The 61,960-nt window shown below is 43.2% G+C and overlaps 1 protein-coding gene across 1 annotated transcript; it reads left to right on the top strand.

The window, feature by feature from the left end:
• The first annotated feature begins 10,116 nt into the window (after positions 1-10,116).
• rragd (ras-related GTP binding D) lies at positions 10,117-46,712 on the top strand. Its single transcript, XM_041848201.2, has 8 exons — positions 10,117-10,617; positions 12,674-12,819; positions 13,258-13,404; positions 14,071-14,270; positions 15,174-15,288; positions 35,977-36,119; positions 44,088-44,236; positions 45,988-46,712. Exons 1-8 carry the CDS (start codon positions 10,467-10,469, stop codon positions 46,140-46,142), a joined length of 1,206 nt encoding a protein of 401 aa, XP_041704135.1. The 5' UTR covers positions 10,117-10,466; the 3' UTR covers positions 46,143-46,712.
• Positions 46,713-61,960: the final 15,248 nt, after the last annotated feature.

The following is a 61,960-nucleotide window of genomic DNA, read 5'->3' as shown; positions in this document are numbered from 1 at the left end:
CAACACAACTGATTGGCTCAAACAAATTAAAAAGGAAAGAAATTCCACAAATTAACTTTAAAGAAGGCACACCTGTTAATTGAAATGCATTCCAGGTGACTACCTCATGAAGCTGGTTGAGAGAATGCCAAGAGTGTGCAAAGCTGTCATCAAGGCAAAGGGTGGCTATTTGAAGAATCTCAAATATAAAATGGCCATGGGGTAAGTTAAGCCAATGGCCATGGGGTAAGTTAAGCCAATGGCTGTCAAACCCCATACAAATGATGATGACATTTTGTCAGCTTTATGCATAATATGCGTAGTCCGTTGCCCACTGATCAGGCAAATGCTTAAATAAATTATTAAGACAGAGAAATTTCACAAAAATCCTTAACAAAAATCTTAACAGGCCTATGGGCCGCTGACCATGTTCCTTTTGGCCATGTCCCTTTTTTTTGTAATTTCAATAAAATAAAACAATTGTCAATTTCGAACAGCCCACCCAACAAAAAGATGTTCCGTCTGCCAGATGGCCAATCCGCCCATGATCGCTTTGCGTGTCTTTAGAGATTCTTTTTTAAATGTATTATTTGAGGATTAGAGAGGAAAGCCTCCTCTCTCAGGACACCCTACTGTGGCCTCAGTCAAATCAGAGATTTGCTGCATGCTATACAGTGGGTATCAAAAGTATTCACCCCCCTTGAATCTTTTCACATTTTTACAAATGAATAAAAATGTAGTAACTACAATATAGTGGTTGCATAGGGGAGAGTGGGGTATGTTGAGCCATTTTTTACTTTCAGAATCACTATGTCAAGGAAATATAGTATTCCTTCTAACAAAGGAATACTATATATTTCACGGTGTTGTGTATCCCTGGAAATAATCAGAATTCATGTAAAAATAACAGTTTCGAAAACATAGCTTGTCCCCCAAAATAGTGGTCTCTTGGCACAACCTACCCCGGGTATGGGATAAGTTGAGCATAGGGACAGGGTAAGTTGAGCCGCCTTGGGGTAAGTGGGTGATGGTGTCCTGTGACAGTGGGTGATGGTGCTGGTAGGTCAACGTTTAATTCATGGAATGGGGTTGTGGTATCTTGTATATCTTAAATGTATGCCTGCTTTCAATATAACTTACCCTACCATTTCTTGACCAGTTGTCTGGGACAGGGATGTTGTTTAAATGTGCCAATTCGTAGGCAAGTTCTCTGCATTTGAGGCTACTAAGTCCATTAAACTGGTCCACGAGATTCTTGATATTTCTAGCATGCTCAGACTCCATGTCATCAGGTAAGACCTTATGTGTCTCTGCTACTCTATCATAGCCTCTCTTTTGCACAGGTTTTCTTTTTTGTCAGTGTCTTCAGTGTCATTCAGTCTATTTTTTCATCCCTTCCTGCTGCTCTCAAGAACCTCAAGGGGGCTAGACCCCTGCTTGTTTTATGTTTATATACACAGGGCATGATGATGTCTAATCTGTAACAATACAAATCTTGAGTTCATATGCAAGACACATTGCAAAAATACTACGCATAAGGCTGACAAAATGTCATCATCATTTGTATGGGGTTTGACAGCCATTGGCTTAACTTACCCCATGGCCATTGGCTTAACTTACCCCATGGCCATTGGCTTAACTTACCCCAAGGTAAACACTTTGACTATATTAGCCCACACAGCTATAAGGATGCACTTACACTACTGGTCAAAAGTTTTAGAACACCTACTCATTCAAGGGTTTTTCTTTATTTTTTACTATTTTCTACACTGTAGAATAATAGTGAAGACATCAAAACTATGCAATAACCCATAGTAGTAACCAAAAAAGTATTAAACAAATCAAAATATATTTTTTTGGGGGGACAAGCTATGTTTTCGAAACTGTTATGTTTACATGAATTCTGATTAATTCCTCTGCAGCAGAGGTAACTCTGGGTCTTCCATTCCTGTGGTGGTCCTCATGAGAGCCAGTTTCATCATAGCGCTTGATGGTTTTTGCGACTGCACTTGAAGAAACGTTCAAAGTTCTTGAAATGTTCCGTATTGACTGACCTTCATGTCTTAAAGTAATGATGGACTGTTGTTTCTCTTTGCTTATTTGAGCTGTTCTTGCCATAATATGGACTTGGCCTTTTACCAAATAGGGCTATCTTCTGTATACCCCCCCTACCTTGTCACAACACAACTGATATGCTCAAACGAATTAAGAAGGAAAGAAATTCCACAAATTAACTTTTAAGAAGGCACACCTGTTAATTGAAATTCATTCCAGGTGACTACCTCATGAAGCTGGTTGAGAGAATGCCAAGAGTGTGCAAAGCTGTCATCAAGGCAAAGGGTGGCTACTTTGAAGAATCTCAAATATAAAATATATTTTAATTTGTTTAACACTTTTTTGGTTACTTCATGATTCCATATGTGTTATTCTGGTCCTCTGTATTCGTGGTCCTCTGTAGCTCAGCTGGTAGAGCACGGCGCTTGTAACGCCAAGGTAGTGGGTTCGATCCCCGGACCACCCAAACACAAAAATGTATGCACGCATGACTGTAAGTCGCTTTGGATAAAAGCGTCTGCTAAATGGCATATTTTTATTTTTATTTTTTATTTTTTTATTTCATAGTTGATGTCTTCACTATTATTCTACAATGCAGAAAATAGTCAAAATAAAGAAAAACCCTTGAATGAGTAGGTGTTCTAAAACTTTTGACCGGTAGTGTACATGCTAGGATTAAGACCTCATATTGTAGCTTATAGAGACCCCAACTGACGTATAAAACAATCTTAAAGCGATCTACTTTGGTTTAGACACAAGCGTCATGAAACCTATAACACAATACATTCATTTGACTTTGTGAACCAAAGTTTTTCCATGTGGTTTCTTCCTTCACAGACTCCAAGAAATGATGACCTCTTCCTAAATATTTGGTCAAATGATTAATTTTGTGTATGGTTTCCCAGAAAGAAGGGGTGGCCCAACTAACCCTTTGTCTCAACTTACCCCACTCTCCCCTAAGTATTTGCTCCCTTTGTTATGGCAAAACCTAAATTAGTTCAGGATTAAAATATGGCTTAACAAATCACATAACAAGTTACATGGACTAATAGGAGTTGACATGATTTTTGAATGACTACCCCTTCCTCTGTCCCCCATACATACAGCATCTGTAAGGTCCCTCAGTCAAGTATTGAATTTCAAGCACAGATTCAACTACAAAGACCACAGAGCTTTTCAAAAGCCTCATAAAGAAGGGCAGTGATTGGTAGATTTTGTATTTGTATTTATTATGGATCCCCATTAGCTGCTGCCAAGGCAGCTGCTACTCTTCCTGGGGTCCAGCACAATTAAGGCAGTTATACAATTTTTAAAACATTACAACACATTCACAACAGATTTCACAACACACCAAGTGTGTGCCCTCAGGCCCCTACTCCACTACAACATATCTACAACACAAAATCTATGTGTATGTGTGTGTATAGTGCTTCACAGTCCCCGCTGTACCATAAGGTGTATTTCATGCATGAGTTACTTGATGTGGAATAGAGTTCCATGTAGTCATGGCTCTATATAGTACTGTGCATCTCCCATAGTCTGTTCTGGACTTGGGGACTGTGAAGAGACCTCTGGTGGCATGTCTTGTGGGGTATGCATTGGTGTCCGAGCTGTGTGCCAGTAGTTCAAACAGACAGCTCGATGCATTCAACATGTCAATACCTCTCACAAATAAAAGTAGTGAGGAAGTCAATCTCTCCTCCACTTTGAGCCAGGAGAGATTGACATGCATATTATTAATGTTAGCTCTCTGTGTACATCCAAGTGCCAGCCGTGCTGCCCTGTTCTGAGCCAATTGCAATTTTCCCAAGTCCCTTTTTGTGGCACCTGACCACACGACTGAACAGTAGTCCAGGTGCGACAAAACTAGGGCCTGTAGGACCTGCCTTGTTGATAGTGCTGTTAAAAAGGCAGAGCAAAGCTTTATTATGGACAGATTTCTCCTCATCCTAGCTACTGTTGTATCAATATGTTTTGACCATGACAGTTTACAATCCAGGGTTACCACAAGCAGTTTAGTCACCTCAACATGCTCAATTTCCACATTATTCATTACAATATTTAGTTGAGGTTTAGGGTTTAGTGAATGATTTGTCCCAAATACAATGCTTTTAGTTGTTGAAATATTTAGGACTAACTTATTCCTTGCCACCAATTCTGAAACTAACTGCAGCTCTTTTTAAATTGTTGCAGTCATTTCAGTCGCTGTAGTAGCTGACGTGTATAGTGGTCATTCGCATACATAGACACACTGGCTTTACTCAAAGGGCCCTGGGGAATTCTTGATTCTACAGGGATTATGTTGGAGACGCTTCCATTAAAGAACACCCTCTGTGTTCTGTTAGACAGGTAACTCTTTATCCACAGTATAGCAGGGGGTGTAAAGCCATTACACATACGTTTTTCCAGCAGCAGACTATGATCGATAATGTCAAAAGCTGCACTGAAGTCTAACAAAACAGCCCCCACAATCTTTGTATCATCAATTTCTCTCAGCCAATCATCAGTCATTTGTTTAAGTGCTGTGCTTGTTGAATGTCCTTCCCTATAAGCGTGCTGAAAGTCTGTTGTCAATTTGTTTACTGTAAAATAGCATTGTATCTGGTCAAACACAATTGTTTCCAAAAGTTTACTAAGGGTTTGTAACAGGTTGATTGGTTGGTTATTTGAGCCAGTAAAGGGGGCTTTACTATTCTTAGGTAGCGGAATGACTTTTGCTTCCCTCCAGGCCTGACGGCACACACTTTCTAGTAGGCTTAAATTGAAGATATAGCAAATAAATCGGTAACAATAACAAATCAATAACAAATCAGACATTGAATATCTCTTTAAGCATGGTCAGGTTAATAATTATGCTGTGGATGATGTACTAAACCACCCAGACACATCAAATATACAGTCGTCCTTCTGAACAGAGCTGCAAGACAGGAAGGAAGGAAACTGCTCAGGGATGTCACCATGAGTCCATTGGTGACTTTAAAACAGCTACAGAGTTCAATGGCTGTAGTACAACAACATTGTACTGACTCCACAATAATTACCTAAATGACAGACTGAAAAGAAGAATATAAATATACAGAATAAAAATATTCCAAAACATGCTTCCTGTATGCAACAAATGCACTAAAGTAATACTGCAACAAAACAGGGCAAAGGAATACACTTTTTTGGCCTAAATGCAAAGCCTTGTGTTTGGGGCAAATCCAACACAACACATCACTGCATATAACTGCCTCCTTTTTTTCAAGCATGGTGGTGACTGCATCATGGTATGGGTATGCTTAACATTGGCAAAGACTGGTGAGTGTTTCAGGATAAAAAGAAACGGGATGGAGCTAACTAAGCACAGGCATAATCCTAGATGAAAACCTGCTTCAGTCTGCTTTACACCAGACACTGGGAGAGGAATTTACCTTTCAGTGGTGGTGGAAAAAGTACATATTGTCATACTTGAGTAAAAGTAAAGATACTGTACCTTAATATTAAATGAAAGTCACCCGGTAAAAGTCTAAAAGTATTTTGTTTTAAATATACTTAAGTATCAAAACTGGAAGTATAAATAATTTCAAATTCCTTATATTAAGCAAACCAGACGGCACAATTGTTTAATTTAATTGTGTATTTATTTAAGGATAGCCAGGGGCACACTCCAATACTCAGACACAATTTACAAACAAGCATTTGTGTTTAGTGAATCCGCCAGATCAGAGGCAGTAGAGATGACCAGGGATGTTCTCTTGATAAGTATGTAAATTTGACCATTTTCCTGTCCTGCTAAGCATTCAAAATGTAACGAGTACTTTTGGGTGTCAGGGAAAATGTATATTATTTAAGTAAAGTACAGAGACCCCCAAAAACGACTTAAGTAGTACTTCAAAGTATTTTTATTTAAGTACTTTACACCACTGCCTTTCAGCAGGACAATAACCTACAACACAAAACCAAATATACACTGGAGTTGCTTACCAAGAAGACAATGAATGTTCCTGAGTGGTCAAGTTATAGATTTGACCTAAATCTACTTGAAAATCTATGGCAAAACTTGACAAAACTTGAATTTTGAAAAGAATAATGGGCAAATATTGCACAATTAGTTGTGCAAAGCTCTTAGAGACTTACCCAAGAAGACTCACAGCTGTAATCGCTGCCAAAGGTGTTTCTAACATGTATTGACTCAGGGGGGTGAATACTTATGATAGGCAGTTGTAATTTTAATCCAGATGCACACTGCATAGAAATAACTCTCTGTTGCACACAAGCAGAGTAAGCCTACTGCCCACTCTGAAGTAGCTCAGAAAGTGTTTAGAAAATATTCTTGCAGACTTCACAAATAATAAATAGTAGCCTAAATAATAAGTACAACAATGGAAACGAGAGACACACAGCCAGTGTCGAAATATTCCCATTGGATGTAATTTATTAAATCACAAAATAACATTGCTAAAACGGACAGAAACCGTTAGACCATATTCCTACAGCTCTAGTTGTTTTAAACGTCTAGTTTTTTTAAATCTGTACCTACAGCGCCATCATATGGTCAATATGTGATAGTGCCATATCAAAAGCTTAATCTGTAAATTTTGGAATCAGTGCTGAAGCGCAGGTGACAGGCGCGCCCTGAACTGTCCATGGTCCTGAAATCGTTTCATGTCCAAATACCCTATAGTTGGACTGGGAAAATGCAGACGGTTGGAGTGAATTGCAAATGGAACAATTTATGACAACTAGTCTCAATTTATGCTTGATAAATTGTTGATATGTTTCATATTTATATTCTCCCAAATTAAGCACTGCGATTTAGCTTTACTTTGGAGGCTTGGTTGGTTGGTTATGACGTGTCTTGTTGGGGTAGGGGGGGCTACAGGCACAATACACAAATTCATATAATTCAATAGTTAGCTTGCATCACAGAACCAAAAATTAACAATACATTGAGTATGTAAAGAGAGAAAAAATAATAAATAAGTGTGCCTCCACCCCCAATCTCCCAAGCAATTCCCGGATTACGGGATGCCAAGGTCATATTTTTCCATATTCTGATCCAGATATATTTGGTTCATATTCACTTAGATCTGTGGACCATACTTTTTCAATGGTTAGCTCAGAATATGAGCTTTCCAAAAGTTGTTTATCTAGACGGGTTGGTTGTTTAGCAACAAAACCGACACGTGCGCAACTATGGGCCAAAACAGATGGGGTTGGCTTAGATTTTTGACAACATGTCAACTATATTTAGTCTCCAATGTTTATTGAAAACATAAATACATTTGCACAATGAGCACTTGTTGTCTCTCAAATACATCATTACAGTTGTTGGTTAGCTTGCAAATTTTAGCCATATTAGCATTGATTGAAATCAGTCAAAACACCTCAAAACAAGACTAGTATTAAGAAGAAGATGGAACTAGCTGGAACAAGTCACTTACAATTCCCCACATGGCAGTTTCTTGTCATTGTTGGTAGCCATTTGGCTATCCAGAATCACAACAACTCACAGACTTCTGACCCATTGACGTGTTGTTAGCTAACCCATGTAAAGTGTTGGTCCCATGTTTTATGAGCAGAAATAAAAGATCCCAGAAATGTCCCATATGCATAAAAAGTTTATTTCTCTCAAATGTTGTGCACATATTTGTTTACATCCCTGTTAGTGAGCATTTCTCCTTTGCCAAGAAAATCCATCCACCTGACAGGTGTGGCATATCAAGAAGCTGATTAAACAGCATGATCATTAGACAGGTGCACCTTGTGTTGGGGACAATAAAAGGCTACTCTAAAAGGCTACAACACATTGCCACAGATGTCTCAAGTTTTGAAGGAGCGTGCAATCGACATTCTAACTGCAGGAATGTCCACCAGAGCTGTTGACAGAGAATTGTATGTTAATTTCTCTACCATAAACTGCCTCCAACGTCGTTGTAAAGAATTTGGCAGTACATCCAACCAGCCTCACAATGTATGGCAGAACCAGAGAGCTGCAACGTTTAAGCGACACACGTTGGTCATGCCGATTTCTAGCCCTACGTAATATGCGGCAGCGTGATATACGTACATGTTTATTTACTGATAAACACCACGACAAAACAACAAACGAAACGTGAAGTCCAAGGTAGCACACACAACATACCTTACACGGAACAAGATCCCACAACTCAATAGTGCCCATAAGCTGCCTAAGTATGATCCCCAATCAGAGACAACGAGTGACAGCTGCCTCTGATTGGGAACCACACCGGCCAACATAGAAATAAACATACTAGATAATAAACATAGAAAACGCACAACAAAGAATATACACACCCTGACTCAACATATAAGCGTCCCCTGAGTCAGGGCGTGACAGTACCCCCCAAAGGTGCGGACTCCGACCGCACAACATAAACATCACAGGGTAGGGGCCGGGTGGGCATTCCACCTCGGAGGCGGATCCGGCTCGGGGCGTGACAACCTCTCACTCTCCGCCTCCCTGTTGCGCCCCTGGTCTGGTCTGGACCTCGGCGCGATACTTCCCCTCTCCTTCCTCCCACGATACGCCAGGCCCTGTCTGGACCCTGGTGTGGGAGACCCCGAACCTGGAGAGGGGCTGACGTCATGGTCTGGACTGGAGCCGCTGACCGGAGCTGGACTGGGAACCGGTGGAGCGGACTGCTCTGGCTCCGAAGTGGAGCCGCTGACCGGACCTGGAATGGACCCCGGTGGAGCGGACTGCTCTGGCTCCGGAGTGGCGCAGCTGACCGGAGCTGGATCAGGCACCGGTGGAGCGGACTACTCTGGCTCCGGAGTGGAGCAGCTGACCGGAGCTGGATCAGGCAACGGTGGAGCGGACTACTCTGGCTCCGGAGTGGCGCAGCTGACCGGCACTGGATCAGGCACCGGTGGAGCGGACTGCTCTGGCTCCGGAGTGGAGTGGAACGGGCACGGGCCGTGCCGGACTGGACAAACGCACCACTGGTCTTGTGCGAGGAGCAGGCACGGGCCGGACCGGACTAGGAACACGCACCACTGGCTTGGTGCGAGGGACAGGAACGGGCCGGGCCGGGCTGGCGACGCGCACCACTGGCTTGGTGCGAGGAGCAGGAACAGGCCGAGCCGGACCAAGGCGCAGCGTGATATACGTACATGTTTATTTACTGATAAACACCACGACAAAACAACAAATGAAACGAAACGTGAAGTCCAAGTTAGCACACACAACATACCTTACACGGAACAAGATCCCACAACTCAATAGTGCCCATAGGCTGCCTCAGTATGGTCCCCAATCAGAGACAACGAGTGACAGCTGCCTCTGATTGGGAACCACACCGGCCAACATAGAAATACACATACTAGATAATAAACATAGAAAACGCACAACAAAGAATATACACACCCTGACTCAACATTTAAGCGTCCCCTGAGTCAGGGCGTGACAAGTTCAGGCTGTAGCACAACAAAATGTGGAATAAGTCAAGGGGTATGAATACTTTTTGAAGGCACTGTATGAGCACATTCTAAGAAAAATATAGTGTACACATCTGTCAAAGTTGCGTCAATTCAAATCTGGTATTAGGAACAAAAGAGGTCAACACGACTTCTAAGATATACTAGTATTTTAATTAATACAAAACCTTCAATGGTAAATATGACGTTCATATATACGGGCTCCTTGAAATACCTCGCAGGGCACTCAGAGAACTAATCCATTGTTACAGATTCTTCCTCAAATACTCTGACAGTTCTCAGTTCCCGCTCTCTGCTGGGCCTATCAGAGTAGAGACTGAGCGTGGTTTAGACTTACTCAGCCAATCCGTTGGCGCACCCCTGTTGCCAGGCATAAGTTCTTATCATAACAACCTGTCATGGTGAGAAGAGCCAGCTCCCCTAGACACCATTCCTACGTCCAAGGATGGTTCACAGATCACAAAGGACCAGTATAGTCTAGTATTTGGAGACACAAATTCTTATCTCATTTTACCCCCTAAAACAGCTCTTCACATCAATCACAGCTTGCCAGGTGACACAACCCACATCAGCACAGTCCAGAATGCATTCTTTCTAAGTTAGTCATCCCATCAATTATGAGAATAATAAATCCCCCACACATCCGAAGATCTGCACGAGAGAAAAGCAATCAAATCCTGGTAGTTGATGGGACGAAACTTGGAGGTGCATGCTCCTCCAATATATTTTTGTGCATGCAAGTTTTGCCCCTGATCTAACCCGGCCCTGGCGTCTTTCCAACATGTCTGAATGCGGTGAATTGTTGCAGTGTTCTGCAATTTCTCTCGCGGGCGGACTGGTATGCTGGCCAGTGAGCCTGCTTCTTTCAGATGGAGGAAGAGGGGGGTGAAAGTTCATAATGGTTTGCACATATCAGGTGACAATGCTGTGGAAAAGTTGGTCAGCGTCTGTGGCTTAGCCTAGCCTAATCAACAGAAACGTTTAAGAAAATGACCAGCAGTAGCGAGGGGGTTTCGAAGTACATCGAGGTCCAAGACGATGGGGAAGACGATGATACATTGGCGATTGGTTATTACGATGACGACGATGACTTGGATACATTCACAGACGGGAATCTGGACTGTAGCTGCGAAGACGGAGGTAGTGGCTAAACTTTTCTCCCTCCGCGTCAGGAAGGTCATGAATATATTGACACAATGTTTTATTTTACTGTAGCCCAGCTATGTAGGCTACGGGGTGAATTGTGTCTAAACCCTTTGAAGTTCACTATTTGTGTAAAAATGTTTATGCATAGCGCTGCGTAAAATAATCTCTAAATGCTTTCATACTGAAAGCGTGGTCGTTTGGCAGCTACATTTAAATTATCTGCTACTTTAACCTACTGCGTCAACTAGGCTAGCGAGGCGAGAGCTGTGTTCACAAGACCGTTAGCCTATGCGAAACATGGTGTTTGTTTGCATGCTGGTGTGGGCGTCATGTTACCTAAAAAGGAATCATTGGTCAGTTTTGACTAGAAAAAGTGAAGCCTATGTCCTGTTGCGCCTCTCACTACAACACTGTTTGTTGCAAGCTGCATATTCACCGATTTACTGCATGACATATTCAGTGCATCTGGCTCTGCTTTACATAGTGTTATTACATTTTTGGCATTAAGCATTGTTTTTTAAAACTATTTGATAATACCTTTTATTAACGTTTAATAACCTATTACAATGTATTACCATTAAACATCTGCCAAAATATGTGCATGTATTGGAATAGGTATCTCAAACATTCTCACAAATCTACACAGACATCATGTTTGATCTTCTAAGACTTATATCCAGATTATTCTCGAATCTTTCATTTGATGCAAACAGATTATGACTATCCCTGTTTGAGGACTAAGACTGTGTAACCTGCAGATAGTGAAATTATGCATTGAGGAGTCAATCCAAATTATACTAGCTGATCAAATAAGCCACAGGAGGGTGGAATGTTTGCGCCTCAAATAGTACCCTTTCCCTATAAAACACACTACGTAGGGCCCCTGGTCAAAAGTAGTGCACTATATAGAGCATAGGGTGCCATTTGGGATGTAGCTTATGTCTGTATAATTCTACTGATTACTCAACTGTCACATGGTAGTCAGCGCCTCTCTAGATTCTCTCTCTCTAGTCTCAGAGATAGTGTTGAGAAATTCCACTGGGGATTTCATCATTCTCCCAGACAGTGTGTGTTCTGGAGTCTTATTCTGTTAAATGACCAGTCGCCACTGTCTCTTACATTACAATGATCTTCCAATAATTCTGCATGAACACATTTTCAAAAGCTCAGAGGTCCTTCTTAATTTTTTGTGAAAGACTATATCCAATAGATTGTTCGGTAACAGTGACCTCAATGCATACGCATTGGGGACGTTCACGTCATACCAGCCAGCCATTTGTCATGAATCAGTCCAGTCAGTGAAAGAATAACCAATAGAAAAGTTCATTTTCCCGAAGCTATAAACTCCTGAATGCCCCTCAGAATCCATAATATATTACCACTGAGGTGCTACCCCATCTCAACCACATTACATTACAGGAGTGCCAAGTCTCAGTATTGGTTTATGTCCCAAATGGCCGCGGTGACATAGAATGCAGACCACATTCTTCCCTCAGTAGAGAGCTATCAAGGTCAGAGGAAGCATGTGATTGGGCCAGCTCAGTGCCAGAGAAGGCACTGTCTGCATTACAAATGGCACCTTATTCTCTATGTAGAGGACTACTTTTGACCAGGGGCCCATAGGGCTTTGGTGAAAAGTAGTGCTCTAGAAAGACAATAGTGTGCCATTTGGGTCACAGCCACTGTGGCTCTATGGGCTGAGGAGATGATCTATGCCATGTGCCACACATCATACCAACTGTGCTGTGGGTCGGTGTTTGTCATCGGTGTAGGTGGAGCATATGTTCCCTGAGTATGTGTTGCTCTCCTATGTATTTCATTGGCTTGCATCTACACAAAATACTGGTATGTCAGTAACCAGGAAGTCACCATTGAGGTCAGAAGGCCTCTTTCACAAGGGAGTCCTGGCCAAGAAGGGCAGCTCAATAAAAAACAAAAATCATTCATCAGTACGGTGCATACACAGAAAAGACATAAATATCAATATTAATAAATACACACATTTGTCATGAAAAACATCCCTTCATCTCTCTCTCCCTCCCTCCCCCAGGTGGTTTCAGTGACCCCCTCAGTGGGGAGGTGAAGCCCAGGATCCTCCTGATGGGTCTAAGGCGCAGCGGCAAGTCCTCCATCCAAAAAGTGGTGTTCCACAAGATGTCCCCCAACGAGACCCTGTTCCTGGAGAGCACCAATAAGGTAAGATGTAACAGAGTTAGATCACACCGTAACCTCACTCCCCAGGTTGGAATGTCTCCACTCGTACTATCGAATTGACCCAACTGGCTGAGATGTTGTCAAGCGGGCGGTCACGAGACCGAGAATCCCTGGCACGGTAAAGGACAGTGTTCCGTCCCAGATAGACTATGGAAGCGATTCAGTTAAGCATGCACAGTGACTTTCATCACACAGACACTGTTGAGGCTTTTAAATCACGTTTGAAAACCCACCTTTTTAGCCTGGCCTTTTATTGATGATTTTACTGTTTTTTTACACTTCCTTTTTTATGTTATTTTATTCATCTCTTTTTATTGCCTTCTGTTTGTTTTTTGTCTCCGTCATTGTATTGTTTTACTGAAAAAAGTGTGTTGTGATTTTAAAGCCACTTCAACCAAAGTTTAATTTGATTTGAATAAGATCTGCAGAGAGGACGTGTCCAACAGTTCCTTCGTCAGCTTCCAGATCTGGGACTTCCCTGGACAGATCGACTTCTTCGACCCCACCTTTGACTATGAGATGATCTTCAGAGGAACAGGGGCCCTCATCTTCGTCATCGACTCACAGGTGACTACATGGAGACTGTGGTGTCCATGCTAGGGTTTCAAAGTTCCCAAAACATCCTGAAAATTCTCTGGTTTTCCATAAATCCTTGTTGAAGAATTCCAGGTTGGAGGATTCCCTCTGGGATCAATAAAGTTTGGTTCAGTTCAGTTAAATGTAATAAAGTTATCAGAACTTTCGAGCGTACAGTGAAAGTAGAAAAGCAACGTCTCCTAGGTCTCTAATGGATACTAGAGGTTGTTAGATGTGTTCCACACCTCTTTGATAAGGAGTCATGCTGTGAGAGCTTCAATCAGCAATCGGGAATCCTTTTGGTGACTTGGCTGTCTTTGAACCATCTATGTGTTATTGAAGTGCTAGGGCCAGATCTCATCTAAGTCCTTGGTGTTATGTATTGTGAATGCATCAAAAGGCATTTATGCATTTGTATACAACAATTCTATTAATGTTTAAAGCATGCCTAGGGTGTAGCCTCGGATGCCCAGACATCGCTCACGTTGACAACGAGACGAGATTTGGAAGGATGGACTCTAGCGACTACTATGAGTGTAATACTAACCATATAAGGCACTATAAATGCATTATTTACACACAGGCTGTTCATAGAAAGCGTTACCTTCCCTCTGTTATAACCGTAACTGTCCATCCTGTCCCCCTGTCTGTCTCTAGGATGACTATGTGGAGGCACTGAGTCGGCTCCACCTCACAGTAACCAGGGCCTACAAGGTCAACCCAGAAATCAACTTTGAGGTGTTTATCCATAAGGTGGATGGGCTGTCGGACGACGCTAAGATCGAGAAGCAGAGGGACATACAGAAACGGGCCAATGACGACCTGGCTGACGCTGGCTTGGAGAAGATACATCTAAGGTAATTCCACAGATAGAACAATGAGCCAGATATTTCACCAGATGTATAAATATGAAGCATCCGGTTGGCATTTCCACTAACTACCAAATATGGTGATGAGAGGAAGCCAAGTGGCCTGGCAGTGGGAGAAGATGGAGCAAGATGGATTTTGGCCGACATTCTTAAATTTTTCTCATCAATTAAATATTTGAACTCCATAGAGTTTTCTGTTTCCAAAACTAAAATCTGTAACAAATAGAGTGAACAGTTTTTTTTTTTTTACTTTACCTTATACCCTTTGCCAAAGTTTCAAAAAATAGCATTGTTTAGAAGGAGTACAAGGGCGAATTGAGTTGTTGGACACGCAAACTTCACAGAGTAGGCGTTCCCTAACGGAAATATACAAATAAATGCTAGAACTCGACAATAGGATCTTACTAGCTCGTGCTTGGCTCTGCCCGCCTCCTTGCTTGTTCTGCCCACTATGATTAATTTGCTCCCATTGGAAATGACAGGCTCTGGTCTATCTTGGGTTAGTTATAAAAAATCTTTGGTAATACCGTCAGCTGCAATTTTGTAAGATGGCTATCACGTCCCCCAAGGGCCAAATCTGTGGTGGTTCCATATTGAAATATTTCAGGGTAAATAAATCTACCTCTGTAAAAAATTTGGCGCTTTTATCACAAAATGCACAATCAATTTGCTTATCCGCCCGACTATAAGGAGGTGTTTTCAAATGAAGCTACCATAGCATGGATTACTAGTGTGTGGCCAGAGTGTTCTTTCCAAGCTACATTACCTCAATTTTGTTCATATTCATTATTGCTATGCACTGGTGAGTAGATCCAGTGTAACTGCTGCTGTAGGTGGTTACAGTTATACCCAATTGAAAGTAATTGACTGCTTTCCCCTTTGACCCTTCAGTCTTTACCTGACCAGCATCTATGACCACTCCATATTTGAGGCCTTCAGCAAAGTGGTTCAGAAACTCATCCCTCAGCTGCCCACTCTAGAGAACCTGCTCAATATCTTCATATCTGTGAGTACACTCAACTGTCCTCAATTAGCTTGATATCTGTGAGTATACAACTGTGTGCTGTTTAAAGTCGCAGTTTAAAGGAAACCGAACCATGGATCAAAGTTTCTCCTGGCCGATAGACTACTTTCAGGGTGAGAACCATCCAACATTAAGTTGTCAAAATACTGAACCTACCCTTTAATATCTTTCTATGTGTGAATACACAGAACTGTCCTCATGACACAACCTCTAGAGTGATTGCGTGAGTGAGTAATAGGGTATAATTCAGGCAAATGGCACCCTATTCCTAGTGCACTTTGAACAGGGCCCATAGAGACCAACCAGGCTGGTTATTTGGGCAGAATTGCTTTGACAGAAGGCCTGAGAAAATAAAGCAGAAGCCCATCTGTATTGTAATCTGGTTAATTTTGTTCTCAGCTGAATGTGAATGACAGCATGGCACTTACAAAGCCAAGGGTCGTGGGTTCGATTCCCGCTGGGGCCACCAATACAAAACATTTATGCACGCATGACTGTAAGTTGCTTTGGATAAAAGCATCTGCTAAATGGCATTTATTGTTATTATTATTATTATTATTATATTATTATTGCTGAATCATGGTTTATTATGAACACTTTGAATTTCATCCAGAAGGTGGCAGTAATAGGTAAGAATGGCAGGGTTTTGTAGAAAGAGGGTATTATGCCATTGTACAGTGTAGAGAGAAGATTGAAAATAGAATACATAATTCAATTAATTTATTGTATACACATTTTTTTTCATTGATGTTCATTTATAAACAAGCTGCACAGAAAATAAACAACATGAGAGATATTGGTAACTGACATCTTACAGTAGGTGAAGCCAAAGTCATACCCTTACCTTCAGTTTATAACTACAGACATATGAGAAAACATCTTCCTATGAATTAAATGATTATTCATATCACAGGTAGAAACCTTTCTTAGAAAAATATATTTCAAAGTGATTTTATGCTTATATTCATAGACATAGTTTAGAATATTGAGGCAGCAACTGCCTCTCTCTGCGTTTGTGCCTTCTTCAGTGTAATCAGCAAAGCGTTTGTAGTATCTTGTTAGTCTGTGTATGTTAATAAATAAGTACAGTACATGAGAAACCATTAATCTTTTAATGGACATTACATTAGCAATGTGCATGCCCCGCCCACCTGAGGATCTGTCTTTTTCAGCCATCTATTTCCTGTGTTTGAGGGGTTCAAATGCACTTGCCACTTAAATCTCGCTGGATTGATTGCTTTCATTTTACTCCTGTGACTCTTTCATACTCTTGCTGGTGCCTGTCGCTTTTTCCTGTTAACGTTACAATGTTTGTAATGACCTGTCAACACACCCTGGTAATGGCTGAAATGGGCTCAATGGAATACATTGTCTTACTGTTGAATCTATAAGAGTGCTAAAGTTTCTTTGGGGATATAACACACTGTCTCGACACTTACATCACAAGAATGAGAAGAAAGATAACTTTATTTTGATGGGTGTAAATTTTTTGTAGAATTGAAAAAAGTAATAATTGAATACAGTTGAAATGATTACAAATTAGATGCGCTGAAATGAGCACTCAGATTATAGTGATATTATCTCTGATCTCGCAAACAATGTAAAGCTGGGGTTCCCAAACTTTGATATTACATTTTTTCTCGAGCCCACCATGTATTTTGTATTATTTTTTTTATCAACAGCCAATGTTTATTTAATTTTTTGGGCTATGACAGTCAGTCGGACAGTATTTTTGACAGTATTTCAATCTGAAGACAGTATGGTTTGAAGTGACTGAAATGCATCAGAAAGGTATTGGGAAGTTCAGAAGATCATCAGGCAATAATGTTGTATGATCTTCTGTGTAGAAAAGAAAATCATCATTGATTATGTTATTTCCCCCCGTCTGATTTAGTGCCTGGTCTTGTCCACTCGGTTCTAATGGCTTGTGGGCATATTAGAGGGAAACAGTACGTACATACATACATACATGTTCTTATCTTTCAGTGATGGGGTCATAATATTTTGTAGCGTTAAACCATTCAAAAGATAGAGCCACATTCGTAGGAAGAAAACAGAAATCACTCTATTTATTACATCCGCATCTAGTGGCTACCGGAGGTTACGGATGTAACCCCGGTTCTAATAACCAAACACACATTTTTGGGGCCGCGACAGCAAGTTGGGGAAACCATGACGTAAAGTATGTTTAGATAGGTGTAATCTACAGCCAAGCGTGTTGATTTTTAATCTGAGGGTATCCTGCTACTGACACACTTGTTGAATTACACACTTGGTGAACGTGACAACAACATTAATTAATGAGTCTAGACAGCGCAGGTGAGTGCAGGTAGGGTAGACAGAGCAAGTGTTTGGTGGTTGCAGCCCTCTTCCACCAATTTATGTTAATGTGTTCATATATGCAAATAGAGCTGGTGTATTTATACAATTTAGGTACATATAATATTCTTTATTTTAACACCAAATATTTTTTTTAATACCTGATGCAATAAGAAAATTTATATGTGCCTTCAGAAAGTATTCACACCCCTTGACTTTTTCCACATTTTGTTGTATTATAAAATAGGATTAACATTGATTTAATTGTCATTTTTGGTCAACGATCTGCACAAAATACTCTGTCAAAGTGGAAGAAAAATTCTAACATTTATGAAAACAATTTGAAAAATAAAACAGTAATATATCTTGAATAGATAGGTATTAGGGCTGTCTCCGACTAAAAAATCTTGGTTGACCGAGAGTCGTCCTGTTCTTTCGACCTATCGATTGGTCGACATGTTTAAACTTATTTTTCCATATACAGTGGCTTGCGAATGTATTCACCCCCTTTGAAGATGCAAAATATTTTTTCTTGTGAAACAAACAAGAAATAAGATAAAAAAAACAGAAAACTTGAGCGTGCATAGCTATTCATCCCCCCAAAGTCAATACTTTGTAGAGCCACCTTTTGCAGCAATTACAGCTGCAAGTCTCTTGGGGTATGTCTCTATAATCTTGGCACATCTAGCCACTGGGATTGTTTCCCATTCTTCAAGGCAAAACTGCTCCAGCTCCTTCAAGTTGGATGGGTTCCGCTGGTGTACAGCAATCTTTAAGTCATACCACAGATTCTCAATTGGGTTGAGGTCTGGGCTTTGACTAGGCCATTCCAAGACATTTAAATGTTTCCCCTTAAACCACTCGAGTGTTGCTTTAGCAGTATGCTTAGGGTCATTGTCCTGCTGGAAGGTGAACCTCCGTCCCAGTCTCAAATCTCTGGAAGACTGAAACAGGTATCCCTCAAGAATTTCCCTGTATTTAGCACCATCCATCATTCCTTCAATTCGGACCAGTTTCCCAGTCCCTGCCGATGAAAAACATCCCCACAGCATGAAGCTGCCACCACCATGCTTCACTGTGGGGATGGTGTTCTCAGGGTGATGAGAGGTGTTGGGTTTGCACCAGACATAGCGTTTTCCTTGATGGCCAAAAAGCTCAATTTTAGTCTCATCTGACCAGAGTACCTTATGCCATATGTTTGGGGAGTCTCCCACATGCCTTTTGGCGAACAACAAACGTGTTTGCTTATTTTTGTCTTTAAGCAATGGCTTTTTTCTGGCCACTCTTCCGTAAAGCCCATTTCTGTGGAGTGTACGGCTTAAAGTGGTCCTATGGACAGATACTCCCAATCTCCGCTGTGGAGCTTTGCAGCTCCTTCAGGGTTATCTTTGGTCTCTTTGTTGCCTCTCTGATTAATGCCCTCCTTGCCTGGTCTGTGAGTTTTGGTGGGCGGCCCTCTCTTGGCAGGTTTGTTCTGGTGCCATATTCTTACAATTTTTTAAATAATGGATTTAATGGTGCTCCATGGGATATTCAAAGTTTCAGATATTTTTTTATAACCCAACCCTGATCTGTACTTCTCCACAACTTTGTCCATGACCTGTTTGGAGAGCTCCTTGGTCTTCATGGTGCTGCTTGTTTGGTGGTGCCCCTTGCTTAGTGGTGTTGCAGACTCTGGGGCCTTTCAGAACAGGTGTATATATACTGAGATCGTGTGACAGATCATGTGACACTTAGATTGCACATATGTGGACTTTATTTAGTTAATGATGTGACTTCTGAAGGTAATTGGTAGCACCAGATCTTATTTAGGGGCTTCATATCAAAGGGGGTGAATACATATGCACGCAATACTTTTCTGTTTTTTATCATTTATAATTTTAAATAATAATTTTGACTATTTTGTGTATGTCCATTACATGAAATCCAAATAAAATCCATTTAAATTACAGGTTGTAATGCAACAAAATAGGAAAAACGCCAAGGGGGATGAATACTTTTGCAAGGCACTGTATAGACAGACACACACTATGTGTTTGAATGAAATCAACTACATATGCACTGAGCTTGTCTGATGCTTTAAGCAAACTATTTGATTAAATAATTAAGACACACAAATGACACAAGAAAGAGCCCGATGGTCACACTGTGTTAAAAAAATGACAGCGAATGCCTTTGTGACTGGCGTACGTTGTCTCGCTCTCCTCCCTACTGCAGTGAAAAGGCACCACAGCACAGTAAGTGTTTATTGCACTGTCTGTGCTGAAGCTGCAACATCTTTTCAGCCATTTAGTTTCTTACTTGCACCTGTACACAGCTCATCTGTAATTAGCCCACCCAGCTACCTCATCCCCATATTGTTATTTACATTGTTATTTATTTTGCTCATTTGCACCCCAGTATCATCTTCTGCACATCTATCACTCCAGTGTTAACACTAAATTGTAATTATTTTGCACTATGGGCTATTTATTGCCTTACCTCCATAACTTACTACATTTGCACACACTGTATATAGATGTTCTATTGTGTTATTGACTGTACGTTTTGTTTTTTCCATATTTAACTCAGTGTTTGTTGTTTTTATCGCACTGCTTTGCTTTATCTTGGCCAGGTCGCAGTTGTAAATGAGAACTTGTTCTCAACTGGCTTACCTGGTTAAATAAAGGTGAAATAAAAAATAAATAAAAAAATAAACACAGTAACTCATGACAGGAAAATGGATGCGGAGGACTTGAAAAATAAACTCGAAATGGGTGAATGTTTACTGGTTGCTCAGGAGGGAAAGGGGAAGTCAGATCTTGCGGGTACTATTTAATGAAGCTGCCAGTTGAGGACCTGTGAGGTGTCTGTTTCTCAAACTAAACACTCTAATGTATTTGTCCTCTTGCTCAGTTGTGCACCGGGGCCTCCCACTCCTCTTTCTATTCTGGTTAGAGCCAGTTTAAACTGTTCTGTGAAGGGAGTAGTACACAGTGTTGTACGAGATCTTCAGTTTCTTGGCAATTTCTCGCATGGAATAGCCTTCATTTCTCAGAACAAGAATAGACCGACGAGTTTCAGAAAAAAGTTATTTGTTTCTGGCCATTTTGATCCTGTAATCGAACCCACAATTGCTGATGCTCCAGATACTCAACTAGTCTCAAGAAGGTCAGTTTTATTGCTTCTTTAATCAGCACAACCGTTTTCAGCTGTGCTAACATAATTGCAAAAGGGTTTTCTAGTGATCAATTAGCCTTTTAAAATGATAAATTTGGATTAGCAAACACAACGTTCGATTGGAACACAGGTCTGATGGTTGCTGATAATGGGTCTCTGTACACCTATGTAGATATTCCATAAAAAATCTGCCGTTTCCACCTACAATAGCCATTTACAACATTAACAATGTCTACACTGTATTTCTGATCAATTTGATGTTATTTTAATGGACAAATTTTTTTATTTTCTTTCGAAAACAAGGACATTTCTAAGAGACCCCAAACTTTTGAACGGTAGTGTATATACACTACCAGTCAAAAGTTTGGACACACCTACTCATTCAAGGGTTTTTCTTAATTTTTACTATTTCTTACATTGTAGAATAATAGTGAAGACATCAAAACTATGAAATAACACATATGGAATCATGTAGTAACCAAAAAAGTGTTAAACAAATCTAAATATATTTTATATTTGAGATTCTTCAAATAGCCACCCTTTGCCTTGATGACAGCTTTGTACACTCTTGCATTCTCTCAACCAGCTTCACATGGAATGCTTTTCCAACAGTATTGAAGTGAAGGAGTTCCCACATATGCTGAGCACTTGTTGGCTGCTTATCATGGGAAAATCAAAAGAAATCAGCCAAGACCTCCAAAAACAAATTGTGGACCTCCACAAGTCTGGTTCATCCTTGGGAGCAATTTCCAAACGCCTGAAGGTACCACGTTCATCTGTACAAACAATAGTATGCAAGTATAAACACCACCACGCAGCCGTCATGCCGCTCAGGAAGGAGACACGTTCTGTCTCCTAGAGATGAACGTACTTTAGTGCGAAAAGTGCAAATCAATCCCAGAACAACAGCAATGGACCTTGTGAAGATGCTGGAGGAAACAGGTACAAAACTATCTATATCCACAGTAAAACGAGTCCTATATCGACATAACCTGAAAGGCCGCTCAGCAAGGAAGAAGCCACTGCTCCAAAACCGCCATAAAAAAGCCAGACAACGGTTTGCAACTGCACATGGGGACAAAGATTGTACTTTTTGGAGAAATGTCATCTGGTCTGATGAAACAAAAATAGAACTGTTCGGCCATAATGACGATCATTATGTTTGGAGGAAAAAGGGGGGACTCTTGCAAGCCGAAGAACACCATCCCAACCATGAGGCACGGGGGTTGGTGGCAGCATCATGCTGTGGGGGTGCTTTGCTGCAGGAGGGACTGGTGCACTTCACAAAATAGATGGTATCATGAGGAAGGAAAATTATGTGGATATATTGAAGCAACATCTCAAGACATCAGTCAGGAAGTTAAAGCTTGGTCACAAATGGGTCTTCCAAATGGACAATGACCCCAAGCACATTTCCAAAGTTGTGGCAAAATGGCTTAAGGACAACAAAGTCAAGGTATTGGAGTGGCCATCACAAAGCCCTGACCTCAATCCTATAGAAAATGTGTGGGCAGAACTGAAAAAGCGTGTGCGAGCAAGGAGGTGCTCTGTCAGGAGGAATGGGCCAAAATTCACCCAAATTATTGTTGGAAGCTTGTGGAAGGCTACCCGAAACGTTTGACCCAAGTTAATCAATTTAAAGGCAATGCTACCAAATACTAGTTGAGTGTATGTAAACTTCTGACCCACTGGGAATGTGATGAAAGAAATAAAAGCAGAAATAAATCATTCTCTCTACTATTATTCTGACATTTCACATTCGTAAAATAAAGTGGTGATCCTAACTGACCTAAGACAGGGAATTTTTACTAGGATTAAATGTCAGGAATTGTGAAAAACTGAGTTTAAATGTACAGTGAGGGGAAAAAAGTATTTAATCCCCTGCTGATTTTGTATGTTTGCCCACTGACAAAGAAATGATCAGTCTATAATTTTAATGGTAGGTTTACTTGAACAGTGAGAGACAGAATAACAACAAAAAAATCCAGAAAAATGCATGTCAAAAATGTTATAAATTCATTTGCATTTTAATGAGGGAAATAAGTATTTGACCCCCTCTCAATCAGAACGTTTTCTGGCTCCCCGGTGTCTTTTATACAAGTAACGAGCTGAGATTAGGAGCACACTCTTAAAGGGAGTGCTCCTAATCTCAGTTTGTTACCTGTATAAAATACACCTGTCCACAGAGGCAATCAATCAATCAGATTCCAAGGCTGGAATGGGCTACAAGACCATCGCCAAGGAGCTTGGTGAGAAGGTGACAACAGTTGGTGCGATTATTCGCAAATGGAAGAAACACAAAATAACTGTCAATCTCCCTCGGCCTGGGGCTCCATGCAAGATCTCAACTCGTGGAGTTGCAATGATCATGAGAATGGTGAGGAATCAGCCCAGAACTACACGGGAGGATCTTGTCAATGATCTCAAGGCAGCTGGGACCATAGTCGCCAAGAAAACAATTGGTAACACACTACGCCGTGAAGGACTGAAATCCTGCAGCGCCCGCAAGGTCCCCCTGCTCAAGAAAGCACATATACAGAACATCTGAATGATTCAGAGGAGAACTGGGTGAAAGTGTTGTGGTCAAATGAGACCAAAATTGAGCTCTTTGGCATCAACTCAACTCGCCCTGTTTAGAGGAGGAGGAATGCTGCCTATGACCCCAAGAATACAATCCCCACCGTCAAACATGGAGGTGGAAACATTATGCTTTGGGGGTGTTTTTCTGCTAAGGGGACAGGACAACTTCACTGCATCAAAGGGACGATGGACGGGGCCATGTACCGTCAAATCTTGGGTGAGAACCTCCTTCCCTCAGCCAGGGCATTGAAAATGGGTCGTGGATGGGTATTCCAGCATGACAATGACCCAAAACACACGGCCAAGGCAACAAAGGATTGGCTCAAGAAGAAGCACATTAAGGTCCTGGAGTGGCCTAGCCAGTCTCCAGACCTTAATCCCATAGAAAATCTGTGGAGGGAGCTGAAGGTTCGAGTTGCCAAACGTCAGCCTCGAAACCTTAATGACTTGGAGAAGATCTGCAAAGAGGAGTGGGACAAAATCCCTCCTGAGATGTGTGCAAACCTGGTGGCCAACTACAAGAAACGTCTGACCTCTGTGATTGCCAACAAGGGTTTTGCCACCAAATACTAAGTCATATTTTGCAGAGGGGTCAAATACTTATTTCCCTCATTAAAATGCAAATCAATTTATAACATTTTTGACATGCGTTTTTCTGGATTTTTTTGTTGTTATTCTGTCTCTCACTGTTCAAATAAACCTACCATTAAAATTATAGACTGATCATGTCTTTGTCAGTGGGCAAATGTACAAAATCAGCAGGGGATCAAATACTTTTTTCCCTCACTGTATTTGGCTAAGTTGTATGTAAACTTCCGACTTCAACTGTATATATATACAGTGGGGAAAAAAAGTATTTAGTCAGCCACCAATTATGCAAGTTCTCCCACTTAAAAAGATGAGAGAGGCCTGTAATTTTAATCATAGGTACACGTCAACTATGACAGACAAAATGAGAAAAAAAATTCCAGAAAATCAAATTGTAGGATTTTTTATGAATTTATTTGCAAATGATGGTGGAAAATAAGTATTTGGTCAATAACAAAAGTTTCTCAATACTTTGTTATATACCCTTTGTTGGCAATGACACAGGTCAAACGTTTTCTGTAAGTCTTCACAAGGTTTTCACACACTGTTGCTGGTATTTTGGCCCATTCCTCCATGCAGATCTCCTCTAGAGCAGTGATGTTTTGGGGCTGTCGCTGGGCAACACAGACTTTAAACTCCCTCCAAAGATTTTCTATGGGATTGAGATCTGGAGACTGGCTAGGCCACTCCAGGACCTTGAAATGCTTCTTACGAAGCCACTCCTTCGTTGCCCGGGCGGTGTGTTTGGGATCATTGTCATGCTGAAAGACCCAGCCACGTGTCATCTTCAATGCCCTTGCTGATGGAAGGAGGTTTTCACTCAAAATCTCACGATACATGGCCCCATTCATTCTTTCCTTTACACGGATCAGTCGTCCTGGTCCCTTTGCAGAAAAACAGCCCCAAAGCATGATGTTTCCACCCCCATGCTTCACAGTAGGTATGGTGTTCTTTGGATGCAACTCAGCATTCTTTGTCCTCCAAACACAACGAGTTGAGTTTTTACCAAAAAGTTATATTTTGGTTTCATCTGACCATATGACATTCTCCCAATCCTCTTCTTAATCATCCAAATGCACTCTAGCAAACTTCAGACGGGCCTGGACATGTACTGGCTTAAGCAGGGGGACACGTCTGACACTGCAGGATTTGAGTCACTGGCGGCGTAGTGTGTTACTGATGGTAGGCTTTGTTACTTTGGTCCCAGCTCTCTGCAGGTCATTCACTAGGTCCCCCCGTGTGGTTCTGGGATTTTTGCTCACCGTTCTTGTGATCATTTTGACCCCACGGGGTGAGATCTTGCGTGGAGCCCCAGATCGAGGGAGATTATCAGTGGTCTTGTATGTCTTCCATTTCTTAATAATTGCTCCCACAGTAGATTTTTCAAACCAAGCTGCTTACCTATTGCAGATTCAGTCTTCCCAGCCTGGTGCAGGTCTACAATTTTGTTTCTGGTGTCCTTTGACAGCTCTTTGGTCTTGGCCATAGTGGAGTTTGGAGTGTGACTGTTTGAGGTTGTGTACAGGTGTCTTTTATACTGATAACAAGTTCAAACAGGTGCCATTAATACAGGTAACGAGTGGAGGACAGAGGAGCCTCTTAAAGAAGAAGTTACAGGTCTGTGAGAGCCAGAAATCTTGCTTGTTTGAAGTTGACCAAATACTTATTTTCCACCATAATTTGCAAATAAATTCATAAAAAATCCTACAATGTGATTTTCTGGATTATTTTTTCTCATTTTGTCTGTCATAGTTGACGTGTACATATGATGAAAATTACAGGCCTCTCTTATCTTTTTAAGTGGGAGAACTTGCACAATTGGTGGCTGACTAAATACTTTTTTTCCCCACTGTATATATATATATATATATATATATATATATATATACAGACACACAGTGTGCATTCAGAAAGTATTCAGACCCCTTCACCTTTTCCACATTTTGTTACGTTACAGCCTTATTCTAAAATGGATTCAATAGTTTTCCCCCCCATCAATCTACACGCAACACCCCATAATGACAAAGCAAAAACAGGTTTGTAGAATTTTTTTCAAATGTAAAATAATACAAAATAATAATAAGATATCACATTAACATAAGTATTCAGACCCTTTACTCAGTACTTTGTTGAAGCACCTTTGGCAGCAATTACAGCCTTGAGTCATTTACATTACATTTAGGTAATTTAGCAGACGCTCTTATCCAGAGCGACTTACAGTTAGTGAATGCATACATGTTTTATTTTTTTCATACTGGCCCCCGTGGGAAACGAACCCACATCCCTGCCGGCCAAACCCTCCCCTACCTTGGACGACGCTGGACCAATTGCGCACCGCCCATGGGTCTCCCGGTCGCGGTCGGCTGCGACAGAGCCTGGACTCGAACAAGGTCTCTAGTGGCACCGCTGAAAACACCCCCACAGCATGATGCTGCCGCCACGATGCTTCACCGTAGGGATGGTGCCAGGTTTCCTCCAGACGTGACGTTTGGCATTCAGGCCAAAGAGTTGGTTTCATAAGACCAGAGAATCTTGTTTCTCATGGTCTGAGAGTCCTTTAGGTGCCTTTTGGCAAACTCCAAGCGGGCTGTCATGTGCCTTTTACTGAGGATCTGCGTGCCAGTTATAATTTTTATATGCACATTTTCGTGGAACAGTTTCATTTAATTTATATCTCAAAATCGTATCATATGGTTAATAAAAATTCTCAAAGTAACTTCTATTTGCCAACTATGTAAAAATAGCCTACATAAAGCCAACAAATAAAAACATTGCAACCTGCAGGTAGAAAATATCCTGATTAAAATAAATATCCTATAAATCACATTGGCTACGCATGGCCTGTCTGCGAGGAACTTGAAACATTATATCAACTATTACCTTGGGTACAGCCTGAAGCTTGTTCTAGAAAACTTGCAACATTGTATAACATATTCTGGGCTCCAGACAGACATAGCTGTAGGCTATTTGCGCAAGGGATAAGAAATAATCCGGTAGGCCTATTTTGACGTTTCCACCGGATCAGAGCATGACATTTGTTTCCCCTTTCATGTTGAGCGGTTATCGAAAGAGAGATGGAAAGATTTTTGAAATAGTCTACGTTGAGGAATTATTGTCATTCTCAATGGATATAAAACATACTTCGTTTACTTGCTGTTTGAGAAAAGAAAAATTCACTTTGAGAATTTCCACACTGGTGGTGAGTAAAGGCAATCAGAAATACTATCGGATCTTCAAATGTGCACATTTATATATATATATACAGTGAGGGAAAAAAGTATTTGATCCCCTGCTGATTTTGTACGTTTGCCCACTGACAAAGAAATGATCAGTCTATAATTTTAATGGTACGTTTATTTGAACAGTGAGAGACAGAATAACAACAAAAAAATCCAGAAAAACGCATGTCAAAAATGTTATAAATTGATTTGCATTTTAATGAGGGAAATAAGTATTTGACACCTCTGCAAAACATGACTTAGTACTTGGTGGCAAAACCCTTGTTGGCAATCACAGAGGTCAGACGTTTCTTGTTGTTGGTCACCAGGTTTGCACACATCCCAGGAGGGATTTTGTCCCACTCCTCTTTGCAGATCTTCTACAAGTCATTAAGGTTTCGAGCCTGACGTTTGGCAACTCGAACCTTCAGCTCCCTCCAAAGATTTTCTATGGGATTAAGGTCTGGAGACTAGCTAGGCCACTCCAGGACCTTAATGTGCTTCTTCTTGAGCCATTCCTTTGTTGCCTTGGCCATGTGTTTTGGGTCATTGTCATGCTGGAATACCCATCCACGACCCATTTTCAATGCCCTGGCTGAGGGAAGGAGGTTCTCACCCAAGATTTGACGGTACATGGCCCCGTCCATCGTCCCTTTGATGCAGTGAAGTTGTCCTGTCCCCTTAGCAGAAAAACACCCCCAAAGCATAATGTTTCCACCTCCATGTTTGACGGTGGGGATGGTGTTCTTGGGGTCATAGGCACATTCCTCCTCCTCCAAACACGGTGAGTTGAGTTGATGCCAAAGAGCTCAATTTTGGTCTCATCTGACCACAACACTTTCACCCAGTTCTCCTCTGAATCATTCAGATGTTCATTGGCAAACTTCAGATGGGCCTGTATATGTGCTTTCTTGAGCAGGGGGACGTTGCGGGTGCTGCAGGATTTCAGTCCTTCACGGCGTAGTGTGTTACCAATTGTTTTCTTGGTGACTATGGTCCCAGTTGCCTTGAGATCATTGACAAGATCCTCCCGCGTAGTTCTGGGCTGATTCCTCACCGTTCTCATGATCATTGCAACTCCACGAGGTGAGATCTTGCATGGAGCCCCAGGCCGAGGGACATTGACAATTATTTTGTGTTTCTTCCATTTGCAAATAATCGCACTAACTGTTGTCACCTTCTCACCAAGCTGCTTGGCGATGGTCTTGTAGCCCATTCCAGCCTTGTGTAGGTCTACAATCTTGTCCCTGACATCCTTGGAGAGCTCTTTGGTCTTGGCCATGGTGGAGAGTTTGGAATCTGATTGATTGATTGCTTCTGTGGACAGGTATCTTTTATACAGGTAACAAACTGAGATTAGGAGTACTCCCTTTAAGAGTGTGCTCCTAATCTCAGCTCGTTACCTGTATAAAAGACACCTGGGAGCCAGAAAACTTTCTGATTGAGAGGGGGTCAAATACTTATTTCCCTCATTAAAATGCAAATCAATTTATAACATTTTTGACATGCGTATTTCTGGATTTTTTTGTTTTTATTCTGTCTCTCACTGTTCAAATAAACCTACCATTAAAATTATAGACTGATCATTTATTTGTCAGTGGGCAAACGTACAAAATCAGCAGGGGATCAAATACTTTTTTCCCTCACTGTATATATACAGTGGGGAGAACAAGTATTTGATACACTGCCGATTTTGCAGGTTTTCCTACTTGCAAAGCATGTAGAGGTCTGTAATTTTTATCATAGGTACACTTCAACTGTGAGAGACGGAATCTAAAACAAAAATTCAGAAAATCACTTTGTATGATTTTTAAGTAATTAATTTGCATTTTATTGCATGACATAAGTATTTGATACATCAGAAAAGCAGAACTTAATATTTGGTATAGAAACCTTTGTTTGCAATTACAGAGATCATACGTTTCCTGTAGGTCTTGACCAGGTTTGCACACACTGCAGCAGGGATTTTGGCCCACTCCTCCATACAGACCTTCTCCAGATCCTTCAGGTTTCGGGGCTGTCGCTGGGCAATACGGACTTTCAGCTCCCTCCAAAGATTTTCTATTGGGTTCAGGTCTGGAGACTGGCTTCGCCACTCCAGGACCTTGAGATGCTTCTTACGGAGCCACTCCTTAGTTGCCTTGGCCATGTGTTTTGGGTCATTGTCATGCTGGAATACCCATCCACGACCCATTTTCAATGCCCTGGCTGAGGGAAGGAGGTTCTCACCCAAGATTTGACGGTACATGGCCTCGTCCATATAAGAAAGCTTAGGAAATATTTTTGTTATTTTGGACACATTTAACCCCTTATTTTTGTTGACACAAAACTACCTCCACCTTCAGAGGAGTCCTGTGACACTTGTGGGTCGTCTTTTAATCTTTCCATAGAGTGGTCCTATTAGTTTTGTAGGCCAAACCGTTCGGACGCTACAGATTTTTTCGTGAGTAGACCGATTTTCGGGATGTCTCATGGTCTGACAAACACCACTGTAGCTCGGCCACCTTCCACCGTAGATGCTGAAGGCCGACATAGGCGGATGCGGCAGATTGAGACGGACATCTCTAGCTTAAACTGACAGATTTTAATGGGGATTTTTAAATTATGTTACTTAGATTGATGCACGGGTTTACTTGTAGTATGATGTGGGGTTATGGGTAAAGATGGCGTTCTAGTTAATTGGACCAGGTGATAGGAGCCTGTATGTAAGACGCCTTTAGACCAACCATTTTCTGATCGTATATTTGTTCTATAATATAAAATGGCAAGGCCACAAACAAAGCAATGCATATAAAATTACAAAACAGGTGCCAATTAACTAAGGATAAAATATTTAATTTATTATAATAATTAGCAAAAACATTTACTCTCTTGCTTCTGAGGCTTTGGTTATTCTCGCCCCTGTGTGCTTTTTGTGTGACATTCTATTTTGAATATTCACAAAAACAATTTTCGGTAATCTACTGTATTCAGTTTATACAGCATGTTACTGTTGATCATACAGTAATTTACTGTGACAAGTACATTATATGTTTTTTTTACAGTAGCTGGCTATTAACACATCGTTTTTAACATTTAAAAAATGTATTTACTTACTTGTATAGGTTCTCCAACTGCCTCCGTTTTTTGGGTCGTTACAAAAACAAACTAATGGCAATCTTCAAGATATTTTCAGTGGTAGTTGATCGCAGCCATGTGGACATGATGAATGGAGACAAGGAAAAAAGTGTTTGAGTGAGCGGTTTAGAACATGTTGTGCTGTTTGACTTTATCAGAGTAATCCACTTTCAATTTTAGTAAATATACATCACAGTCTGTCGGCCACACTTGATAACTTTAAAAACTAGCACTTGAAACTAACATAGGCAACAGCTACCCGGTAACGCACATAACACACAGCACCCCTTCTACGGGTGTGTGGGGGGAGAGTTCTTGAAATGTAACATCCAATCAAAATCTTGCGGACCATTCAAACCGTTTTTGCAATACAAAATTCTCCAGACCTCCCATGGAGGTGTGACAACGACGTGATTTTGGAGGTATGGCAACGCGAGACTAGGGTATGCTTGACATCAGCAAAGACTGGGTTGTTTTTCAGGATAAATACACTGCTCAAAAGAATAAAGGGAACACTAAAATAACACATCCTAGATCTGAATGAATGAAATAATCTTATTAAATACTTTTTTCTTTACATAGTTGAATGTGCTGACAACAAAATCACACAAAAATTATCAATGGAAATCAAATTTATCAACCCATGGAGGTCTGGATTTGGAGTCACCCTCAAAATTAAAGTGGAAAACCACACTACAGGCTGATCCAACTTTGATGTAATGTCCTTAAAACAAGTCAAAATGAGGCTCAGTAGTGTGTGTGGCCTCCACGTGCCTGTATGATCTCCCTACAATGCCTGGGCATGCTCCTGATGAGGTGGCGGATGGTCTCCTGAGGGATCTCCTCCCAGACCTGGACTAAAGCATCCGCCAACTCCTGGACAGTCTGTGGTGCAATGTGGCGTTGGTGGATGGAGCGAGACATGATGTCCCAGATGTGCTCAATTGGATTCAGGTCTGGGGAACGGGCGGGCCAGTCCATAGCATCAATGCCTTCCTCTTGCAGGAACTGCTGACACACTCCAGCCACATGAGGTCTAGCATTGTCTTGCATTAGGAGGAACCCAGGGCCAACCGCACCAGCATATGGTCTCACAAGGGGTCTGAGGATCTCATCTCGGTACCTAATGGCAGTCAGGCTACCTCTGGCGAGCACGCTGTGTGGCCCCCCAAAGAAATGCCACCCCACACCATGACTGACCCACCGCCAAACCGGTCATGCTGGAGGATGTTGCAGGCAGCAGAACGTTCTCCACGGCGTCTCCAGACTCTGTCACGTCTGTCACATGTGCTCAGTGTGAACCTGCTTTCATCTGTGAAGAGCACAGGGCGCCAGTGGCGAATTTGCCAATCTTGGTGTTCTCTGGCAAATGCCAAACGTCCTGCACGGTGTTGGGCTGTAAGCACAACCCCCACCTGTGGACGTCGGGCCCTCATACCACCCTCATGGAGTCTGTTTCTGACCGTTTGAGCAGACACATGCACATTTGTGACCTGCTGGAGGTCATTTTGCAGGGCTCTGGCAGTGCTCCTCCTGCTCCTCCTTGCACAAAGGCGGAGGTAGCGGTCCTGCTGCTGGGTTGTTGCCCTCCTACGGCGTCCTCCACGTCTCCTGATGTACTGGCCTGTCTCCTGGTAGCGCCTCCATGTTCTGGACACTACGCTGACAGACACAGCAAACCTTCTTGCCACAGCTCGCATTGATGTGCCATCCTGGATGAGCTGCACTACCTGAGCCACTTGTGTGGGTTGTAGACTCCGTGTCATGCTACCACTAGAGTGAAAGCACCGCCAGCATTCAAAAGTGACCAAAACATCAGCCAGGAAGCATAGAAACTGAGAAGTGGTCTGTGGTCACCACCTGCAGAACCATTTCTTTATTGGGGGTGTCTTGCTAATTGCCTATAATTTTCACCTGTTGTCTATTCCATTTGCACAACAGCATGTGAAATGTATTGTCAATCAGTGTTGCTTCCTAAGTGGACAGTTTGATTTCACAGAAGTGTGATTGACTTGGAGTTACATTGTGTTGTTTAAGTGTTCCCTTTATTTTTTTGAGCAGTGTATAAATGGGATGGAGCTAAGCACAGGCAAAATCCTAGAGAAAAACCTGCTTCAGTCTGCTTTACACCAGACACAGGGAGTGGAATTCACCTTTCAACAGGACAATAACCTACAACACAAGGCCAAATCTACACTGGAGTTGCTTACCAAGAAGACTGTGAATGTTCCTGAGTGACCAAGTTACAGTTTTGACTTACAGTAAATCTGCTTGAAAATCTATGGCAAGACTTGAACATTTCTGTCTAGCCATGATACCCAACACCTTGACAGAGCTTGAAGAATTTTGAAAAGAATAATCGGCAAATATTGCACAGTCCAGGTGTACAAAGCTCTTAGAGACTTACCGAAGGAGACTTACAGCTGTAATCGCTGCCAAAGGTGTTTCTAACATGTATTGACTCAGGGGGGTGAATACTTATCTAATCAAGGTATATTTGTGTTTTACTTTTCATAAATGTTAGAATTTTTCTTCCACTTTGACATTACAGAGTATTTTGTGTAGGTCGTTGACAAAAAATGACAATTTACTCAATTTTAATCCCGCTTTGTAAGACAGTTAAAAGTGAAGAAATCCAAGGAGGATAAATAATTATGATAGGCACTGTATGCCTGAAGATTGAAGTTACTCTATGTGCGCGAATCTACATTTACATTGAACATTTTATTCATTTAGCAGACACTATTATCCAGAGAGAAGTTAGTAAAAAACAACCACATATCAGCGTCAGTGCAAGTAGACTCTTCTTCGAAATAGCAGAATCAGTGCCAGGAAGAAAAATAAGTGAGTGCAAGAAAGACAAGTACAGTGGGGGGAAAAAAGTATTTAGTCAGCCACCAATTGTGCAAGTTCTCCCATTTAAAAAGATGAGAGAGGCCTGTAATTTTCATCATAGGTACACGTCAACTATGACAGACAAATTGAGGAAAGAAAATCCAGAAAATCACATTGTAGGATTTTTTTATGAATTTATTTGCAAATTATGGTGGAAAATAAGTATTTGGTCACCTACAAACAAACAAGATTTCTGGCTCTCACAGACCTGTAACTTCTTCTTTAAGAGGCTCCTCTGTCCTCCACTCGTTACCTGTATTAATGGCACCTGTTTGAACTTGTTATCAGTATAAAATACACCTGTCCACAACCCTAAACAGTCACACTCCAAACTCCACTATGGCCAAGACCAAAGAGCTGTCAAAGGACACCAGAAACAAAATTGTAGACCTGCACCAGGCTGGGAAGACTGAATCTGCAATAGGTAAGCAGCTTGGTTTGAAGAAATCAACAGTGGGAGCAATTATTAGGAAATGGAAGACATACAAGACCACTGATAATCTCCCTCGATCTGGGGCTCCACGCAAGATCTCACCCCGTGGGGTCAAAATGATCACAAGAACGGTGAACAAAAATCCCAGAACCACACGGGGGGACCTAGTGAATGACCTGCAGAGAGCTGGGACCAAAGTAACAAAGCCTACCATCAGTAACACACTACGCCGCCAGGGACTCAAATCCTGCAGTGCCAGACGTGTCCCCCTGCTTAAGCCAGTACATGTCCAGGCCCGTCTGAAGTTTGCTAGAGTGCATTTGGATGATCCAGAAGAGGATCGGGAGAATGTCATATGGTCAGATGAAACCAAAATAGAACTTTTTGGTAAAAACTCAACTCGTCGTGTTTGGAGGACAAAGAATGCTGAGTTGCATCCAAAGAACACCATACCTACTGTGAAGCATGGGGGTGGAAACATCATGCTTTGGGGCTGTTTTTCTGCAAAGGGACCAGGACGACTGATCCGTGTAAAGGAAAGAATGAATGGGGCCATGTATCGTGAGATTTTGAGTGAAAACCTTCCATCAGCGAGGGCATTGAAGATGAAACGTGGCTGGGTCTTTCAGCATGACAATGATCCCAAACACACCGCCTGGGCAACGAAGGAGTGGCTTCGTAAGAAGCATTTCAAGGTCCTGGAGTGGCCTAGCCAGTCTCCAGATCTCAACCCCATAGAAAATATTTGGAGGGAGTTGAAAGTCCGTGTTGCCCAGCGACAGCCCCAAAACATCACTGCTCTAGAGGAGATCTGCATGGAGGAATGGGCCAAAATACCAGCAACAGTGTGTGAAAACCTTGTGAAGACTTACAGAAAACGTTTGACCTGTGTCATTGCCAACAAAGGGTATATAACAAAGTATTGAGAAACTTTTGTTATTGACCAAATACTTATTTTCCACCATAATTTGCAAATAAATTCATTAAAAATCCTACAATGTGATTTTCTGGATTTTAGTTCCTCATTTTGTCTGTCATAGTTGACGTGTACCTATGATGAAAATTACAGGCCTCTCTCATCTTTTTAAGTGGGAGAACTTGCACAATTGGTGGCTGACTAAATACTTTTTTCCCCCACTGTATGTTAGGATTCATCCCAGAGTGATGTAGACCTGTAAAACCAGATGAGTAGACTAGCCAATCAATTGCATCAACATGATGGAGAACACCTGTCATTCAGTGTCAACACAGATCATACAGAAGATACTTTACTGACCATAGATTAGTATTGTATCTAAGATATATTATCGGCATATGGAAAGAAGGTTCAAAAGCCATATGGACATATATATTTTTTAGGAGATTTTATGAAATGTATGAAAACCTTGGCTTTGGGGCTTTATTTCCAAGCTTTCAAGTGAGTGTTCTCTCATTCTCTCGCTCTCTCAATTCAATTCAAAGGGCTTTATTGGCATGGGAAACATATGTTTACATTGCCAAAACACGTGAAATAGATAATAAATAAAAGGGAAGTAAACAAGCCTCTCTCTCTCTCTTTCTCTCTCCCTCTCTCCCTCTGCGTATGTAAATTGTTTCCAGTGATCTAATATTCACAGAGGAGAGGGAGACCCAGATGACTTTGTTAGTGCAATAGCTTCAAAGTGTAGACTCTGTTGGAGTCCTTTTCACACCACCGACCCCTGGTACTCTGGAGTTCTTGGATCCGTCCCAAATGGCACCCTATTCTTTAGATAGTGCACTACTTTTGAATAGATCCCTATAGGGCCTTGTCAAAAGGAGTGCACTATATAGAGAATAGTATGCTATTTAGGACGCAATCCTTTTCATACCCCTGGTTGGTGCTCGGCGCTCTCTACTTTCTCTGCTCTGATTTACTTAACTTTGGTCCTCCCTGCCCCCCTTGGCCCCCCTGGAGAGCATACACCATGGCTCTCCACCTCGCTCGTTAGTTCCTCTACAGGGCTTTTTGGTCTTGCCAAAATACATCCCTCCCTGCTGTTTTGAGTTCTTAGAAAGTAGAGCATCTCCAGTTGTGTTTTTGCCCTGTCCTTGCTTTCTTTCCCCCCTGTGTGTAGTAGTCGAATGTCGAATGTCGGAGAGAACACACACCAGAATGACGAACTATTAAAAAGTAGCGGGTGGCTGCATTGTTTTAGGGATCACCTGCTGGGTGGCGACGAACTGTGGCAGTTCAACATGTAGAATCGTCAGGAAATTCATGGCTGATATTCTGGTCGGAGACGATAGCGTGCCCACCTGCTGCTTCTAAACGTTCTGGTGTGTTTGCTCTATTATGTGTTTTCTAAGTGTAGTGTCCCATCTCTCTCTGTGTACTTTCAGAACTCGGGCATAGAGAAGGCCTTTCTGTTTGACGTGGTCAGTAAGATCTACATTGCTACAGACAGCAGTCCTGTGGACATGCAGACCTACGAGCTGTGCTGCGACATGATCGATGTGGTCATAGACATCTCCTGCATCTATGGGTGAGTTGAAAGTTGTGTGGTGGGACTGGGTACTGTGACGGCAAAAACCTTTCTGTTGTATCTTGAGTATAATGGACCAACAAAGATGGTGGAGTCTCACAGTCACAATCAGACCTTCTGTGAAGAGTGTGATGGAAGGAGTCAGGCGCAGGAGGGTAATCACCGAATACAGAGTTTATTCCTTCGTTACACAAAATACGCTGGAATAGCGACAAACGAAACAGGCACAGGGGAAACGATCTACCCTGGCAATACACTGTAACGGTATCTCCATACAATACATAGGCACAGGGGAAATATCTACCCTTTCAACAAAATGGTACGAGCTACACTACTCTCACATTCAAACAATCACCCACAAGGACAAGGGGGCAGAGGGAACACTTATACACGGACTAATGAGGGGATTAGAACCAGGTGTGTATGATTGACAAGACAAGACAAATGTGATGATGATAATTGGGGCGGCAGTGGTTAGTAAACTGGTGATGACGAACAAGGAGGGGAGGCAGCCTCGGCGGAAGTCGTGACACCTTCACACCAGGCAGGGCCCTTCAGTTCTGGTCCTGGGGACCCACAGGCTATGCAGGGTTTTGTTCCACCCAGTTCTGATAATAAAATTGTCATTTAGCAAATGCTTTGCCCTCAGAACAGAGTCTGTGTGAATCCTATTCTTCATACTCACTGTGTGTCTCTGTTCAATTTCACTCCAGCTGAGACACTAATTAGAGCCTAATCTGAGTTCCCAGTCTGTTTTAGTAGAGATTTATTCTCTATCTCTCTTTCACACACAAACACGCATGCACACACACACACACACACACACACACACACACACACACACACACACACACACACACACACACAGAAATTAAGAAATCATGAGTACAGTACAAGCCCATCTCCATCAACGTTATTCCTCTCACGAATAACTGCAATCGCAGTTGAAATTTCTATTCTCTAAATCTAGCCTTTATTGATATTGGGGGACAGAAAAAACATTTACATTCGCTTTAAAGTAATTTAGCAGACGTTCTCATCCAGAATGACTTACAGTTAGTGCATTCAATTAAGGCAGTTAAGACAACCACAGATCACAGTCATTACAAGTAAAAAAACAAACACATATTTGCACTCTGAGTTTATTTACAGTGCATTCGGAAAGTATTCAGACCCCTTGACTAAAATTGATTAAATTGTTTTTTTCGTCATCAATCTACAAAACAATAGCCCATAATGAGAAGGCAAAAACAGGTTTTTAGAAGTTTTTGCAAATGTATAAAAAAACAACAACTGAAATATCACATTTACATAAGTATTCAAACCCTTTACTCAGTACTTTGTTGAAGCACCTTTGGCAGCGATTACAGCCTCAAGTCCTCTTGGGTATGACGCTACAAGCTTGGAACACCTGTATTTGGGGAGTTTCTCCTATTCTTCTCTGCAGATCCTCTCAAGCTTTGTCAGGTTGGATGGGGAGCGTCGCTGCACAGCTATTTTCAGGTCTCTCCAGAGATGTTCAATCGGGTTCAAGTCCGGGCTCTGGCTGGGCCACTCAAGGACATTCAGAGACTTGTCCCGAAGCCACTACTACGTTGTCCTGGCTTTGTGCTTAGGGTTGTGTCCTGTTGGAAGGTGAACCTTCACCCCAGTCTGAGGATCTCTCTGTACTTTGCTCCGTTCATCTTTCCCTCGATCCTGACTAGTCTCCCAGTCCCTGCCACTGAAAAACATCCCCACAGCATGATGCTGCCACCACCATGCTTCACCGTAGGGATGGTGCCAGGTTTCCTCCAGATGTGACACTTGACATTCAGGCCAAAGAGTTCAATCTTGGTTTCATCAGACCAGAGAATCCTGTTTCTCATGGTCTGAGAGTCCTTTAGGTGCCTTTTGGCAAACTCCAAGCGGCTGTCATGTGTCTTTTACTGAGGAGTGGCTTCCGTCTGGCCACTATCATAAAGGCCTGATTAGTGGAGTGCTGCAGAGATGGTTGTCCTTCTGGAAGGTTCTCCCATCTCCACAGAGGAACTCTGGAGCTCTGTTAGAGTGACCATCGGGTTCTTGATCACCTTCCTGACCAAGGCCCTTCTTCCCCGATTGCTCAGTTTGACTGGGCGGCCAGCTCTAGGAAGAGTCTTGGTGGTTCCAAACTTCTTCCATTTAAGATTGATGGAGGCCACTGTGTTATTGGGGACCTTCAATGCTGCAGAAATGTTTTGGTACCCTTCCCCAGATATGTGGCTCGACACAATCCTGTCTCTGAGATCTACGGACAATTCCTTCGACTTCATGGCTTGGTTTTTGCTCTGACATGCACTGTCAACTGTGGGACCTTATATTGACAGATGTGTGCCTTTCCAAATCATATCCAATCAATTGAATTGACCACAGGTGGACTCCAATCAAGTTGTAGAAACATTTCAAGAATGATCAATGGAAACAGGATGCACCTGAGCTCAATTTCGAGTCTCATAGCAAAGGGTCTGAATACTTATGTACATAAGGTATTTCTGTTTTTTAATTTTACTAAATGTGCAACAATTTATAAAAACCTGTTTTCGCTTCATCATTATAGGGTATTGTGTCTAGATTGAGGATTTTTATTTATTTAATCCATTTTAGAATAAGGCTGTAACATAACAAAATGTGGAAAAAGTTAAGGGGTCTGAATACTTTCAGAATGCAGTGTACATAGAGAGTTCAAATGGTAATGTAGGTGATGCTAAACAGGGAAGGCACACAACTGTATCCTTTTAAGTTAAGCTTAAAAGCACAGTGTGGTGTACTGCAAGAGCTCTCTTCTCTTCTCCTTCCACCTGGCTGCCTGTCAGGTAGCTCTATTGCATCAACACCTGACAAACACAGCAGGTGATCATCCGTTTTATTTCTCCTCAGTCTTCACCCTAGCCCCGAACACACCCACACACACACGCACACACACCTCTCCTGCCCTGCCATGTCCTGTCCTCCTGTACTGGCCATCAGGCTGACTGTAGCAGAACCTTCCTCGTAGCCATGAGAGGACGGTAGTAAACAAGCCAGCCGAGGTAAGCCATGTGGTAACGTTAGCCCCCTCTGGGTCCGTTGACCCAATATGAACCAGGTCTGATGTGCCTTCGTTGGGCTGCTGTGCCCTGGCAGGGAGGCTGCTGCTGGGGCTGGGGATATAGGCCTAGGCCTCACCCTGGGCACCGCAGCTGTGGGTTGGGATGGAATGGAGATATGCCACGCTGGGGTTTAGGAGGGCTGAGCTGAGGAAGGCTGTTGACTGTGTTTACGCCTCAGGGCACAACACTCTAGATGAGATGAGCTCACACCGTATATGAGTCTGGGAGACTGCACAGACTTTGAGATATTTTCCAATGTCTGTGTGGGGGGAAGGGGGGGGGGGGACGTGTGTGCCTTCAGAAAGTATTCACACCCCTTGACTTTTTCCACATTTTGTTGTGTTACAGCCTGAGTTTTAAATTGTGTCACTGGTTTACACACAATACCCCATAATGTCAAAGTGGAATTGTTTAAAAAAATAATATTAAAATAATTTAAAATGAAAAGCTGAAATGTCTTGAGTCAATAAGTATTCAACCCCTTTGTTACGGCAAGCCTAAATAAGTTCAGGAGTAAACATTTGCTTAACAACTCACAGAATAAGTTGCATGGACTCACTCTGTGTGCAATAATAGTGTTTAACATGATTTTTGAATGACTACCTCATATCTGGACCCCATACATCCAATTGTCTGTAAGGTCCCTTAGTCGAGCAGTGAATTTCAAACACAGATTCAACCACAAAGACCAGGGAGGTTTTCCAATGCCTTGCAAAGAAGGGCATCTATTGGTAGATAAAAAAAAAAAAATGCAAACATTGAATATCCCTTTCTGCATGGGGAAGTTATTATTACACTGTGGATGGTGTATCAATACATCCAGTCACTACAAAGATACAGGCGTCCTTCCTAACTCAGTTGCCGGAGAGGAAGGAAACTGATCAGGGATTTCACCATGAGGCCAATGGTGACTTTAAAACAGTTACAGAGTTTAATGGCTGTGATAAGAGAAAACTGAGGATGGATCAATATTGTATACTGAACAAAAATATAAACGCAACATACAACAATTTAATTGATTTTACTGAGTTACAGTTCATATGTGGAAATCAGTCAATTGAAATAAGTTAATTTGGCTATGAATTTCACATGACTGGGAATACAGATATGCATCTGTTGGTCATAGATACCTTTTTAAAAAAAGGCCTCACAATGGGCCTCAGGATCACGTCACGGTATTTTTCTGCATTCAAATTGCCATCGATAAAATGCAATTTTGTTCGTTGTCCGTAGCTTATGCCTGCCCATACCATAACCCCATTGCCACCATAACCCCACTGTTCACAACGTTGACATCAGCAAACTGCTCGCCCACGCAACGCCATAAACGTGGTCTGCTTTCCAACATACACTGGGAGACAAATTCACCTTTCAGCAGGAAAATAACCTAAAACACAAGGCCAAATATACACAGGAGTTACTTACCAAGACAACATTGAATGTTCCTGAGTGGCCTAGTTAAAGTTTTGACTTAAATTGGCTTGAAAATCTATGGCAAGTCTTGAAAATGGCTGTCTAGCAATGATTAATAACCAACTTGACAGAACTTGAAGAATTAAAAAAACAATAATGTGCAAATATTGTAAAATACAGGTATGAAAAGCTCTTAGAGACTTACCCAGAAAGACTCACAGCTGTAACATGTATTGACTCAGGGGTGTGAAAACTTACACTACCGGTCAAAAGTTTTAGAACACCTACTGTGGTCCTCTGTAGCTCAGCTGGTAGAGCACGGCGCTTGTAACGCCAAGGTAGTGGGTTCGATCCCCGGGACCACCCATACACAAAAAATGTATGTATGCACGCATGACTGTAAGTCGCTTTGGATAAAAGCGTCTGCTAAATGGCATATTATTATTATATTTACTCGTTCAAGGGTTTTTCTTTATTTGTATTATTTTCTACATTGTAGAATTATAGTGAAGACATCAAAACTATGAAATAACACATATGGAATCATGTTGTAACCAAAAAGGTGTTACTCTGCGGACCGACTCATCCCAAACCATCTCAATTTGGTTGAGGTCGGGGGATGGTGGAGGCCAGGTCATCTGATGCAGCACTCCATCACTCTCCTTCTTGGTCAAATAGCCCTTACACAGCCTGGAGGTGTGTTGGGTTATTGTCCTGTTGAAAAACAAATGATAGTCCCACTAAGCCCAAACCAGATGGGATGGCGTATTGCTGCAGAATGCTGTGGTAGCCATGCTGGTTACGTGTGCCTTGAATTATAAATAAATCACAGACAGTGTCACCAGCAAAGCACCCCCAAACCATAACACCTCTTCCTCCATGCTTTACGGTGGAAAATACACATGCAGAGATCATCCGTTTACCCACACCGCATCTCACAAAGACACGGCGGTTGGAACCAAAAATCTCAAATTTGGACTCCAGACCAAAGGACAAATTTCCACCGGTCTAATGTCCATTGCTTGTGTTTCTTGGCCCAAGCAAGTCTCTTCTTATTATTTGTGTCCTTTAGTAGTGGTTTCTTTACAGCAATTCGACAATGAAGGCCTGATTCACACAGTCTCCTCTGAACAGTTGATGTTGAGATGTGTCTGTTACTTGAACTCTGTGAAGCATTTATTTGGGCTGCAATTTCTGAGGCTGGTAACTCTAATGAACTTATCCTCTGCAGCAGAGGTAACTCTGGGTCTTCCATTCCTGTGGCGGTCCTCATGAGAGCCAGTTTCATCATAGTGCTTGATGGTTTTTGCGACTGCACTTGAAGAAACTTTCAAAGTTCTTGAAATGTTCTGTATTGACTGACCTTCATGTCTTAAAGTAATGATGGACTGCCGTTTCTTTTTGCTTATTTGAGTTGTTCTTGCCATAATATAGACTTGGTCTTTTACCAAATAGGGCTATCTTCTGCATACTCCCCCTACCTTGTCACAACACAACTGATTGGCTCAAACGCATTAAGAAGGAAAGAAATTCCACAAATTAACTTTTAAGAAGACACACCTGTTAATTGAAATGCATTCGAGGTGACTACCTCATGAAGCTGGTTGAGAGAATGCGAAGAGGGTGCAAAGCTGTCATCAAGGCAAAGGGTGGCTATTTGAAGAATCTCAAATATAAAATACATTTTGATTTGTTTAACACTTTTTTGGTTACTACATGATTCCATATGTGTTATTTCATAGCTTTGATGTATTCACTATTATTCTACAATGTAGAAAATAGTAAAAATAAAGAAAAACCCTTGAATGAGTAGGTGTTCTAAAACTTTTGACCGGTAGTGTATGTAAATTAGATATTTCAGTATTTCATTTTCAATACATTTGGAAACATTTCTAAAAACAGTTTGTCCTTATGGGGTATTGTGTGTAGATGGGTGTGAAAAAAAATAATTGTATCCTTTTTCAGGCTACAACCCAACAAAATGTGGAATAAGTTAAGGGGTATGAATTTTTTCTGAAGGCACTTTACATGTTCTTGTATGTAGGTAATTGTGTGTGAGTGATCATGGCATGCAAATTGAGCTCCAATCATAGCTCTCGCGGTTTCATTGGACCAGTTGATTTAACTCTCCTCCAAATACTGGGATTACTCACATGAAGTTTGAACATCATTATCATGGACTGCTTACCAAATGGCACCCTATTCCCTATATAGCAATTTGGGATGCATCCCTTGACAAAACAGCTGGGCTATTAACATTATTTAGAGGTTTTAGCAAGGTTTTTTCACCTCATTTAGTTAATGAAGCATTCTATTTGCTGCTCAGATGGCACTGAAATGTCCCCTGGCCACCATATTGAATGTCTGCTTCTTTTCCTAGTAATCACATTTTACATTTTAGTCATTTAACAGACGCTCTTATCCAGAGAGACTTACAGTCAGTGCATTCAACTATTAAGGGAAAAAAAAACACATATCACAGTTATTGCAAGTAGACCCTTCTTTGAATTTATGACTACATGTAATACTGTACATGTTTTTTGTGTTGTTTTCCTCCCCAGTGACATGCAGTGAGAAACTATTCTTAGCTTGCAGACCTTATGTCAATCCACCCCCCCCAAAGCTCCTGAAAGCATGGGATTAAGGTTCAAGCTTTTATTCGATTTGATAATTACCATTTGATCCGGCGTCTGTTACATAGCAATGCTTTTTATCTTATGTAGTAGATGGTGTTGGCAGATAGGACACAGGTACTTTCTCATTTTAATGCATGTAGGAATATACAGTAAATTATTTGTGTCCCTATATCAACTCAGGGAAAGCCAGTATGAGGGTTTGCGCTCAGTCTAATATGTGTGTGGGGAAACACATATCTGTAGAATTACGTAAGTACTTGCACTCAAACCATATAAAAGGAAAAACCAAGGAGGCAATATTCAAAAATATACTTAATTTAACGCATGCTCGAAATGATAACAAAAGGTGCTAATGCAAAGTGCTAAAAATTCATTTTTTGTTGTTTAGTACTTTGCACTAGTACCTTTTGTTATAAAATTTTTTGCAACTGGCTTCGAGGTCCAGAGTTGAATATGAGGGGTCTATTGAATATTCATTGAATTGAAATATTCCTTCAGTTCCTTGGCCGACAATGTAAAAGCACAAACAAAATACATTATTAAAACCAACAACAACAAAAATTTTAAGCCCAGCACTGTTATTCTCAAGTTTAGGATGTGCATATCACCCTCTTTTTCTTCTTTGAATTAATTCTAGGCTAAATCTCGCTATCTCATCCTTCGTCTCTTCTCCTCGTTCTCATCCCTATCTCTGATGTGGTACTGGGCAGGCAGACCCTATATCACTCACTCATCCCTGGTTCTCTTCCCTCTCTCATCCCTCGCTCTCTTCCCTCTCTCATCCCTTTGTTCTCAACCCTCTCTCCCAGGCTGACGGAGGAAGAGGCAGGTCAGCCCTATGATAAGGAGTCCATGGCCATCATCCACCTGAACAACACCACCGTCATGTACCTGAAGGAGGTCACCAAGTTCCTGGCTCTGGTCTGCTTCCTCCGAGAGGAGAGCTTTGAGAGGAAAGGTAACAGAGAGTTAGGGAGGAACACTTCAAGAGGAAAAGTGAGAGAGAGAGTTAGGGAGGAAAGGTAAGCGAGAGTTAGGGAGGAGAGCTTAGAGAGAAAAGGTGAGAGAGAGTTAGGGAGGAGAGCTTCGAGGAGGAAGGTGAGAGAGTTAGGGAGGAAAGGTAAGAGAGAGTTAGGGAGGAGAGGTGAGCGAGAGTCTGTCTCGGTCCCAAATGGAACCCTATTCCCTTTAAAGTGCACTAGTTTTGACCAGGGCCCAACCTGGCCCAAGAATAACCCCTAGCCTTATAGGGGAATGTGCTGTGACTTTATAGGAATGAATCCTAACTTTGGATATTATGCGCTTGTTCTAACGCAAAGTTTAATGTTACATACCCAGTTTTTAGATGTGTCGTCGGCACTACAAAATATTTTCCAGGAAATGTCACACATATCTCCTGTTGACACCAATGTATGATTTATGCCAAGGTCCAAGTTAGCAAAGCTACATGCGCATATTTCAAATTCAGATATCACAACGACCAGACATGACATGAATCCACAAGTGCAGTACTGAATGCCTGCTGATACTGGAACACCTGCTACTCTAGATAACATGGTTCCAAAGGCTAACCACTAACCAGGATTGAAATATTTATAATCCAACCACCTCTAGTGTGTTGTGTGATCTGTGATGAGCACAGTAATATGGGTTAATTGACAGATGGCAGAACATAATTAATATGATGACGAGATTAATGCAAAAAGCTGCATTGTCCAGAGACTACATACACTATCACTACTTACACTCAATTAACAGATGAACACATAATAAGTCATTTAAATCAATTGCAATGGAAAGCCTATTATTCCATGGACAGTTTTCTCTCTCCTCGCTCTCTCGCTTCCTCTCCTCTCTCTTAAAGAGAAGAGTGTGGTTACCTTGGCAACCGTGATCAAAGGCTCTCATCTTCCTTTTAACTTGTGAACTTGTCAATTCCTCCCGGCTGGTTAGATTGAGCCTTGGCTGTCTGCGGCAGCTAGGAGATTGGACGACAGATGACACACCACATGTGATAATAGGCATTCATAAGAGTGTTCTCTTGGTACAGTACATGTGAAGGCATGGCACCCAAACTATAGGAACAAAGTCGTTTTCAAGTTGTATTTATTAGACTCATATAGCAGTCAATACACATTTCGGTCAGGGGGGTAGCCAGTCTCGGAATAGAGATTTTAGGAGGCTGACAGCGAAGTCGGTGCAGGGTTGTGTATTTTTTGTTTTTTATTGTGTGTATTATTATTCAACAGTATAGTCTTTGACTTTTTTATGTGTCACATTTTAACATTTCAATTGGCATTGACAAGCCTTTTCCCCCCATCATATTTGTCAGCAGAACAAAAGCATGGAAGCTTCTTACATCTGGCAAACAGTTTGTCAACAAGTCACAAAATATCCTCTTTTCCCCAAAATAACAATAGGCCAACAATGAAAAGGTTACACTAATTACCATATTATTATGTAGAATGTATTCATTAACGTCAGTGGTTATTACAACAGGTCAAATCATACAGGTGATATTATTCAAGGTCGCATCATGCATTGTTTTCACCTGATTATCTGATTGACAATGTAGGTTATTTTCGCTCATAATTGAGATTGTGAGAGCGAGATGAATTTGTAATTTTAACATTCCAATAGCTATGGTATGGTAACTCTGCTCGTCATGTCTGAATACTGATCTCATCCTATCTTGTCTTTATCCCACAGGACTAATTGACTACAACTTTCACTGTTTTAAGAATGCTATTCAGGAGGTGTTTGATGTACGAGTGAAGGTGCAGAAAAACAGAAAGCTCCTCAGCCAGAGGAGGTGGAGCAAACAGGCCTCAACACCCAATGGAGTCCTCAGCAGCCAACACTGAACACCACCCATTGGTGGCATCACATGTCAATCAACCATCTTTAAATCAACATAAAATAAAGTGGAGGTGGTATGTGAAGAGCTGTGTGCTGTATGGCCCCAAACACACTCAGGTTGTACAACTGCTGTACAACACATTTGGCACAACGGTTGTGATACAACAGAGAGTTTTTCTGCTAAAAAATAACAACATAAGTTGTGGAGACACCAATCTTTAATAGTAAACATTTTTGTGCAGACAAACTCTGAGTGTTTACGGGGCCTACTCTCAGAACTGTTCAACAATCACTTGTGGTTGCATTTCAACCGTTACAAACCAACAGATATAGGATCTTAATTTGATCACTCTTTTGTTGCTGAGAACATAATAATTCACATTTCCTGTTACTGAAGGATTATTTTCCTGCTGTAGCAAACTGGCTCAAATTAAGATCCTACATCTGTATAACTAGGGCCAGAAGGTTTTGTCTAATCATACAAGACCTGACCCGGAACCGGAAGTATTCAGACCCCTTGACTTTTTCCACATTCTGTTACGTTACAGCCTTATTCTAAAATTGATTTAAAAATCCTCATCAATCTACACACAATACTCCATAATGACAAAGCAAAAACAGGTTTTTAGAAATGTATAATAAATATAAAAATGAAATATCACATTTACATAAGTATTCAGACCCTTTACTCAGTACTTTGTACTTTGGCAGCAGTTACAGCCTCGAGTCTTCTTGGGTATGACGCTACAAGCTTGGCACACCTGTGTTTGGGGAGTTTCTCCCATTCTTCTCTGCAGATCCTCTCAAGCTCTGTCAGGTTGGATGGGGAGCATTCCTGCACAGCTATTTTCAGGTTTCCAAAGATATTTGATCGGGTTCAAGTCCAGTCTCTGGCTGGGCCACTCAAGGACATTCAGAGACTTGTCCCGAAGCCACTCATGCGTTGTCCTGGCTTTGTGCTTAGGGTTGTGTCCTGTTGGAAGGTGAACCTTCACCCCAGTCTGAGGATCTCTCTGTACTTTGCTCCGTTCATCTTTCCCTCGATCCTGACTAGTCTCCCAGTCCCTGCCACTGAAAAACATCCCCACAGCATGATGCTGCCACCACCATGCTTCACCGTAGGGATGGTGCCATGCTTTGGCTAGTTCAGCCACACCCGTTGCTGACAGGTGTATAAAATCGAGCACACATCCATGCAATCTCTATAGACAAACATTGGCAGTAGATTGGCCTTACTGAAGAGCTCATTGACTTCCAACGTGGCACCGTCATAGGATGCCACCTTTCCAACAAGTCAGTTCATCAAATTTCTGCCCTGCTAGAGTCTGCCCCGGTCAACTGTAAGTGCTGTTATTGTGAAGTGGAAACGTCTAGGAGCAACAACGGCTCAGCTGCGAAGTGGTAGGCCACACAAGTTCACAGAACGGGACCACCGAGTGCTGAAGCGCGTACCGTGTTAAAATCATCTGTCCTCGGTTGCAACACTCACTACCGAGTTCTGAACTGCCTCTGGAAGCAACGTCAGCACAAGAACTGTTCGTCGGGAGCTTCATGAAATAGGTTTCCTTGGCCGAGCAGCTGCACACAAGCCTAAGATCACCATGCGCAATTCCAAGCGTCGGCTGGAGTGGTGTAAAGCTCGCCGCCATTGGACGCAGTAGAAACGCGTTGTCTGGAGTGATGAATCACGCTTCACCATCTGGCAGTCTGATGGATGAATCTGGGTTTGGCGGATGCCAGGAGAACGCTACCTACCCGAATGCATAGTGCCAACTGTAAAGTTTGGTGGAGGAGGAATAATGGTCTGGGGCTGTTTTTCATGGTTCTGGCTAGGCCCCTTAGTTCCAGTGAAGGGAAATCTTACCGCTACAGCATACAATGACATTCTAGACGATTCTGTGCTTCCAACTTGGTGGCAACAGTTTGGGGAAGGCCCTTTCCTGTTTCAGTTTGACAATACCCACGTTCACAAAGCGAGGTCCATACAGAAATGGTTTGTCGAGATCAGTGTGGAAGAACTTGACTGACCTGCACAGAGCCCTGACCTCAACCCTATCGAACACCTTTGGGATGAATTTGAATGCCGACTGCGAGCCAGGCCTAATCGCTCAACATCAGTGCCCAAGCTCAGTAATGCTCTTGTGGCTGAATGGAAGCCCCCGCAGCAATGTTCCAACATCTAGTGGAAAGCCTTACCAGAAGAGTGGAGGCTGTTATAGCAGCAAAGAGGGGACTAACTCCATATTAATGCCCATAATTTTGGAATGAGATGTTCGACGAGCAGGTGTCCACATACCATGTAGTGTAGCTTGCCTGTTGCAATGGAACCAATAGAAAAGTTCAATTGTGCAAGCCCTGCCCACCTGGCCCCAGGCAGACTAAAGCAAACTCTCAAAGTATTTGAAAGATGTCAAATAGTATTTGAACTCAGGTCTGAAAGATAGAGAAGAGAAAGAAGAGTTTCAGAATGTCAGCTCTCTGAATGTCAATAACTTTATGTTTTTAACAGGTGCTTTATTACGTTTTTCAGGCAAAATGCTAAGGCAAGATCGAAGAGAGCAATAAGGGTTGTTCAATATAACTATGTACCCGTCCTTATAGCTATGTTTATCATCTGTAATGTTAACTGTACATCACTTTTAACTGTAACACTCCCATTCAAACAGTATGATACGATAACTTTATTGTCCATTTATATGGAAGTTCATTTTGTCAGGTCAGCATACAAAATACACAAATCAATACTCTATAAAACAACATAATGCAATACAAAAATGCTGTATTGTATTATTATAGTGTATTGATTTTGTGCATGCCAACCTCAGAAAATGAGATACCTTCTGTAATGTTTTACAAGCACTGTGTAGCCAATGCAACCTTATCTCTTTCCATGCTTTATACAAGATAACATATGTATATTCTCATTATTAAAAAAATTATAGGAACACCAAATCTAAATGACTAGCAATTACAATCAACAGTTTAAATCACAATTGTGGTGTCTCAAAGTTGTTCAATCACAGCATCAATACTATTGTTTTAGCAATGCTTTGTTGAATTTGACAAGTAATTTGCTCTTGAAGCCTGTCTGCTTTTTAAAAAAAATATTTTGACCCATACTTTTATTACTTTACTAATTTACTGAACCATTTAATTTATTTTAAAGTTGTATTTATTTATTTTATTAATCAATAAAATAACATTTGTTTACGTTGATGTATCTCATTGTTCACAACCCATTAGAAAAATTGGATGCAGGCACAACATGTGTGAGTGTGTGAGAGAGTGTTTTCTGCCTGTCTTCATCTGCTAGAACAAGCATTCTGTCATCATTATGACCACACCATTGGGTCACTAAGAAGGGCTGCAATTTCAAGGTTGCATAGATCACACACATACTGTAACTCCACCCACTTGGAGCCCTATGGGAACACACACCACGCTAACCCCACAGGAGATACAGTGAGGGAAAAAAGTATTTGATCCCCTGCTGATTTTGTACGTTTGCCCACTGACAAAGACATGATCAGTCTATAATTTTAATGGTAGGTTTATTTGAACAGTGAGAGACAGAATAACAACAAAAAAATCCAGAAAAACGCATGTCAAAAATGTTATAAATTGATTTGCATTTTAATGAGGGAAATAAGTATTTGACCCCTCTGCAAAACATGACTTAGTACTTGGTGGCAAAACCCATGTTGGCAATCAGAGAGGTCAGACGTTTCTTTTCTTTGCACACATCTCAGGAGGGATTTTGTCCCACTCCTCTTTGCAGATCTTCTCCAAGTCATTAAGGTTTCGAGCCTGACGTTTGGCAACTCGAACCTTCAGCTCCCTCCACAGATTTGCTATGGGATTAAGGTCTGGAGACTGGCTAGGCCACTTCAGGACCTTAATGTGCTTCTTCTTGAGCCACTCCTTTGTTGCCTTGGCTGTGTGTTTTGGGTCATTGTAATGCTGGAATACCCATCCACGACCCATTTTCAATGCCCTGGCTGAGGGAAGATTTGACGGTACATGGCCCCGTCCATCGTCCCTTTGATGCGGTGAAGTTGTCCTGTCCCCTTAGCAGAAAAACACCCCCAAAGCATAATGTTTCCACCTCCATGTTTGACGGTGGGGATGGTGTTCTTGGGGTCATAGGCAGCATTCCTCCTCCTCCAAACACGGCGAGTTGAGTTGATGCCAAAGAGCTCCATTTTGGTCTCATCTGACACAACACTTTCACCCAGTTCTCCTCTGAATCATTCAGATGTTCATTGGCTAACTTCAGACGGGCCTGTATATGTGCTTTCTTGAGCAGGGGGACCTTGCGGGCGCTGCAGGATTTCAGTCCTTCACGGCGTAGTGTGTTACCAATTGTTTTCTTGGTGACTATGGTCCCAACTGCCTTGAGATCATTGACAAGATCCTCCCGTGTAGTTCTGGGCTGATTCCTCACCGTTCTCATGATCATTGCAACTCCACGAGGTGAGATCTTGCATGGAGCCCCAGGCCGAGGGAGATTGACAGGTCTTTTGTGTTTCTTCCATTTGCGAATAATCGCACCAACTGTTGTCACCTTCTCACCAAGCTGCTTGGCGATGGTCTTGTAGCCCATTCCAGCCTTGTGTAGTTCTACAATCTTGTCCCTGACATCCTTGGAGAGCTCTTTGGTCTTCGCCATGGTGGAGAGTTTGGAATCTGATTGATTGATTGCTTCTGTGGACAGGTGTCTTTTATACAGGTAACAAACTGAGATTAGGAGCACTCCCTTTAAGAGACACCTGGGAGCCAGAAATCTTTCTGATTGAGAGGGGGTCAAATACTTATTTCCTTCATTAAAATGCAAATAAATTTATAACATTTTTGACATGCGTTTTTCTGGATTTTTTTGTTGTTATTCTGTCTCTCACTGTTCAAATAAACCTACCATTAAAATTATAGACTGATCATTTCTTTGTCAGTGGGCAAACGAACAAAATCAGCAGGGGATCAAATACTTTTTTCCCTCACTGTGTCACGGTTTACTAAGCCAGAACCCAGAAGCAGACCAGGACAAGGTAAATTGAAACAAAGGTGAGTGTTTATTTAATAGATCCACGAGTGAGGCTGAATAATCCAGGGAACAGAGCGGGTGGCGTGGATGGGTTGTTGAGGGTGCAGTGGTAGGTCCAGTAATGGCTCGGCAGCCGCCGACCATCAGGCAGAGGTTGGGTGAAGGTTCCGGGTGAGTGACTGCAGATAGAACAAAACGGAGGTAAGTATACAGCAAGTCAAAAAGGTGCAAAACAACAAAACTAACGCTAGAAGTTCCGAGGCTGATACACGGACAAACATACTGTTCATGGCTAACGATCCGGCAGGGAATGGATGTTAGGACAGAGCCTAAGAAGGGTGATGATCAGGACCAGGTGTGCAGATTGCTGATGGGATGCAGGTGCGGAAATCAAGAGAGCTCCCGCCTAGCAACGTTGCCCGGCAACCAGGCAGGGAGCGTTCCAGAACCCTCGGGAAACTGGAGATCCCGAGCAGAAAAACTAATACCCAGACAGAAACCGACTCAGACTGCAGGGATCGTTACAGTACCCCCTCCGACGAACGCCACCGGGCGGACTCCCGGAGCGCCAGGATGGAGGCGGTAGAAGTCACGAATGAGGTCAGCATCTAGGATCTGTCGCCGCGGAATCCAACTCCTCTCTTCAGGACCATACCCCTCCCAGTCCACGAGATACTGGAAACCCCGGCCCCGCCGTCTGGAATCCATGATGCGTCGCACCGTGTAGGCAGGACCACCTCCGATCATCCGAGGAGGAGGAGGAGGAGGCGGAGGAGGCAACAGAGGACTGAGGAGAACAGGCTTGAGGCAGGAGACATGAAAGGTGGGATGGACTCTGAGCGTCCTCGGTAGTTTGAGTCGAAACTGCCACCGGATTGATCACCTTCTCCACCACAAACGGACCAATGAACTTCGGTAACAACTTCCTAGACTCAGTCCGTAAAGGAAGATCCCGTGTGGCCAACCAGACCCTATCTCCGATGGTATAGGTGGGAGCGGGGATCCGGCGACGATTCGCCTGGAGCTGATACCGGTCCGAAACTCTAAGGAGTGCCTTTCTGGCCCGATGCCAGGTCCGGTGGCAACGACGAATATGGGCCTGAACAGAGGGCACTGAGAGCTCCTTCTCCTGAGAAGGGAACAAGGGAGGTTGGTAGCCATACAGGCACTGGAAGGGAGACATCCCAGTGGCAGATGTAGGGAGAGTATTGTGGGCATACTCAACCCAAGGCAACTGAGAGACCCAGGAGGTGGGGTTGGAGGAGACAAGGCAGCGTAGCGTGGATTCCATCTTCTGGTTGGCTCTCTCCGCCTGACCATTAGATTGGGGGTGAAAACCAGATGTGAGGCTGACTGTAGCTCCAATGGCCAAACAGAAGGACTTCCAGACAGCAGAGGTAAACTGAGGACCACGGTCGGAAACGATATCACTGGGCAAACCGTGGACCCTGAAAACCTCCCCTAACCAGGATCTCGGACGTCTCCGAGGCAGAGGGAAGCTTGGCAATAGGCACAAAGTGGGCGAACTTGCTGAATCTGTCCACGATAGTCAGAACGACCGTGTTTCCCTCAGAAGCGGGCAACCCAGTGACAAAGTCCAGGGCCAGATGCGACCATGGTCGCCGGGGAATAGGAAGGGGGTGAAGTAGTCCAGAGCTGGGCCGATTGGTACTCTTATTCTGCGCACACACTGGACAGGCAGCAACATAACCCCGAGTATCCTCGGCCATGGCAGGCCACCAAAAACATCTGCGAAGAAACGCCATCGTCCGAGCCACGCCAGGGTGACAAGCCATCTTGCTGGCGTGGGACCATTTGAGGACAGCAGGACGAACCGACTCAGGCACAAACAACCGACCGGGTGGACCGTTACGGGACCGGGCTGCGTCCGAAGGGCCGCCATCACCTCCTCCTCAATCTTCCACCTAACTGCTCCCACGACGCAGTTCCGGGGGAGAATTGTCTCGGTCTTGGACCCACTCTCCTCCGTCTTGGAGAACATCCGAGACAAGGCGTCCGCCTTGCCGTTCTTAGATCCAGGTCGGAACGTCAGGGAAAAAATTGAATCGTCCGAAAAACAACGCCCACCTGGCCTGGACGGGGAGTTGAGACGTCTAGCCGATTGCACGTAAGCAAGATTCTTGTGGTCAGTCCAGACAATAAACGGTTGCTCCGCCCCTCCAACCAGTGGCGCCACTCCTCCAAGGCAAGTTTCACCGCGAGAAGCTCCCGGTTACCCACATCGTAATTCCTCTCCGCAGGCGAAAGGCGACGAGAGTAGTAGGCGCAGGGATGGAGTTTACTGTCCGTGGAGCATCGCTGCGACAGGATGGCGCCAACTCCCACATCAGACGCGTCCACTTCAACGAGCCGAACTGACGGGCCGTGTCCGGTTGAGAGAGAATCGGTGCGTTGGTGAATCGCCTCTTCAAATCCAGAAACGCTCGATCCGCCTCCGGATTCCACTTGAAGATCCTGATACTGGAAGTCAAGGCAGTTAACGGAGCGGCCACACGGCTGTAATCCCGGATGAATCTGCGGTAGAAATTCGCAAACCCCAAAAAATCTCTGGAGCTGCAATCTCGTACCGGGCTGGGCCCATTCCAGAACCGCTCTAACCTTCTCCTGGTCCATCCTAATCTCTCCCCTGGAGATGATGTACCCGAGAAAGGATGTCGTGTGGGCGTGAAACTCGCACTTCTCGGCCTTCACGAACAGGCGATTCTCCAACAATCGCTGCAGAACCTGCCGGACATGCTGGACGTGGTCGGAAGGTTCCTTCGAGAAGATCAGAATGTCATCCAGGTAAACAAACACAAAGAGACCGATCATATCTCTCAGGGACGTCGTTCACCATACTCTGGAATACCGCTGGAGCATTGGTCAGTCCAAACGGCATCACCTGATACTCGAAGTGACCCATCGGTGTATTGAAACCCGTCAACCACTCGTCCCCCTCTCTGATCCGGACCATGTGATACGCATTGCGTAGGTCTAGCTTGGTGAACACCGTAGCACCCTGTAAGGAGTCGAAGGCAGAACTCATCAAGGGCAGGGGATACTTGTTCTTGACCGTGATGTCATTCAACCCCCGATAATCAATACACGGTCGAAGAGAGCCATCCTTCTTACCCACAAAGAAGAATCCTGCCCCCAGGGGTGATGACGAGGGACGAACGAGACCAGCAGCTAGGGACTCCTTGATGTAGGTCTCCAAAGCCTCACGTTCAGGTCGGGAGATACTGTATAACCTTCCCTTGGGGTAGACAGCTCCAGGGAACAGGTTGATGGCACAATCATATGGTCGGTGGGGGAGGGAGTGACAGAGCCTTCTGCTTACTGAACACTTCCCCCAAATCGTGATATGTCTCGGGAACCAGGGACAAATCTGGGGGTTTAGCCTCAATCACCTGACTGGGAACCGAATGGGGACAGGCAGTCTTGAGACAGTTAGCATGACAATCAAGGCTCCAACTCGTTACCTTGCCCGTCACCCAATCGAACGTGGGATTGTGTTCCTTCAGCCAGGGGTATCCAAGGACCAGAGGAACATGGGAAGACGGCAGAATGAAGAATGAAATCATCTCCGAATGATTCCCCGACAACAGCATCTTAACCGGTTCAGTCCTCATCGTGATACGTGCCAGACTACTGCCGTTCAGAGTGGTCGCTTCAATGGCTTCCGGCAATTGCTCCTTGGAAAGCCCCAGCTGTTCCACCAACTTCGGCATCAAGAAAGCTTCCATCGGCACCTGAATCGATAAAAGCGTTAATCGCTAAGCTCTGATTCCTGTTCATAAGGGTAGCCGGGAAACGGGGTCTGACAGAGGTATTGAGAGGTCGAAACTGGCTCGCTAAAAGTCCTCCCAACTTTAGCGAGCCGCGCAGTTTGACGACCGCCGGGAACAGGTGGCGAGGTAATGTCCCGAACCACCACAGTAGAGGCAACAGTTAGTCCTACGTCTGAGTTGGCGTTCCTCCTTGGTTAACCCGTGCCGCCCCTACTTGCATTGGTTCAGAATCGGGAGACAGGACCTCTCCACTAATCCTGTGTGGTGGACGATGATCGACGTATTCTGGTCCAACCCCCGACCCGACTGGAACCTGAGAAGCTGATCGATTGGACGGAACCCATTGCTTCTCCCTCCTTCGCTCTCGGACTCGATTATCCACCCGAATAGACAAGGCTACCAAGCTGTCCAGGTCACTAGGCTCCGGATAGGAGATCAACTCATCCTTGAGCTGCTCCGACAGACCCTGGTAAAAGGCCGCTTGCAGAGACTCCTCATTCCACCCACTCTCCACAGCCAATGTCTTGAACTCGATCACGAAGTCGGCCACGCTACGAGTTCCTTGGTGAAGCGAAAACAGGCGCCTAGCTGCGTCCCTCCCTCGGACGGAATGGTCGAAGAGCTTCCTCATCTCGGCCGTGAACCCCTGGTATGAAGCCATGCAGGGGTCTTGTCGTTCCCAAACGGCTGAAGCCCACTCCAGCGCTCGACCACGCAGCAACTCAATCACAAAGGCTATCCTAGCCTTGTCTGTGGCATAAGAGTAGGGCTGTAGATCGAACACTAACCCACACTGCATAAGGAAAGAACGGCATCTTCCCAGCTCCCCCTCATATTTATCCGGCGTCGGAACCTTGGGCTCACGGAAGGACACAGCTCCAGAAGCGGCAGGCGAGATGGGTGAAACCGGTAGTGGATCCTCCACTGGAAACTTGCGCTGGTTCTGGACCTCCGTCAGACCGGTAGAAAGGTTCCGAACTGCCAACGCGATCTCCTGTAGCTCCGTGCTATGATGGCCCAACATCTTCTCCTGATGGGTAATGGCATGGCGAACAGTGTCCAGGTCCGCTGGGTTCATTACTGGCCGGATCGTTCTGTCACGGTTTACTAAGCCAGAACCCAGAAGCAGACCAGGACAAGGTAAATTGAAACAAAGGTGAGTGTTTATTTAATAGATCCACGAGTGAGGCTGAATAATCCAGGGAACAGAGCGGGTGGCGTGGATGGGTTGTTGAGGGTGCAGTGGTAGGTCCAGTAATGGCTCGGCAGCCGCCGACCATCAGGCAGAGGTTGGGTGAAGGTTCCGGGTGAGTGACTGCAGATAGAACAAAACGGAGGTAAGTATACAGCAAGTCAAAAAGGTGCAAAACAACAAAACTAACGCTAGAAGTTCCGAGGCTGATACACGGACAAACATACTGTTCATGGCTAACGATCCGGCAGGGAATGGATGTTAGGACAGAGCCTAAGAAGGGTGATGATCAGGACCAGGTGTGCAGATTGCTGATGGGATGCAGGTGCGGAAATCAAGAGAGCTCCCGCCTAGCAACGTTGCCCGGCAACCAGGCAGGGAGCGTTCCAGAACCCTCGGGAAACTGGAGATCCCGAGCAGAAAAACTAATACCCAGACAGAAACCGACTCAGACTGCAGGGATCGTTACACACTGTACCTATACATTGTATGAGGAGGCTGTGTGTGTGTTTGTGTTTCTGTCTGTGTGTGTGTCGCGAGGTCAAACATGGATTGCGTAACAGCTGCTCCTTGCTGGACAGCCGCAGTGTGTTATCGTCTGCACTACATTGTATTACGCAAGACAATTTGATGTTTCAAATTATAATCGCAGCACAGGGCCAAAAGCCTCCATTCGGCTAGAGCACAACCCAGCTGTGACCTCCGGATTTCCCCTGTTACTCACTCACTCACGCCCCACTCATTGTTACAGCATAGGAGATGAGAGAGACACACACAAACACAGCCACCAGATAGAGCCTAAATAAATTTAACAAAATTAACAAGCAAATGTGAATTATCTCGGGGATGCGTCCCAAATGGAACCCAATTCTCTAGGCCCTGGTCAAAAGTAGTGCACTATAAAGGGAATAGGGTGCCATTTGGGACGCATCACCTGTAAGGTGCCTCAGACGTGTTCGATGATGTGGTTGGGCTGACTGGCCTCATGCCTGTCATTCAATAGAGGACTGTTTGAAGAGTGGCCATGAAGTCTCTTATATAGTTGGAGAGAGATTGCCAGTGGTTCATAGAAAGGGGGATACCCAGACACTGCCAGACAATCAGAGGTGGAAGGGTGGACTGTGTAAATAAAATCAAATCCATTTTTATTGGATTCGCCACATGCGCCGAATACAACAGGTGTAGACATTACAGTGAAACGCTTACTTACAAGCCCTTAACCAACAATGCAAAGTAAAAAAATAAAGTGTTAAGCAAAAAACATTTAAGCAAATAACTCAAGAGCAGCAGTAAAATAAAATAACAGTAGGGAGGCTATATTTATTTTATTTTATTTCACCTTTATTTAACCAGGTAAGCCAGTTGAGAACAAGTTCTCATTTACAACTGCGACCTGGCCAAGATAAAGCAAAGCAGTGCGATAAAAACAACACAGAGTTACATTTGGGGTAAAAAAACATAAAGTCAAAAAATACAACAGAAAATATATATACAGTGTGTGCAAATGTAGCAAATTATGGAGGTAAGGCAATAAATAGGCTATAGTGCAAAATAATTACAATAGTATTAACACTGGAATGCTAGATGTGCAAGAGATTATGTGCAAATAGAGATACTGGGGTGCAAAAGAGCAAAATAAATAACAATATAGGGATGAGGTAGTTGGGTGGGCTAATTTCAGATGGGCTGTGTACAGGTGCAGTGATCGGTAAGGTGCTCTGACAACTGATGCTTAAAGTTAGTGAGGGAGATAAGAGTCTCCAGCTTCAGAGATTTTTGCAATTCGTTCCAGTCATTGGCAGCAGAGAACTGGAAGGAATGGCGTTGGCTTTGGGTGTTGGCTTTGGGAATGACCAGTGAGATATACCTGCTGGAGCGCAGACTACGGGTGGGTGCTGCTATGGTGACCAATGAGCTAAGATAAGGCGGGGATTTGCCTAGCAGTGATTTATAGAAGGCCTGGAGCCAGTGGGTTTGACGACGAACATGTAGTGAGGACCAGCCAACAAGAGCGTACAGGTCACAGTGGTGGGTAGTGTATGGGGCTTTGGAGACAAAACGGATGGCACTGTGATAGACTACATCCAATTTGCTGAGTAGAGTGTTGGAGGCTATTTTGTAAATGACATATATATAGGGGGGTACCGGTGCAGAGTCAATGTGCGGGGCCACCGGCTAGTCGAGGTAATTGAGGTAATATGTACATGTGTGTAGAGTTTAAGTGACTATGCATAAATAATAAACAGAGCAGCAGCAGAGTAAAAAAGGGGGACAGGGTGGGGGTGTTGGGGGCAGAGTAAATTGTCCGGGTAGCCATGATTAGCTGTTCAGGCGTCTTATGGCTTTGGGGTAGAAGCTGTTGAGAAGCCTTTTGGACCTAGACTTGGCGCTCCGGTACCGCTTGCCGTGCGGTAGCAGAGAGAACAGTCTATGACTAGGGTGGCTGGAGTCTTTGACAATTTTGAGGGCCTTCCTCTGACACCGCCTGGTATAGAGGTCCTGGATGGCAGGAAGCTTGGCCCCAGTGATGTACTGAGCCGTACGCACTACCCTCTGTAGTGCCTTGCGGTCGGAGGCCGAGCAGTTGCCATACCAGGCGGTGATGCAACCAGTCAGGATGCTCTCGATGGTGCAGCTGTAGAACTTTTTGAGGATCTGAGGACCCATGCCAAATGTTTTCAGTCTCCTGAGGGGGAATAGTTTTTGTCCTGCCCTCTTCACGACTGTCTTGGTGTGTTTGGACCATGATAGTTTGTTGGTGATGTGGACTCCAAGGAACTTGAAGCTCTCAACCTGTTCCACTACAGCCCCGTCGATGAGAATGGGGGCGTGCTCAGTCCTCATTTTTTTCCTGTAGTCCACAATCATCTCCTTTGTGTTGATCACGGTGAGGGAGAGGTTGTTATGCTGGCACCACACGGCCAGGTCTCTGACCTCCTCCCTATAGGCTGTCTCATCGTTGTCGGTGATCAGGCCTACCACTGTTGTGTCATCGGCAAACTTAATGAAGGTGTTGGAGTCGTGCCTGGCCATGCAGTCATGGGTGAACAGGGAGTACAGCAGGGGACTGAGCACGCACCCCTGAGGGGCCCCCGTGTTGAGGATCAGCGTGGCAGATGTGTTGTTACCTACCCTTACCACCTGGGGGCGGCCCGTCAGGAAATCCAGGATCCAGTTGCAGAGGGAGGTGTTTAGTCCCAGGATCCTTAGCTTAGTGATGAGCTTTGAGGGCACTATGGTGTCTCCCGAGTGGCGCAGTGGTCTAAGGCACTGCATCGCTGTGTTAGCTGTGCCACTAGAGATCCTGGTTCAAATCCAGGCTCTGTCGTAGCCGGCCGTGACCGGGAGACCCATGGGGCGGTGCACAATTGGCCCAGCGTCGTCCAGGGTAGGGGAGGGAACGGCCGGCAGGGATGTAGCTCAGTTGGTAGAGCATGGTGTTTGCAACGCCAGGGTTGTGGGATCGATTCACACGGGGGGCCAGTATGAAAAAGTAAAAAAATTATGTATGCACTCACTAACTGTAAGTCGCTCTGGATAAGAGTGTCTGCTAAATGACTAAAAGTGTAAAAAAAAATGTTGAACGCTGAGCTGTAGTCAATGAATAGCTTTCTCACGTAGGTGTTCCTCTTGTCCAGGTGTTTGCTTGTAGAGATGTTTGCTTTGTATGCTGCTGCTGGTTGGAAGGTGTGTGTGTGTGTGTGTGTGTGTGTGTATATTCCCTATGTTCTGTGTCAGAGACTGTCAGTGTAGATCAGGCTGTTTCTAAGGCCTAGCTAGCTGTCACAGTCAAACAGTGGGGAGTTCTGTCAGTGTTCTAACTCTGTATCGACCGTGCGAGAGGGAAAGAGTAAACTGTTTACAGCAGGGCTCTCCAACTCTGTTCATGGAGCGCTACCCTCCTATAGGTTTTCGCTCCAACCCCAGTTGTAACTAACTTGATTCAGCTTATCAACAAGGTCATTATTAGCATCAGGTGTGCTAGATTAGGGTTGGGGCAAAAACCTACAGGATGGTAGCTCTCCAGGAACAGGGTTGGAGAGTCCTGGTTTACAGTATATTCATAGCATGTTTGCCTCCTATTATTCATAATGGGAAGGAAATGGTGCATTGGTGCGAACAGATGCATTATGCTGTGCACATCTGATTTATTGTATCTATACAGGGGTTAAAGTGTAAAAAAAAATGTTGAACGCTGAGCTGTAGTCAATGAATAGCATTCTCACGTAGGTGTTCCTCTTGTCCAGGTGTTTGCTTGTAGAGATGTTTGCTTTGTATGCTGCTGCTGGTTGGGAGGTGTGTGTGTGTGTGTATTCCCTATGTTCTGTGTCAGAGACTGTCAGTGTAGATCAGGCTGTTTCTAAGGCCTAGCTAGCTGTCACAGTCAAACAGTGGGGAGTTCTGTCAGTGTTCTAACTCTGTATCGACCGTGGGAGAGAGAGCGAGAGGGAACGAGTAAACTGTTTACAGCAGGGCTCTCCAACTCTGTTCATGGAGCGCTACCCTCCTATAGGTTTTCGCTCCAACCCCAGTTGGAACTAACTTGATTCAGCTTATCAACAAGGTCATTATTAGCATCAGGTGTGCTAGATTAGGGTTGGGGCAAAAACCTACAGGATGGTAGCTCTCCAGGAACAGGGTTGGAGAGTCCTGGTTTACAGTATATTCATAGCATGTTTGCCTCCTATTATTCATAATGGGAAGGAAATGGTGCATTGGTGCGAACAGATGCATTATGCTGTGCACATCTGATTTATTGTATCTATACAGGGGTTAAAATGTGCATAAGAAAACAGAGGCATGCATGTACAGTATACTTTGCATATGTGGCTTATTGATATACGGAAATATAATTGTGCAATATCAAACATATGCATTCTTCTTGTAAATAGGATTTGCATGGAGATGCCAACAATGTATGTGTCACAAATAGCACCTTATCCACTATATAGTGCTACAGTATGCAACATTTGTTAAATTTAACCTTTATTTAGTTTAGTATTGTGTAGTGATATACGTATCAACAGCTTGATGATGATTTCACTAGAAAGCTCTATTCTGATCACACATGATGATGTTTTCACCCCATTTATCCCTTGGCCTGGCACACATACAGCAAGGGAACACACCATCTTAACATGAATTAAACAACCACGTCGCTGTGCCAAATGGCACCCTATTCCCTCTATAGTGCACTATTTTTGACCAGAGCCTTATGCCATTCGGGACGCACTACACACCAGTTCATGTGATGAAGTCATTGATAGTTAAAATAGATCAACAGCTGTTTCCAGTGCTAGAAAACATGCTACATGTGCCAAAGTTTAGGATTAACACACGTTCTATGTGTTCTCAAACGTGTGACTATAAACATGCGTCAACTGAATGGGTTAATGGGTTTTTTCCTTTGGCAGAGAGAGAGAACATGGAAAGTAATCACACTGACTAACACTATCATCAGATCGTGAAAATGTACTTTTGGACACCAAGTAACAATAAAGTTAACTTAAAGTAAACTATAAGAGCAGGTCATCATAAGAGACGTATTTACATTTCATATTCTGGTCAGATTGAGAAGCCTTTGTAGTTCCTTTGTTTGCACGAAGAGGAGATATTGATAGTCGACAGCTGATAAAGGGCTCTGGTAAACAGTGTTTTTGGGCATTCAGCCAACAAGCTGTCCCTGAATAGAGTTGGCTTAGGTGAAATAGTATCCTCTGTCTTGAACAAATCTTCAGCAAGGTGCCAAAGCGAAAAACCTTTACTTCATACACCCACTCTTTCTGTCAGTCAACAGGA

The sequence above is a fragment of the Coregonus clupeaformis genome, chromosome 20 (assembly GCF_020615455.1).
Source record: "Coregonus clupeaformis isolate EN_2021a chromosome 20, ASM2061545v1, whole genome shotgun sequence".
In the NCBI taxonomy this organism is placed as follows: Eukaryota; Metazoa; Chordata; class Actinopteri; order Salmoniformes; family Salmonidae; genus Coregonus; species Coregonus clupeaformis.
This window is presented reverse-complemented; position numbering and strand designations above follow the sequence as displayed.

Coding starts and splice junctions, on each gene's coding strand:
- rragd (XM_041848201.2), top strand. CDS start 10,467: ATGACCAGCAGTAGCGAGGGGGTTTCGAAGTACATCGAGGTCCAAGAC. Junction 13,405..14,070: donor TCTTCGTCATCGACTCACAG/GTGACTACATGG, acceptor GTCTGTCTCTAG/GATGACTATGTGGAGGCACT. Junction 44,237..45,987: donor GGAGAGCTTTGAGAGGAAAG/GTAACAGAGAGT, acceptor TTTATCCCACAG/GACTAATTGACTACAACTTT.